The sequence below is a fragment of the Lathyrus oleraceus genome, chromosome 3 (genome assembly GCF_024323335.1).
Source record: "Lathyrus oleraceus cultivar Zhongwan6 chromosome 3, CAAS_Psat_ZW6_1.0, whole genome shotgun sequence".
Lineage (NCBI taxonomy): Eukaryota > Viridiplantae > Streptophyta > Magnoliopsida > Fabales > Fabaceae > Lathyrus > Lathyrus oleraceus.
Window position 1 is genome coordinate 493,534,311 of NC_066581.1, and position 72,089 is coordinate 493,606,399.

Here is a 72,089-nt window from a genome sequence, read left to right on the forward strand (position 1 = left end):
AGCCCGACAACCACTGGATGGAATTACGTCGGCATCCGAACCAAAACACACGCACAAGGGCAAACGTGGAGCCCGACTGCCAATCACTGGGCTTACGTCGGCATCCGAACCAAAACACACTTAAAAGGGCAAACATGGAGCCCGACAGCCAATCACTGGACTTACGTCGGCATCCGAGCCAAAACACACTCAGAAGGGCAAACATGGAGCCCGACAGCCAATCCTGGACTTACGTCGGCATCCGAGCCAAGCACACAATCAGATAACAAGTAAACACACGCAAAAAAGAAAAAGGTTGCCCGGAGAGGTCTCGCACGACCCCCTGCCTACATACCTCGTCTGGAACGAGGATCAGGGCGATGTAGTTCCCCTGAAAGGGAGAAAATTGCTAACTAGAAACCGGGGAAAGACACACAACTAGGGAGCTGAGACTCGAGCCTAATGTTGTCATGCATCGTTTACCCTAAGTTCGGTTTTCTATCCTACTTGCATAAGCAAACTACTCCTAACCAGGAAAGAAGCAAGCACACAAGCATACAGAATATAATCATACATCAAATGAGAACAAGCATCTCAAACAGATATCCACACAGCACGCACTATAACCAAACAAGTGGCTCACACAATAGGTTTGACTGCCGAAGCGAGTCGTCTGTACGGGCTGGGTTTGCTCTTAACCTTGCCATTACGAGGCTAAGGTGAAGCAGATGAAAGGATGAAGTGAGGATCAGACCTCACAGCTCTTATCCCTAACCAGGGAGAGCGTCTGACAAATGAGCATGGGTCCAGAATGGGGGAACCCTTCTATACTCAGAGACTCTGACATAATGTGCACTGCACGGATCTTGGGCTTGGATCTCAATGCTACAACCATGTAATGGGAGCAAGGAGAAGACTCAACTGAATAGTGGGGGATAGACTACATATCCCTACCTTCCACCAATTGCCTTGATTAAGGACTTTACCTGCTTAGGCACAAAATTAAACAATCACAATCATCGCCTCTTAAGGAGGACTTCAGACATTTATTTTCCCGGCCCGGTAACAGTCGGGTCTCCAGACTACATGAAGTCAAGAGGACCTACCTCAATGCAAGTTGCTTAAGCAACGCAAAGCAAAAGTTCGCAAGGAACTGAGCAACTAAAGTACCTGGAAACAATCAAACACAGTTAGTACTCAGACAGACAAAACCAAACAGCAAGTGTTCAATCAATCAAACTATACAAAGCAATGCACAATAAGGCAAGCTCAAAGCTTAAGCCCCAAACTTCACAACCTACAAAACAATGTTATGTTAGTGTACAAACATCAAACAACATCAATTGCATTTAACTTGATTCATTCTCCATGTGCATTATGCTTTTGATCCTGAAAAAATCAAGCAAATATTAGCAACAAGACCACTAGGCTAAGCCTAGGGTCCAAAGGCAAGAAAAATTCCTAAACAGCAAGGTATTCACCAACCAAACTCAAATTAATGTCAAACAAGAGCAAACACCATTGGTCTCATGTTTATATCATTCATCATGCTCATGTTATGCACAAAACAATCCACATTAATTCAAATGAAGCACCAAACACGCAAACAGAACTATTGCATTCAAATCCACATCAAAACAAATCCAAAAAATCTCAAATAAATTACACCTAAACAGGGGCTAATCCAGGTATGGCACACCAAATTTGAGCTTAATTGGGCAAATGGAACCATGTCAATGAAAATCAACAAAAACAGACACAATTATAGGCTCCAAATCACATCATCAATACATGCTTCCACTTCAAAAATTCATAACTCAATGAAAACAAAAAGAAATGGATGAGACCAAAACAGGGATGTCACATTATGTGTCTATTACAAACATATCAAATTTCATGACAATCCAATACCATATGAGCATTTCTCATTCAATCTACCAACCTATGTCAAACAAGCTTGCACAATTGACCAACAGAAATGAAAAATCACAATCAAATTGAAAATGCAATGTAAAATTCCACAAAAATTCATACAGCATCTTAACATACCAATCAACCATCATGCAAAGTTTCATTTCATTCTAACAAGTATAGACCACTCAATTAAATCCAGCAAGTTGACATCAAGAGGTGTGACACAAATTGTCACACCTAAGTTCCAAAATTCATAACTCCATGGCCAGGTATCAAAAACTCATGAAATTTATATGGAAATAAACATCAACCAGTCAACAATCATCACAAAAATTTCCAGGCATTTATTTAACATTATGTGCATTTCATGATCAAATTGGTAGAAGGTAGCAAAAATGGACACATGTGAAACAAGCCTAGGTCAAATGACATTTCTACCAAACACAACTTTGACCAATAGGTCAAACAAATCCTACACTCATCAACAAAGTCAAAGAAAAAATTCTCATATTTTTCTGAATTTTCTACAATTTTCTATGAATTATTTAAGGTGCTAATGATTAATTAAAATAAAAATGAAATTCACAATGGCATATTGGTAATTAACGATGGCGGGAGCGGGAAACAGAGTATTTGAATTTTCAAATGGTTTTGAAGATCTAGCAAGCATTCTTCATCGTTTTCACTGAACAATTTTCCAGAAACTCCAAAAATCAAAGAACATCCAAACTTCATGGAAATGAGCAAATGAGGATCCGTTGGAACCGTCTCAACCTCTACAATCCAAATATCAACTTATCTAAACCTAATTGTTCCTAAATCGAACGGATCGAAGAGATTAGGGTTTGTGTTCATAACTTCAAACTTAGATTTCTCCTCCTATGGTTCATCATTTGCAAAACTAAAACTATCATCATACTCTACATGAAAAGGACTACAGCACGCATATAACAATTAAGAAAAGCATGAGATTCGAAAATCTTGAAACCTGGATATGGCAGTGTTGATTGAGCTGTTCTTCGTGTGAATCCACCTCAAACAGATGAACAAGGGAGATAGGGAAGGTGATTAATGCTTCCAGTTTCAATTGCCTTGGCCTCTATTGCTCGAAATCCGCATTTGCCATGGATGATGTGATTTTGAACAGTCACGATTCATCCTTCCACGTGCTCCATTCTTCACAAACAGTTGGAGAAGATGATTAGAGGAAGTGAATGCAAAAAGAATTTCGAAGTTTGGTTGAGAATTGAGGAAGATTGAAGGATTTGAGGGTTTGGTGTTCTTGATGAAAATTGAGAGAATGTGAGAGGTTTTGATCTGGTTTTTGATGAAATGAAAATTCTGTTATGATTATGAAGATGATTAAGATTATATATGAGTCCTTAATCCATGATTAATCATCCCATTAACCAAATTAACATTGTAAGTGAAAATGGTTATTTGTAAGAAAGGGCAAAAATGGAATTTCACTATGCCAGCTCAATGACACCTGTTGACAGCTCATGCAAACTCTAAATACCATGTGTAATCCATTGCCACTTGCCTCACTCTCATTGGATGCTTATTTTTCAATTTCACCACGTGGTAGCAAAATGTCCAATTTTAACCATTGCATTTTTCAAGCCAAGTCTCAATTTACAAGGCCTATGCATGAAATGATGATTCCAACACACTCCAAATTCCATTTATGAGGTGTAGCAAAAAGTCCCATCTCAAAATTCCAATTATTTTAAAAGTTGGACAATTTTGCCCTTGGTCCAATTTAATTGTCCAGTTGAAAATTGACTTTTTGCATTGACCACTTTTGGAAAAATCCAATTATGCACCATGAAAGTACATGTCAAATGGAGTTTGTGCATATAAAGAACTTGCAATTTGGACAAACCATGTGGAAGTTATGGCCTCCTGATTATGGGTCATTTTTGAATTTCACTGAGCCATGACTTTCCAACCATGCATGGGATTTTCAAGTTCTTGGACTTTTTGGAAAGGTGAGAACAAGATCTACAACTTTCATGTTGAACAAATTTTCATTTGAAGCTTCCTTGGACACGTGGCTTTGAGGTCCAAAACTTTCCATTTTTGGAAACTTCAATTACAAGTCACTTCCTATTTTTGGTAGTTTTTGTCCTGACTTGATTTTCTTCATTCTTAAGCTTTGAGATGTCAAATAACACTTGTTCCAACATGAATGAAGTGTATCCAACTCATTTCCACCTCCAAATCCATCAGATCATGCATAGTTGACCACAGTTGACTTTTCATCTGACAGATGAATCTGGCAATGCATAGATCAATTTGAACCCCATTCTTCAACTGAAATGGCTCAAGGGTGAAATCCTAGCCCCAATAAGCACAAAGTAATCACATAATGAACCCCATATCCATCATAGACCCCATCTCCTGATTATGCCCTGATTGGCCCAATGCAATTGATTAGGGTTGACCAGTGGTCAAAACCCTAATCTCAAGGAATCTTCTTCAATCTTCTGATGACATCCAACCATGATGATGATGATGTATCATTGCAATCAAGATGAAGATCAATCTCCCCTGAGAATCACGAAACCCTAATTCACTGTCCAATCCTCAGATGGCCAATGATCAGTCAACAAACCCTAGGCTTGCACTTTGACTTCTCCATCTTCTGATCAAGACTTGGGAGTATGGCTTGCACAATGTAACCACATGATATGCAATATGCAATGCCTAATGACCTAAAAATGTATGCAATATGTTAATGCTAGTCCCAAGAGAGGAGGGCAAATTTTGAGGTGTTATAGTATGCATTTGTACCATGCCTCATTCATCCTATTGTGAAATGCTCAATAATGATCCAATTGCCATGAAATTTTGTGTGCTGATTCCCAATATGATACATGACTTGTGAGATTTGGTTTGGCATTTTTAGCATTTTCCATTTCTGTTTTATGCATGAGATTGTATGGTGTGACAATGTGTGTCACACAATTTGATGTTGATCTTATTCATTTTCATTGCCTTGCCAATTGAGCTCCTCTGTTTACAATTTTTTGCATGATGATTATGTTTGACATGTTGTATGCTCATAAAAATTTCCATGATTGTTTGAGTCATTTCTGTTTTAATATGGAATTTTGATTCTTGTTGACCAATTGTATGCACCCTTTGCTTGCCTTGCCTTCTCTTGGTTGAATGATGACCTTGCTTAATGCTTTTGACTTGGTCCTTTTTAGGACATGTTCTTGATTGATTACACATCCTTCATGTTGAGTATTAACTGCTGTTTTGACATTTTGCCTTACCTTTTACCCTAGCCTTGGTGCTAGTGGTTTGTACTCATCTTTTGAGTTGTGCATTTAAGGTTCAAGCTTCTAGTCTTGATGGATGATGTTTATCTCATAAATTGAGATGAAAAATGATGTGTTCCACTAACATTTGTTGTGTTGTAGGTTCCTTGGAGATGAACTCACTTGAGTTGTTCACTTGTTGGCTTGACTTGTTGTGTCTATTGGAACCACTGTTTGTTTGTCTGTTAATAGTTTGTCTGAATACCATACTGATTGATTGGTTGTTTACACAGGTACTTTAGTAGCTTTAAATCATTGCTTGAGTTGCTTTGCTTTGCTTGTGGTTGGCATACCACCTAGGTAACTTCCTATTCTCCATGTAGTCTGGAAGACCTGTCATGTTCTTTTGGCAGGCACCTGTCTGAAGTCCTCCTTAAGAGGCAATGTCTGTGTATGTTTATCTTTGTGCTTAAGACCTCCTTGTTGAGGCATACAGGTTAAGTCCTCCTAAGTGAAGAGGCATTGGCAAATAGAAGGGATGTGCAATCCATCCCCTGCTATTCAGTTGAGTCTTTCATCTTGCTCGCACTACGTGCTGACGCATTTGAATAAACACCCAAGATCCTTGTATATAGAGTTAGTCAAGTGGAGTAGAGTCCCGCATTCTAGACTCCCATGTTTTCATTGATTGAAGCTTACCCAGGCCGGGTTAAGAGCCATGAGGTCTTACCCATATCACCTTTCATCTGCTCATCCTGACGGTCAATGTCAGTGGTTAAGAGCCTCAGATACCTTTCCAGTTGGCTTGTTTGTCGAGGTTGATATGACCCCTTGACTAAAGCCCAACCTTGATGTTTGAGCCCCTTGTTTGTGTGTTTACTTTATGCTATATGTTTGTGTGTGGTGTGATTGTATCCCCTAGGTTTGCTAGACTTCACATAGTCTCGTTTGCATGTCAATTAAGGTAGCACGGTTCCTTCGTCTAGGACTTCCTTTCTTGGGTGAGCTTTCCTAAAACACAAACCAACTTTATCCCCTCTTGAGGACAAGTTGACTCCTTCTACTTCAGGAGAGTAAGTCTCCCAAGGTCGAGCATCCGGTAGATTGCGTAGTAACGTTGTCCACTTAAAAAACACAAACCAAGTAGAATAGTTTAGCCGAACTACGACAACTTTGATTCTCATGGCCAGATGAGATACGTAGGCACGAGATGCGATGTCTTGTCGAGTTTGACTAACAACTAACTTTAATCCTTTTCTCTCGCCCTCGTTGCGATTGAGACCTTCCCTTTCTCTTGCCCTAGTTGCAATCGAGACCCTCCTTCTTCTTGTGTGTGTTTGGAGTCTGATGTAAGTCCAACGATTGGCAGTCGGTTTCCTGTGGGTATTTGTTTGTGCGGGGTCTGACGTAAGCCCAACGATTGGCATTCGGGTTCCTGTTTGCGTTTCTTTGCGTGGAGTTGGATGTAAGACCAGCAATTGGCGTTCCATTTCCAGTTGTGTGTTTCGTTTGACGTCTCAGTGTCTCTGTTTCAGCGTTTTGTTTCGGTGTGCGTTAGCCGAGCTACGAGTGCTCTGATTCTTTCTCTGGTTCGAGAAGATACGTATGCATAGGATGCGATATCCTAGCAAGCATGTTTCCCGTTCCCCCGAACTACGTCGACACTGATGTTTGTGTCTGACAAACTACGTAGGCCCAGGATGCGACATCCTGCCGAGTCACCTTCTTCCGTCTTTCATCTGTGTTTCCTTCCAGTGTGTGTGCAGTTCCTGAGCAATTATTCAGCAACCTTTCTTCTATTCTTTCTGAGCGTGGATCCCGTCGAGTACGACGGATGCGTAGGGGTGCTAATACCTTCCCTCCGCATAACCGACACCCGATCCTATCAATCTCTGGTCGTAAGAACATTTCCTTTCCAGGTTTACTTCGAGCGTTTCCTTTCCCTCTTTTGGGATAAAAACGCACGGTGGCGGCTCTGTGTCTTTTCCCGGCCGGTTTTTCGTGTGGGTCCTGTTGGTGACTTGATCCTGAAGTATGGGTTCCAGATGACCTTGGGTTCCAGATGACCTTGATATGTGGTTTCCGGTTCCGAATTCATGCCGAAGCTCTGATCCTGTGCCTCGTGATGCACAGCCAGCCAGTCATAGTTGCATCATTTGCATCATAGCATGTTTATTTTCAAAAGAAAGTAATGCAAAAAAAATGAAAAACTGAATGATGAAAAATGCAAAAAAGGAAAAAAGTTAACCCGCATACGCATATCCTTTTTCAGGATCATTCATGATAAACAGCATACACATCATACGCATCATTCACATATCATTCTTGCATTACAGGTGTTCTTGAACAAGACTTCTCATTCTGGTTCCTGTCCTAGGCAGGATTGCTGATCATCGTCCGCACCGCTACGCGACAAGACTGAATCAACAGAGAAGTATGGATCAAGTTCAAGCTGAGTTGGCAGAGATGAGAGCTAACATGGCCCAATTCATGAGCATGATGCAAGGGGTTGTACAAGGGTAAGAGGAGCTGCGAGCCTTAGCCCAGAGACAAGAAGCTGTGATCCCACTTGTCAACCGTGCTTCGCCAGAGGGAGTCCTTGTTAATGACAATGTTGCTGCTACTATTCCCGTCAACAACTATGCTGTGGGTGATGAGTTGAGGGGTATCAGAATCAACGGACAACCTATTGCTCCTGAGACTGTTAATGCTAGAGGGACCCGTGCTCCAGTTCGTCATCCTGCTCCGCTGGTTGACAGACAAGAGGATATGTTCTTTGTTCTCAGTGAGGATGATGATGGGGGAAGGATTGAAGAGAGGGATAGAAAAGTTGATGCCCTTGCTGAGAAAATTCGTGCCATGGAGTGTCAGAACTCTTTGGGCTTTGATGTTACCGATATGGGTCTGGTTGATGGGCTGAGGATCCCTTACAAATTCAAAGCACCATCCTTTGACAAATACAATGGCACTTCTTGTCCTCGCACCCATGTGCAGGCTTATTACAGAAAGATCTCCGCATATACTGACGACGAGAAGATGTGGATATACTTTTTCCAGGACAGCTTGTCTGGAGCTTCCTTGGACTGGTACATGGAGTTGAAGAGGGAGTCTGTTAGAAGTTGGAGGGATTTGGGTGAAGCCTTTCTGAGGCAGTATAAGCACAACATGGATATGGCTCCGAGCAGAACTCAGCTGCAGAGTTTGTGTCAGAAATCTGGTGAAAGCTTCAAAGAGTACGCCCAGAGGTGGCGTGAACTAGCCGCAAGAGTGCAACCTCCGATGTTGGAGAGAGAGTTGAATGATATGTTCATTGGAACCCTGCAGGGTGTGTTCATGGACCGTATGGGAAGTTTCCCGTTTGGTAGCTTTTCAGATGTTGTAATCTGTGGAGAAAGAACGGAGAGTCTTATCAAAGCAGGAAAGATCCGAGATCCTGGCTCTTCAAGCTCTTCCAGTTCTAAGAAGCCATTTTCTGGGGCACCCGGAAGGGGAGAGGGTGGAACAAATGCTGTACACCATTGGAGGAATGTGAATAGAAGACAATATCGTCAAGTCGCTGCTGTGACTATTCCAGCAACTCAACCTCAACAACAACAAAGAAGACCAACTCAGCAATATCAACATCAACAACATCGTCCTCAATAGCAGGCTAACCAGCCTCGCAATGATAATCAAGCTAGTACGAGTAATGAGAGGAAGAAGATCACTTTTGATCCGATTCCTATGTCATACGCAGAACTGTATCCCTCCTTGATAGAGCGGAACTTGATTACTCCCAGAGACCCGCCGGCTATACCCGTCAACCCTCGGTGGTGGTATAAGCCTGATCAGCATTGTGTGTATCATTCGGGTGCTCCTGGCCATGATGTGGACAACTGCTTTCAGTTGAAGAATAAGGTTCAAGACCTTATGAGATCAGGTATTCTGAACTTTTAGGACGTAGGTCCCAATGTTAATCGAGCTTGAAGACAACAAATCTCGGGCTGGCGTTGGCTTCGCTTCTGGGGTCTTCAATGAAAAAGGGTTGTTCAAGAGTGGAGGTTTTATCCACGTCGATCAGAGTGAGGAAGCTGCTGCTATTCTGGAAGAAGATGCAGAAGATACTGACATTTGTCATCCCTGGAGGGATCTGTCACAATTGGGTCGCTGTGGATGTTCCTACAGTCATTCATAAGTCAGAGTAATAATCACTTTGTTTAAAAACCCTTCTCCCATGCCAAAAGAAGAAGTGATGACATTGTTGGCAACATTTGTGCAATGATATTTTCATTCAATAAAAGCATGTTAAAACATTTGTTTTCCCTTTTCGCTTTTTGCATGAAATTGGTGATCACAAAAAACCCTAAAAACAAGAGTAAAAGCAATCTTTTCATCTGCATAATGATTGCCTTGTTTGATTTCCAAAAAGCTTTTATATTCAAAATCATTATGCAGGTTGATTCTAAAACCCATTGAACATAATGATCCAACACCATCTCCCAATTTTGAATTCCCTGTATTCGAAGCACAGGAAGATGATGTTAAAGGGATTCCTGATGAGATTTCCCGACTTCTTGAGCAAGAAAAGAAGATCACTCAGTTGCATCTCGAGAATCAGCAAAACAGTCAAACTGGGGCACTACAAATGTAATCAAAAAAGAAAGAAAGAGGAGGGTGAAAAAATCAAAATCAAAATCAAAATCAAAATCAAAATCAAAAGAAATAAAAAAGAAAGAAAGAAACAAAAGAATAATAGCACCCTTAAATCCCAAATTGACTGATGCTGAATGGATTCAGAGTCGTTACGACCAAGTGAATCTGATCGAAATGAAGAGATTAACTCCCATGTGTCATGGTCAGTTATATCAGCAGAGAATGAAGAAAGCATTCGATAAGAAGGTCAAGCTTCGTGTGTTCCGAGAAGGTGACCTCGTGCTTAAGAAAGTCTTGTCTTTCGTGCCCGATTCCAGGGGCAAGTGGACTCCAAACTATGAAGGTCCATATGTTGTCAAGAGAGCCTTTTCAGGAGGTGCCTTGACACTTACAACAGTGGACAGGGAGGATTTCACTCGTCCTATGAATTCAGATGCAGTCAAGAAATACTTCGCCTAAAAAGCAGAATAGCTCACTAAGTTGAACACCCGAAAGGGCGACTTAGGCAAAAAGGAGCGTCTCGGTGGATTGAAAACCCGAAAGGGCGATCCAGGAAAAAGTTAGAGACATTGAAAAAAAAGAATTTGCATCCCGCTAGATTGAGTACCTCACACTGGGGCAATCTAGGCAAAAATTAGGGATTTGGCAAGTAATTGCATCCTGACAAGACTGTGTTCTACATCTGTCATCCGCCAGAAAATTCTTGATTCGTCGTCGACTGAAGCTTCGAATACATCGAAATTCGGAATTGGTAGAGAAATGGTCATTATGTTCAATGTAGCCCTTTCCAATATATATCACCAATTTCAAACTTGTACAGATCTATGGAGTCTTGCCATTCGCAGACTACCATTCCATCAAATCAATTTGAGCTTTTATCCAATCATTTGCACTCTTATTTGTTTCAACTCAACAAATGTTTTGCATGTTTTAATTGATAAAGTATCATTGTTTTCAAAATAAACAAATCTTTCACAAAATTGTTCTTAAACAAAGTGAACATTCACGATGATGGAAAGATACTTAGGAGATCTGCAGTGCTCTCCCAAGGGTGGTATAATTCCCAACAGGGTAAGACTTTTGTTCATATCTCTGGCATAACTGTATCTTTTTCCTGTAGAACCTTTCATGGTTTCTCCTCAGCGAGGGTGCTCAGTGCAGTGTTGTTCGAAGTTGTTCATCTTCATTTCCCCGGCAGTGCAGCATTCTTCCTCCAAGCCCTATTAGCCCATATGGTGGGTCATCCCCAGTGGAGTGCTGTTTGAGCCCTATGGTGGGTCATCCCCAGTAGAGTGTTGTTTGAGCCCTATGGTGGGTCATCCCCAGTAGGTTGCTGTTTGAACACTTTTGTGGGCCAGTTCCCAAGCAGAGTGTTTGTTGAAGACTTCAACGTTCTTCTCTCCAGCAGAGCAGTCTTCTCCTCTCCCCAGCATGAGTGTTTTTCTGTGAAGATTCGGTATTTGGTGGATTGACATCCCAGGGCTCCATCATTTCCTCGGATAGATCCCCAGCGGAGTTGTTGGCATGATGACCTTTATCAATGCCTATCTATCCCCACCAGAGATCTGGTTGCTTCTTGGTATCTTTGACCCCCAGCATGAGTTGCTGTTGTGGCAGTGTCTGCCTGTGCAATGAACTCTTTTCTCCGGTTGTGACTGACGATCCCTCCGGAAGCCTCTTGTGGCCTTCCTCCCCTGCAGGATGGTGTTGTAGCCTGATATCCCAGTCTCCGGCAGATCTCTTTTGCTCTCGGATGATCTTTTGGCTTTCCCTCTAGAAGGGTAGTACCGGGTGGTTGATCCCTGGACCTATGTGTGTTAGACATGTCTGTTTGTCAGCATTCATCATGCATAATGCATATACGCATAATCATAACATTCAAATATTCATGTTGCATCTTTTGCCATATATCTGTTGATTGTCGTCTCCTGCTAATTGGTGATACAGATCTCCCTAGTAGATCTCCCCAAGCAGATGTTGGTGTGTCTGATCTCTCCGTATAGAGTCAGCCCCTTAGGCAGAAAGTGTCTACCATTTCCTTCTGCACTCCCCATTGAGTTATATCCTCGTGGATGACGGTTGTTTTCGTTCCCTCCCTACACACATAACGGGATGAGTTTTCCCTATTGAGTTCTTTCCTCATTAGGATGAGTCTTGATTCAGTTTGCCTTTTTGGATCGATCCTAAATTGGCTTCCTATTGGCTATCTCTTGTGCCTCCCTATGGTATAAATGAATAGTTGCTCACTAACCGGCACTCATTCATCTTATCCTCAGCGGAATTTGTTGGCCTCTACCTTCTAACGGGTAGTTGTAAGTCCTATCTTTACGGTTTTCTATCTACTAACCGGTGGTTATAAATCCTACTTTCATCCCCTAGCAGAGGTAACCTTTGGGGTTCATTCTGGTTGTTGGCGGATTTTTGTGGTCTTCTACCTACTACCCGGTAGTTGTAAATCCTATTTTCTCCCATTCTGTTCCTCAGCAGATTGTTGTGGTCTTCTACCTACTAACCGGTAGATGTGAACCCTTTTTTCTCCCCTTTGTGGAGTCAACCCTTGTGCTCATCCTAGTCGATGACGGTTACTTTTCCGTGGTTTTCTACCTACGAACCGGTAGATGTAATCCCCTCTTTGCGGTTATCATTATCCAGTTTTCGGTATTGATAGTCCTTTTCCCTTTTGGATATTTGCTTTGATTAAGCAATATTATCCCCAACGGGTCTTCCCCTTCCTTTTGGATAATTGCTCCGAGTAAGCCATTTTATCCTCAGTGGGTCCTCTTTCATTCACCATTTGCCGGTAATGTTTGTGGTTTCCCCTTTTGTTTGGTCATCTTTACATACTTAGTCTGGTATCCCGATGCCTTTCTTTTCGGTTGATTTATCCTTTGACAACCTACAACCCGGTTATGGATAATCTTCCATGTGAGAGTATTATCTACGTTTTGACGGCTATAGATAATACATCTCATGCACTCTTCGGTCGAAGCCCTTCGTGTTTCCCCAGTCGAGTAAGATTCGTTGTCCCTTTGCGGAATCAAATATTCATTCTACCCAAGTTGTTTGGATAATTGCCTTGTTCGCGCAATTTATCCCCAGTGAGTCATCTCTCGTCTACCCTGTTGTTGTTGGTAACGATTGTTTCTCTTTTCGGTCGATTTATCCTTTGACAACCTACAACCCGATTATGGATGATCTTCCATGCGAGTATATTATCTACGTTTTGACGGCTATAGATAATATATCTCATGCGCTGCTCAGTCGAGGTTTTGTCCTTCCCAGTTGAGTAAGATTCGTATTCCTTGTGGAATCGAATGTCCATCCTTTAACAAGTTTGCTTTTGCTCTCTTCAGGATGATGAGTGTTTTGGAACACACACCAATTCACGATTTCGGTTGATTTATCCTTTTTCTACCTACAACCCGGTTATGGATGATCATCCATGCGAGTATATTATCTACATTTTGACGGCTATAGATAATATATCTCATGCGCTCCTCAGTCGAGGTTTTGTCCTTCCCAGTTGAGTAAGATTCGTATTCCTTGTGGAATCAAATGTCCATCCTTTAACAAGTTTGCTTTCGCTCTCTTCAGGATGATGAGTGTTTTGGAACACACACCAATTCACGATTTCGGTTGATTTATCCTTTTTCTACCTACAACCCGGTTATGGATGATCATCCATGCGAGTATATTATCTACATTTTGACGGCTATAGATAATATATCTCATGCGCTCCTCAGTCGAGGTTTTGTCCTTCCCAGTTGAGTAAGATTCGTATTCCTTGTGGAATCAAATGTCCATCCTTTAACAAGTTTGCTTTCGCTCTCTTCAGGATGATGAGTGTTTTGGAACACACACCAATTCACGATTTCGGTTGATTTATCCTTTTTCTACCTACAACCCGGTTATGGATGATCTTCCATGCGAGTATATTATCTACGTTTTGACGGCTATAGATAATATATCTCATGCGCTCCTCAGTCGAGGTTTTGTCCTTCCCAGTTGAGTAAGATTCGTATTCCTTGTGGAATCGAATGTCCATCCTTTAACAAGTTTGCTTTCGCTCTCTTCAGGATGATGAGTGTTTTGGAACACACACCAATTACGATTTCGGTCGATTTATCCTTTGTCAACCTACAACCCGGTTATGGATAATCTTCCTTGCGAGTATATTATCTACGTTTTGACGGCTATAGATAATATATCTCATGCACTCTTTGGTTGAGCCCTTTGTTTGTTTCCCCAACTAAGTAAGATTCGTATTCCTTGTGGAATCGAATGTCCATCCTTGAACAAGTTTGCTTTCGCTCTCTTCAGGATGATGACTGTGTTGGAACACAAACCAATTCACGCCTTGATCGGTCACCTGTTATATGCCTACTGTCGCGGCTGGAAAAATGACAGAGTCGCCACCATCCTTTATTCGTTCCTGAGGAACAGGGAAATAATGATAAAACCTAATAGTTAAGAGTAAGAGGATAAGTTCGGGAGTCGGTTAAGAAAGGGGAAGGTGTTAGGCACCCCTTACCTCCATTATACTCAATGGGATCCTCCTACAATTCTAGGGCTAGTGTGTGTTTCTCAAGTGTTTGCTTGATATAGGTTAATTATTTAATTATTTGTTATATTTAGATATAAAAATGTTTTATTATTAAATGGACGAGGCACCCAAAAATATTTTTCATAATTGTACTCGCTAGAGTTTACAACTCTATGCCTACGTACCTTCGCATTAGGCGAGGGATCAGAGTACCGTAGTTCTTCTTAAAAAAAACGTTGATTGGTTGATTATTTTTATCCCTTAAAAGTTCTCACGCATCGGGAGCGGAGAAGTAATCTTAGAAAATGCCTCAATACACTAGGGTAGAGGTCTTATGATTTGAAGTGAGTTTGAATTGATTTTATCCCTTTATCCCTTGCGAAAAATATTGTTTTAATTTATTTGAGAAAATAAATAAAGAGTCATATTTATGTATTAAATGTAACCCTTTATCCCAATTTTATCCCAAATTTAACCCTTGAAAACAAAATAGTTTTATCCCACGTTGTATCCCGCATTCTTATCCCATTAAATTTAAAAATATGATTTAATTTAATTAATAAAAATAAATTAATTTAGATATAATAAGATATATCCCTTATCCCAATTTTATCCCTAATTTACATCCCTTAAAATCCTAGAAATTATCCCTAATTTTTACCCCATATCATCCCTATATTTTATCCCATATTATCCCTAATTGATTAATATTCCATATTTAAACCTATATTTTTCATTTTTCTTGTTAGCTCATCCAAAAATTAATTCATAATTTCAATACGCCTAATCATTCTAAATTTAATCCCCAATTAAATTAAATCCTCAATCATATTTTATATTTTAATTTCATATTTATCTAGGTAATTATTTACTTATTTTTATTGATCCATTTGTTAAATTAATTCTTAAATGTAATGATCGACTAAAGTTATATCTTTAACCATTAATTATATTTTTTTATTATAATATTTGTTTATTTTTGAATTTTAATAAATAAGTGAATGGGCTTATATTAAATATTAAAAGCAAGCCTATAAATCATCTTATCCTAAATTTTATTATAAATAAAAATGATAATAAACAAAAAAATAAAATAAAACAAGTAAAACAATTTAAGAATGAGAAAACCCGTGGAGAAATCGTCCCCCTTTTTCCTTTTTGCTTAACCACTATTATTATTATTATATATTAAAGTAAAAACCAACATCATAACCATGTTCAGAACCACACATGAACAAGAAACAGTGATCTTAAATCCTAATTACTTTCATCACATTAACAAAGCAAACCATCCAAAAAAATCAATCAGAATCGTAAATAAAATTCAAAAGAGAAGAACACTACCAGATCGAAATCAGTGGTAGATCTAGCGCGGCGACGGTTGCATGATTTCAACGAGGGTTCTTTCGTGGAGGACGGTGGTGCGGTGTGCGGTATAGGTTCAAAAGTAAGTTTTGATTCCATTTAAGTTCTAATTCTAGTTTTCGGCTTCGACCGTTCTAAACATGTTTGAGTTGTGTATCTTTTGATTTCAATTTAGTTTAGTTTCACGATTCCGACACCGATTAGGATTGACTTGGTCTTTTACTGGTTTGTGTCTAGATTGATTTTTATTTGGATTTTGATCGATTTTTGTTTTAGTCTTCGATTAGATTTCGATCCGGTTTGATTTGAATGTTGGTTTCGACTTCGATTTCACTCTGTATTATTTTAGTTTTTTGACCTGGGTGTATCTTGGATTTACGACTCGACTCAGGTTTTAACCCAGTTAGCTTCGATTCTCTTTCACTCTGTATAAATAAAGCTTTATGTTTTGATACTAAATATAGTATTTTATTTTGTAGTAGCAATGAAGCTTATGAATCAATTAGAACAACAAAAGTTGGTATATGAAAGCATGGAACATTTCTGTATTACTGTAAGTTATTTTTATGTAAAAAAAAAAGTTAATGTTATCCTTAATAGCTAGATAGCCCATTACTCGTTTCCATTAATGTATATGCCTCCATTAAGAAAAAAATCTTACTTCTTACTCATTTTTATCTTGAAAATAATGAAATTATTTTACAGTGAAATGTATTAATTCAATGAACAAGAAATCGCTCATCACTTATTACATGACATCGGTCATCCCTTTTTTATAGGTTATAGCTATTTGTTTTGAGTTGGTTTTGAAATCTGTTATGATTATTGATTTTTGAAATTTAAAGTAGTGGTATTGTTTGGATGATTATAAATTATGATACTTGATTTTTTTTTAAAGGATTATGATATTTATTTAAATGGTTAATTTTCTATAAGCATACAACATAAATACAAAGAATATCAAACATGTATGGGTTTTAGTTATTTCAAACGTTTGTTTATTTACAGGGACCAAATAAAGATACAAACAATTCACACTACACACAGTAAAAACAAGATTAGAAATTACCGATCCGAAAGTTATCGGAGGAAGAATCCACAAAGGTATGTCTCGCTCTAGTTCTTCTTTTCTCTTGTTCTTCCTCTTTCTTTTGTTAATGCCTTTTGTTCTTTACTGCGAGGTTGCTTTGGATTGGTGGCTGGGCTTCACGGATGGAGAATAGGGTTTAGTTGTTGTTGTTTTTCAATGTGAAGAACAACAACTTTAGGGTAATGAGTTTGTAATTATGGGTGACTGGAAAGTGTAAATATGTGTGCTATTTATAGATGGAGAATTAAGTCACAAATTGAATGAGATTATTTATTTTTAGAAAGATTTTAATTGACCTGATTTTCTCTTTATTCTTACCGTTTAAGTCAATGAATCTGGATGGATTCATGGCTTTGTGCATTTGAATAAAAAAATAAATAATTTATTTTATATAATAAAATGGACTATTAATAATAATAATGGTAAGAAAATATTTTGATTTTGATTTTTTCATTAAAAGCATAAAAATGAATATTATAATATTTATTAAGAATAAATTAATAAAAAATTCGAAAATAATAAATAAAAAGTTAAAAAGTGAAATTTTGAATTTTAAAATAATGTTTAGTGAAAGTAAAACATGAAAGGAAAGAAAAAACTATAAAAAGTGGAACATTTAGGTATTGAACTCGCGACCTCTTACACTCATAACCCCTTATCCAAATGCTATCCTCCATTAGACCATTACACCTATTCAAGGTAAAACAGCACTTCCACATACTTAAACAAATAATTTAAATACCGAGATAACTAAAATATTTTCATAACAAATAATAACTAAACCTTTAACCTATATATATATATATATTTTTTTTTTTAAAACCTCATAGACTATTAATCTATAATCTTATTAAATAATTACCACTCTAATATAATATCATGATTTAATGAGATATACTATTATAATTACTAATTATATCTATATATTTTTTTATAAATAATTTTAATAGTTATAAACCCTTTCTTAGCAAAATCCTACAAATTATATTATTTTGAAAAATCTACACAATACCTCTAAACTAAGATCAACTCCTAAGAGGAACTAAGAAGTCAAAACGGTCCCCCTTGAATTTTGAGGTCCTGATGTTGAATATCTGACTATGTTTGTATTAATTAGACAGAAGAAGTGGTCAAAATTTAGGGTGCGACAGCTGCCCCTATTTAACCATCTTGAACCGAGATGATGATGACGAGTCTTCATCTTCTCGGGGAGGAGATGGTTAAATATAACAAGGAACCCTAATTTTGACCATGTAGCCAGTGGATTCTGGGCATGTGAAAGGATTGAACAATCCTTGACGCTCTATTGGCATCCAGACCAACCTTTGATGGAACCCCAATAATACTCTGGCGATTAGTTTCAGCTCATCCGTGTGAAATTTGCCTACAATTCCTATGATCATCCAATCATGTTACTGAAATTGGGTAGGACTTTGACGATCCTCTGATCATTGTTTGATAAAAACCTTGGTAGAACCCCTGATAAAATCCTAATAAAATCCTTAACAAAACTCCGGGTGAAACCTCTTATACAACTTCTGATAGAACTCCTGACGATACGATCCTAATGAACCCTTGGATTAATCCCTTTTGATCAGTTTCAACCTCTCCGGGTGAAACTTGCACATGATTCTTATGATCATCCGTTCATATTTCGGGGATTGGGATGGAGTTTAACGATCCTCCAGTCGTTGTTTGATGAAACCTTAGTAGAATCCCTGATGAAAGTCTTAATAAAATCCCTGGAAAAAATCTTGATGAAACCCCTGATACAATTTCTGATGGAACCCCTGATGATAAGACCTTGATGGAACCCTTCGATGAATTCCTGTTGGAACCCCTTGATTAATCCCTGATGATCAGTTTCATCCACTCTGGGTAACACCTGCCTATGATTCCTATGATCATCTGATCATGTCCATGGAGTCGGGTAGGACTTTTAGTGATACCACAATCACTCTGGTTGAGACCCCTTTGGTGATACTCTGGTGAAGCCCCTTGATAAAGTTCTGATAGACCCCCTTGATGGAACCATTTGATGAAACTTCAGATATAATCCCTAGATGAAATCCTTGATAAAACCCTTTTGATGATATCCCTTTATGAAACCCCTTGATGTAAATCTAGTGAAACCAATTGATGGAACCCCTTTATGAAACTCCTGATATAACCCCTTTGATAGAATCCTTTGATGAAACCCCTGATAAAATCCTTGGTGAAACCCACGGTGGAACCCTTTGATAAAACTCTAATGAAACCCTTTTGATAAAAATCTGATGAAATCCCTAATGAAACCCTTAATGGAACATTTGATGAAACCTCTTAATGAAAACCTTTTTGATCAATTTGAACCCTTCTGACTGAAACTTGCATACGATTCCCATGATCATTCGATCGTTTTACGGGAATCAGGTAGTACTCTACTAATACACCAATTAATTTGGATGAAACCCCTTTGTAAGATTCTGGCAGAATCCCTTGATGGAATCTTTCGATGACATTCCTGATAAACCCTTTTTGATAAAATCCCTTGACAAAACCTTTTTGATAAAATCCCTTGATAAAATTCTGGTGGAACCCTTTGATAGAAAATTGGGTGAAACCCTTTGATAAATCCTTGATGAAACCCCTTGATATTAACACTTTGTTGAAACTTCTTGGTAAAACCCTAATGAACTCTCAGTGGATAATGCTCTGATGAAAACCCCTTGATAAAACTCCTTTGATAAAACTCCTTTGATAAAATCCCTTGGTAGAACCCATTGATGAAAATCCTTTATACTTTTGATGAAACCCCTAATGGAACTCCTGGTAAAAACTCTTTGATGAAACCCTTGGTGGAACCCCTTGAAAAACTTCGGTGTAACCCTTTGATAAACCCTGGTGTATTTGATGGAATGCATCCCTTGTATGGGATAGGTTAATAAGCTGGAGATGTGAGAGGTGAAGACCCGCTCAATAGTTGATAACGATCATTCAGGATGACAGACTAATGGATATATTCCTTTGATGACTCACGGTGAGTGAGTTTGTTGGGAAAGTCCTTTATTGAAAAGGCTCTATGGAGATGGTTACTTATTGGGGAGGCCCAATAAGCATTCTTGCTTGGGAATTGTACTTGTATAGCTGGGGATTGAGAATTCAATCATCCTCGATATAAGAACCAATGCTAAATAAATTATCATTGTTGTAAAACCCCGAGAGTAGTGATAGTGGTATAAGAACTAAAAGAAGTAACAACGGTAGAAGAACCGTAAACTGAAATGACAAACGGTATAAGAACCCATACAAATGAATTGATAAACAGTGTAAAAACCAAAATGACTGGATGAAAATGACGTAAAACCCACAGTGAGTAAATGACAACGGTGTAAAAGCCGAAGTGACTGAGTGGCAATAGTGTAAGAACCAAAGTGAACAGTGGTGTAAGAACCAAAGTGACAATGGTAATAGAACTCTTATTGAGGAGTTCTCTGAGAAGACGTGAATAAAAGGAGATTGATAAAAGAACTCGATGTCCCTAATGGGGAAGACTGGTGTCACGTAAGATGACTGTCTACTAGGGAATATGCTTCCAGAAGAGGTTCCCTGAGGAGCGCGGGTGTTGGAGAAATCCCTAAGAAGTCCCTGCAAGGATCTGGTGAAGGAATTGTATACCATTAGGGCATACTAGGGACAATGCCGCTAAGTATTTTCTGCTTGGAGAATGAGTTCCAAGGATACTTGCGGGGGAATTGTCCTTAAGACTAACCCACTGGGTGTACAATGAAAAAGAGCTCAGGAGAAGCTTGGACTGAGATCTATCACCGATTTAGTTGGGGATTGATCCAGACTCTCACGACGAGTTCTAAGTCTCAGCCTATGTTATGTTATGCATGTTATGTATGCATGCTTAGAGTTTGTATGGCGTAATGCTCCATATTCATGGATATGCTACGCGTGATATGATGTATTAATGCAATGATTAATGCATGCAATGTATTAGTCTTGGGTTGTGCCGCTGAATATTGGGACATTTGTAGGTATTGAGTGCCAAGCAAGGTTGGGATTTTGTTAGATGCCAATCAGAATTGGGCTTTTGGGGTCAATGCTAAATGAGGTTGGGTTTTTTGGATGTAAGTTCCGAGTGAAGTTGGGCTTTTGTATATGTTAGATCCATGTTATGGGGATGTGCTAGATGAATGAGATGATATGCATGATTTGACGTTAGAGCGTGGTGACATGATTAATGACAATGATTTGAATGTGTCAATAAGTGCCCCTGTGGTGAGTCAGAGTTGTCAAGGCTTAGAGAGGTAACTTGTATTACAAGGCTATTTGTCAAAAATGGTAATGTGGTATTGAGCTAGCATGACTTCCTGATATTCGTTATGAACTTGATGACTGATGATGTATGAAAGAGCTTGTATGTGCATCTTGAAAGTGTTAAGAGTGATTGTCCCTGCAGTATCCCAAAGTTGCCCCTGTCTGTTAGGTCTTTGAAGAAATTCATGTCAATATGAATTTTAAGTGACTTAGCCATACCATGCACTTGAGACGTCATGCCGTAATATTAGCCTTGGAGAGATCCGTCCTTGACTAATCGACCTTCGGAATGATATTACCCCAGATGAATTGTTCTTTTGAAGTGGTCTCTTTTGATCAAGCCTTATGGAGGTCTGTCCCAGATTGATAAAGGCTTGGAGGGTATTTCCTGAAAAGGAAGTTGGATCCCATCATGATGTAGTATGACTTTGATATGGATTGCCCCGGTATATGAATCCTGAACAGTATGTCTCTGATTATTAGGGTCTGGAGGAGTATTATGAGAAGGAACTTGGATCCTACAATGCTGCGATGTGACCTTTGTATGAATTGCCCCAGTATTTGAATCTTTGAAAAATATGCCCCGAATTAGATGACTTTTTGGAGTGATCGACCTCACTATGCCCTTGAGTTGGTATGCCCCAGTATGAGAGTCTTGAAAGGTATGTCCATGATCATGAGGGTCATGGATGTTATTTGACATAGGTGTATCCAATATTGAAAGGTTTCTCCTCTAGTCAATAGGATCTTCAGATGATGTGCCCCTATGATTATAAGGATTTTCCCTCTAACTGGAAGGATCCTTAGGTGACTTTCCCCTAGTCCATAATGTCTCGAAGTGGTGTGCCCCTGATCAGACCATTGTTGATATTTCCTTGGTGCTAAGTATTGATTCGCGAAAAAATGTTCCTTTTTGAAAAGTAATTCTAACATCATGCTCATGCAAGTTTTTGAAATTGAAAATTGTTATGGAAAATAGATATGGTGTATATAGATGATATATGGCCATGAGGTTGGCACAAATGAAGATGTGATAGAACAACATGGTTAGTAACAAACATTCAGAGTCAGTTTAACGCAAATTTTACTGAGTATGCTTTCATAGTGAACCTAGCTTCAATTAGGACTTTTAAATGTTATAACGTGGCCTGGTTCACGGTTTATGAAACAAAAGATATAAGGCTCAAATTTTTATTAAGACCCACCCCTTCTCCTTGATGATCTTCGTTCCTAAATCCAATTACTTCAACGAATGCATTTAGTCTACAAGAGAATTTTGATAATGATTATGGATATAATGATTCAAGCACTAATGAGATTCTTGAGGTGGAAGTCACCTACTTTCACTCACCAGATTATTTCCCTTTTTATTTTTTTTATTTTTAATCCCTATTTTGCACGGACCAATTCTTTTGAATTGTGGTCCATCGGGATGCCCCTTTTGCCTAAGTCAACTCTGTTTTAGTTTTTGACTTAGCGGGCTTTTTTTTTAAACACGATGCCCTAACTTTTGCCTAAGTAAAAAAAATTCTGGTTGTTTCCCTTTTTTTTACTTAGCGAGCTCTTTTTGGAATAATTCATGTGTTCTTTTTTTTCTTTGATATTTCGAAAGTTGTGACTGCCTTGTTAGCTATTGTGAGCTTTGTCCCCATTGCTTCCTCAATGTTGAATGGTGTAAGGAAGATGTTGCTTGAACCTCTTACTGATGTGATTATGGAATAGTTCTCTTGAGACTAGAATGCATCATTGACTTAATTGAAACTACCCTGCCCCTGGTTAATATTAAGGGTTTTTATAAATAGAAAAAGAAACACCAACTTCTGGCTCGAGGGGGTTGACTACGGATTAACTCCTTATTTCTCCAGTGTTTGGGAAGTGAAACAATGCCTTACATCATCAGTCAGGTCTTACTATTAAAAGCATACTCAGCAAATTCAGTTATTTATTACATCATTCTCCTCTTAAGTTTGTTAAGAGGTAAAAGTGAAATGGAAATTTTTGATTTTTTTTAGCAAGTGATGGCATAGAAGAGAGTGTAAACGAATGGATTTATTCAAAAATATGCATGCTCGTTTTATTAAAATTGCTTTTCAAAGAGTACAAATTTTAAATACAAACAACCCTTAGCAAAAAAGAAATTACAACTAGTAATGATAAAGTCTATTGATTTCAGGGATGAGCTTCATTGTTGATCCACTGTCTTTAGGGGATGCCTTTTTTGATGTCCTTGCACTTTGTTAAAGTAAGGGTAACCATTCACCAATAGGACTCCCTCTTTGAAAGTCAATTGTAGGTCTTGTACTTTGTGCTTACATTAGGCATTCTCGTCATGACTTATAGGGTATAGACGAGGAGAAAGACCAAATGATTATAGCTTTACTATGGCACTTCTGAGTAAGTCATGAGACATTGGTGTAGGATCCAGTTTCCTTCCAGGCTTCATTTGTTGTGATTGATGAGGCACATGAGGCTACTGCTGAAGAAGATATTGTTGCAGACCTTGTTGCGGTGGCATTATCCAGTGTTGTATTTGAGGCTCTAGGTAGGTCGTGACTTGCATGGCGAAGGGTTGCCTTTTCTCTTCAATGGTATTTTCCCTTATTGAGACGTCCTTCAAGTTTGTTCATGAGTATCAGGAAGTCTGCTAGCTGGATGATAGCTGGATAAGGGAGGAAGCAGAAAAGATATGCAAATATATGTGTATGTATGCAAATGCATGTGTATGCAAAAATATATATATATATTTTTTTTAATTTTAATTTTTGAAGGTATGCTAAAAGTTTTTTTTTTTAGATGTCATGCAATTGTCACATTAGGGTAGTGACAGATAGGAGAACCCACACGGGTTTAGGGATAATGTCATATATAAGGACGCCTTTTTTTAAGAAGGATCCTTATAGATATGGATAAGGATCGGCATGGGAAACCCAAACGATTTTGAGACATGTAAGATAATATGCAAGCATGACCTAGTTAAGGGTAGATTCCTTATGATATGTCAGATCTAGGCTTAGACTACCCAATCCCCTCACTGGTAGGATATAATGTTTTTGTAGGATGATAGCCTTAGAGTCATGGATTATACCCTTGTTTTACCATGAGAAGGAGCAAGCCTTCCTACGGTAATCCTTCGGGATAAGTCTCGTCTAGGAGGGACCTTAGTAACAACCTTTGCAGGTTGATAACATAAGGTCACCCTTGTCGCATCCTGCGAAAAATCAACCGGCGAGCCTAAAAATAAAAACACACAGAGCCGCCACTAAACGTTATTTATCCCAAGATAGGGAAAGGAAACGCTCAGAGAAACCTGGAAAGACATGGTCTCGCGACCAGAGAGAAAAGGTTCGGGAGTCGGTTACGCGAGGGGAAGGTATTAGCACCCCTCACGTCCTAGGTACTCCTAGGGATCCACGTCCTAGAATAAAGAAAAGGTTGCTAAACATCACACACACACACAGGGAACGCAGGTGGGGTTAAGAGGAACGAGCTCGATAAGGTATCGCACCTTATGCCTACATATCTCATCTGAACATGAGAATCAGAGCCACTGTAGTTCGGCTTACGCACGCCAAACAACACAAAACATACAAACAAGCAAGGGTGGCAAACATGGAGCCCGACAACCACTGGATGGAATTACGTCGGCATCCGAACCCAAACACACTCAAAAGGGCAAACGTGGAGCCCGACTGCCAATCACTGGGCTTACGTCGGCATCCGAGCCAAACACACAGTCAGATAACAAGTAAACACACGCAAAAAAGAAAAAGGTTGCCCGGAGAGGTCTCGCACGACCCCCTGCCTACATACCTCGTCTGGAACGAGGATCAGGGCGATGTAGTTCCCCTGAAAGGGACTAAATTGCTAACCAGAAACCGGGGAAAGATACACAACTAGGGAGCTGAGACTCGAGCCTAATGTTGTCATGCATCGTTAACCCTAAGTTCGGTTTTCTATCCTACTTGCATAAGCAAACTAACCTAACCAGGAAAGAAGCTAGCACACAAGCATACAATCATATATCATCAAATGAGAACAGGTATCTCAAACAAGCATGTCAATCAGATATCCACATAACACGCACTATAGCCAAACAAGGGGGCTCAATCAATCAGGTTTGACTGCCTAAGCAATCGTCTGTACAGGCTGGGTTTGCTCTTAACCTTGCCATTACGAGGCTAAGGTGAAGCAGATGAAAGGATGAAGTGAGGATCAGACCTCACAGCTCTTATCCCTAACCAGGGAGAGCATCTGACAAATGAGCATGGGTCCAGAATAGGGGAACCCTTCTATACTCGATGACTCCGACACAACAGATCTTGGGCTTTTGATCTCAATGCTACAACCATGTAATGGGAGCAAGGAGAAGACTCACTGAATAGTGGGGGACAGACTGCTTGTCCCTACCTTCCACCAATTGCCTTACTTGAAGGACTTTTCCTGCTTGGGCTTAAAATTAAACATACACAATCATTGCCTCTTAAGGAGGACTTCAGACAATTTGCTCGGCCCGGTAACAGCCGGGTCTCCAGACTACATGAAGTCAAGAGGACCTACCTCAATGCAAGTTGCTTAAGCAACGCAAAGCAAAAGTTCACAAGGAACTGAGCAACTAAAGTACCTGGAAACAATCAAACACAGTTAGTAATCAGACAGACAAAACCAAACAGCAAGCGTTCAATCAAACTATACAAAGCAATGCACAACAAAGCAAGCTCAAAGCTTAAGCCTAAGCTTCATCACCTACAAAACAATGTTATGTTAGTGTACAAACATCAACAACATCAATTAAAATTGATTTGAATCATTCTCCATGTGCATTATGCCTTTGATCCTGAAAAATCAAGCAAACATTAGCAACTAGACCACTAGGCTAAGCCTAGGGTCCAAAAGCAAGAAAAAAATAGTAAACAGCAAGGTATTCACCCACCAATCTCAAATTAAAGTCAAACAAGAGCAAACATCATTGGTCTCATGTTTATATCATCCATCATGCTCATGTTGTGCACAAAACAAGGCAAACTAGCTCAAATGAAGCACCAAGCATACAAACAGAACTATTGCATTCAAATCCACATCAAAATAAATCCAAAAATTCTCAAATTAAATACACCTAAACAGGGGCTAATCCAGGTATGCCATGTCAAATTTGAGCTCATTTGGGCAAATGGAACCATGTCAATGAAAATCAACAAAAACAGTCACAATTATAGGCTCCAAATCACAACATCAATACATGCTTCCACTTCAAAAATTCACATCTCAATGAAAACAATAAAGAAATGGATGAGACCAAAACAGGAATGTCACATCATGTGTCTATTACAAGCATGCCAAATTTCATGTTTATACAATACAATATGAAGATTTCCCAATCATTCTACCAACCTAGGTCACATGAGCTTGCACAAATGATCACCAGAAATGAAAATTCACAATCAATTAGAAAATGCAGTGTAAAATTCCACAAAAATTCATACAACATCTCAACAGGTTAATGATTCACCATGCAAAATTTCATTTCATTCTAACAAGTATAGGTCACTCAATTAAATCACTCAAGTTGACATCAAGAGGTGTGACACAAATTGTCACACCTAAGTTCCAAAATTCACATCTCAGTGGCCAGGTATCAAAAATGCATGAAATTTACATATAAATGAACATCAACCAGTCAAGAATCATCACAAAAATTGGCAAGAATTTATTCAACATTATGTGCATTTCATGAATCAATTGGCAAAGTGTAGCAAAAATGGACACATGTGAGAAAACCCTAAGTCAAATGGAATTTCTACCAAGCACAACTTTGACCAATAGGTCAAAAAATTCTACACAAGTCAAGGAAGTCAACATAAAAATTTCCACAATTTTAGGATTTTTTTACTATTTTTTATGAATTTTTAAAGGTGTTAAAATATTTTTTAGAATTTAATTAAATTAATTAAAATAACAGTGGCATAATTGTAATTAATTTGGTGCGGGACGGAAACACCAGATTCAAACTTTCAAACGCTTTTTTGGATCTACAGCACATTCAGTCATCATCTTCAAGCAACAATTTCCAGAAATTGAAAAAAACGAAGAACATCAAAAGTTCACTAAAATGGACGTGGCTATAGTCATTCGAACCGTCTCAACTCCTACAATCCAAATATCAACTTCATTTGCCCTAATTGTTTCTCTATCACACGAATCGCGCAAATTAGGGTTTGGTCACAAGAATTCAATTCCAGATTTCGCGCGCTACAGGCAATTATTTACAAATCTAACTACATCAGGATGCTCTACGTAGTGTGCTCTTTCTAACGCATATGATCATTAAGCCTATCATGAGAATCGAAAATCCAACATACCTGGAATGGCACTGTTGATTGAGCTGTTCTTGAGCTTCAATTCTTCAAAACAGATGCGGAGGCACGATGAGAAAGGTGAATGGAGTGGTTGCTTCAGGTCCAGGTTGCTCCTAGCACTCAAAAATTCCAAAGTCCATGGATGAAGCTATGTTGAACAGTCGAGAATCCAAGCTCCTTGCCTTCCAATTTGCAAAACAGTCGATGAGGATGATGAATGTGGTTGAATGCAACAAGAATCGTGTAAATTGGTTCAAGATTGAGGGAGAATTGTGAAGTTGAAGGTGTTGAGTTCTTGATGAAAATTGAGAGAATGTGAGAGATTTCAGATCTGAATTTTGGTAATTGTGATTTCTGTTATGATTAGGAAGGGATTATGATTATATATGGTAGCTTAATCATCCACTAATCATGTTAATTAGCCAAATGCAACGTTAAGTGAAAATGGTTATTTTGCAAATAAGGGCAAAAGTGGAATTTCACTATGCCAGCTCATGCCAGCTGTTTTGACAGCTCGTGCAAACTCCAAATGTCATATCTGAACCAATGCAACTTGTTCCAACTCCATTGGATGCTTAAATCTCAAATTCACAAGTGTGTGGTAATTTGTCCAATTTTACAACTTCCATTCTTCAAGCCAAATTCCAATTTACAAGGCCTATGCATGAAATGATTATTCAAACACACTCCAAATTCCATTTATGAGGTGTAGAAAAAAGTCCCATCTCCAAATTCCAATTATTTTGAGAGTTGGACAATTTTGCCCCTGGTCCAATTCAGCTGTCCAGTTGAAAAGTGACTTTTTGCCTTGGCCATTTTTGGGAAAATCCAATTATTCACCCTCAAAGTACATGTCAAATGGAGTTTGTGCATATAAAGAACTTGCAATTTGGACAAACCATGTGGAAGTTATGGCCTCCTGATTACAGGTCATTTTTGAATTTCACTGAGCCATAATTTTCCAACCATACATTGGATTTTCAAGTTCTTGGACTTTTTGGAAAGGTGAGAACAAGATCTACAACTTTCATGTTGAACAAATTTTCATTTGAAGCTTCCTTGGACACGTGGCTTTGAGGTCCAAAACTTTCCATTTTTGGAAACTTCAATTACAAGTCACTTTCTATTTTTGGCAGTTTTTGTCCTGACTTGATTTTCTCCATTCTTAAGCTTTGCAATGTCATTTAACACTTGTTCCAACATGCATGAAGTGTATTCAACTCATTTCCACCTCCAAATCCATCTGATCATGTACAGTTGACCACAGTTGACTTTTCAACTGATAGATGAAATTGGCAATGCATAGATCAAATTAAGCCCCAATCTTCAACTGAAATGGCTCAAGGGTGCAACCCTAGCCTCAATAAGCACAATATAATCACAAAATGATCCTCATCTCCATCACAAACCTCATCTTCTGATTATGCCCTGATTGGCCCAATACAACTGATTAGGGTTGACCAGTGGTCAAAACCCTGATCTCAAGGAATCTTCTTCAATCTCCTGATGACACCAAACCATGATGATGATGATGTATCATTGCAATCAAAGTGAAGACCAATATCCTTTGAGAATCATGAAACCCTGATTCACAGCCCAATCCTCAGATGGCCCATGATCAATCAATAAAACCCTGGCTTGCACCTTTGACTTCCTCATCTCCTGATCAAGACTTGGGAAGATGGCTTGCACAATGTAACCACATGATATGCAACATGAAATGCCTAATGCCCTAAAATGAAATGCAAATATGTTAATGCTTAGTCCCACGAGAGGAGGGCAAATTTTGAGGTGTTACAGCTGCCCCTATTCAATCCACTGTGAACCTGTCGATACGAAATAGCCTCGGCTTTCGGATGATCAGGATGAAGAGTGATTGAATACCAAGAACAGACGAATAATTTGCACTCTGATGGGATATAATTAACGCCTGTCAGCATCGGCGAAGAAACAAACTCTGAAACGTCGACCTGGATACCAAAATAAATGGTAACTCAGGGATAACCATGGCCTGATCACCACACATCCACTCGGGATTATTATTCTCCCCTTTTTTTTCTTTTCTTGGACCCCGAAATTTTCTTTTCTTCTTCTTGGTCTGAAAACCACGTCGGTCTGATCTCCGCTTCGGTCTGAACTCCGGTTCGGTCTGAACTCCGGAAAATTGCTTGCGCCAATGATCCCCAATCATTGCATTTGAACCCCTGAACCGCGCTGATCGCGTAACGTCCTCTGATTTTACTTCCATCTCTGTTCGACGGAAACCTTTCCTCCAGTATCGCACTACTGGGGAACATTGTTGATCTGACGTCATGATGCTAGACTCCTCAGAGTAACATCTTCACCATCTGGTGAAACCAAACCTTCAAGCGGTAACCACGGCTTGAGTCATGCTGAACGCGTCATAATGTTGAACTTATCCAAGTAACATCTTCACCATCCGGTGAAACCAAATATCAAGCGGTATCCACGGCTTGAGTCGCGCTGATCGCGTCACGATGTTGAACTTATCCAAGTAACATCTTCACCATCCGGTGAAACCAAATATCAAGCGGTATCCACGGCTTGAATCGCGCTGATCGCGTCACGATGTTGAACTTATCCAAGTAACATCTTCACCATCCGGTGAAACCAAATATCAAGCGGTATCCACGGCTTGAATCGCGCTAATCGCGTCACGATGTTGAACTTATCCAAGTAACATCTTCACCATCCGGTGAAACCAAATATCAAGCTGTACCCACGGCTTGAATCGCGCTGATCGCGTCATGATGTTGAGCTTATCCAAGTAACATCTTCTGATTTTATTTCCATCTCTGTCCGACGGAAAAACTCATCCAGTATCGTACTACTGGGGTACAACAAATCTCAAGCGGTAACCACGGCCCGAGTAACTGATACTTGCAATACTGATGATTTTCCAACTAGTGAAACCACTCCTCAAACGGTAATCACGGCTCGAGTAGCATCTTCACCCACTGGCAGAACCATATCTCAAACGGTAACCACGGCTTGAGACTAGCCTATGCTTGCAATGATGCATGATTGATTTTTCTGCGTAATGCTCCATAATTATGGAAATGCTACGCGATTATTTATTTTTTCTATGCAATATGATATGCTTATTTACATGATGAATGCATAAAAAATATCCCCCTCAAGGGACTCTTCTGGGAAGCACGAGACACTCTGCTGAGGAACTCGCCATTGCTCCAATTCCACCCTGCTGGGGAATAGCACTGCTGCTGGGAAATAGGCAACCCTTGCTGGGGAAACCTCCTTTGTACCCAATCCGCTCGGGAATTTGCTGGGGATAAGAACCACCGATGCACTCTGTGGGGATACAACAATCTTTGACTTGCTGGGGATATACATCCCCACCTTGCTTGGAGAACCCTCACAGACACCTGGCAACTTCACTGGGGAAATGCCACAGATACTCCGCTGGGGAAACAGCAACCTCCAGTCGTGACGACTGGGAAAGCATCGATCTGAAACCTGCTGGGGATAACCATCCTGACCCTGCTAGGGAAACGAAAGCTACTCCGCTGGGGACACCCATGCAATCCATAGGTAGAATCAGCTCAGCTGGAGATGCAAATATCCGTCTGCTACGGAAACTCATTCAATCCACTGGTAGGATGAACACTGCTGGAGATATATTTCTTTGAAAAAGACCCGCTCCACTCGGGGAACTGCTGGAGATATATTTCTTTGAACCCGCTCCACTCGGGGAACTGCTGGAGATATATTTCTTTGAACCCGCTCCACTCGGGGAACTGCTACCCTCAGGCCTGGCTGCTGAGGAAACACCGCTGTTGTAAACCTGCCGGGGATAACCATCCTGACTCGGCTGGAGAAGTCCACAGACATTGGATCTGCTCGGGAGCTAGTCCTATGACTCTGCTTGGGGACCTAGCTGGAAAAATGAGAATAGTTGGTACCACACCCATCGACTCGTCGAACCATGGTATCCCCCTGCCAATCTCGCATCGGCTTTCCACTTTTGAGAATTCCCAGACTCGTCTGGACCTTTTCTGCTCCATCATCTTATATTTCAAATCGCTCCGCGCTCGACGAAAGACGTACTCCTGGGATTTATACATAAATTTCAATTTTCCGACTTTGAAGAGTCTTCTTGATTAATTTCAAGGCTCGTCGTGCGTCGCAACGTCACTTCGTCGTTTCTTCATTCATTCGTTCCTGAGCGAACTCTCTGGGGATCTGTTACAAAGCTTCCACATCACAACCTGCAAGTGAGTGAAAATATCCAACAGTTCCTGCAAAACAGATCATTAGATAAAACCGTGCCCCAGGCGTGTCAAGATTTCAACACTTGGGTCACTCAACCTTCCAAATAAGATTTCAAATTTTCAATCTTATAAACATGCATTGGAAGGAACCTGTATGTCTTAAAATGCAAGATTCTTTATCAAAAATATCTGGATGTTTTTGCAATCAAAGCGGTAATGAAAAACAAAAAACAAAATTATTTGACTGAATGTGCATTTTATTGATTGGAAAAGTGTGGCTCAAATGAGCAATACAAAAGGAAGCAATTCCTGAAAAGAGGTAATTGCGCACAAAAGGAAAAATCTATCCTAATGGCCATGTGAAACCCGTGATCTCATCGAGTTCCAACTCGGTTACACCCCATATGTCCTCAGACTCTCCATGCTTTCTGCCTTCTGAACAAGACAATTCTGATTGATCCCTACCGGGTATTGTCCATGATGCTTTAACCCAAGCGCAAACGATCATGCTAGACGCAGTTGTTCGTTTCAATCCCTCTTTTGCCTGGACCGCCCTTTCGGGTTTTCAGTCCACCGGGATACCCCTTTTTGCCCAAGTCGCCTTTTCAGGTTTTCGACTTGCCGGGTGTACATTTTTCATTTTTATCCCTAATTTTTGCCCGAACCTTTTTTCTGTTTTTGGTTCGCCGGGATGCCCATTTTTGCCTGGACTATTTTATTCTTTTCGTCCAGCGGGTCTTTTTATACGAAGTATTTTTTAACTGCGTCCGCATTCACAGGGGATGGGAAATCTTCACCATTCATGGTCGTTAACAACAAGGCTCCACCAGAGAAAACCTTCTTGACCACGAATGGACTTTCATAATTCAGCGTCCATTTGCCCTTCCGATCGTTCTGAGGAGGAAGGATCCTTTTCAGCACCATATCACCCACGTGATATACCCGAGGTCGCACCTTTCTGTCAAAAGCACGCTTCATCCTTTGCTGGTACAACTGCCCATGACAGATGGCTGCTAGCCTCTTTTCCTTAATCAGGCTCGACTCTTCGTACCGGGTCCTTACCCATTCCGCCTCTTGCAATTTTACGTCCCTCAGGACTCTTAAAGAGGGAATCTAAGCCTCGACCGGTAATACAGCCTCCATTCCATATACCAATGAGAAAGGCGTTGCCCCAGTAGGCGCACCGAGGTTCGACACTCATGCAATGCAAACGGCAACATCTCATGCCAGTCTCTGTTGGTTACCACCATTTTCTGCACAATCACACTATCGGTGTATTCCAACGTTATCCGGGCAACGAAAGCTCATTTACCTTAACCTCCCCATCAGACATCAGAATCCGTTCGGATTCAGGGTCAGGCCCCTCCTCCGGGATCGGTTACTCTCAATCTTTCGATTAGAGCACCTCGAGATGTCCTCATCAGGGAATTCAAACTTCATCGGTTGATCATCCACCATGGGTTGCGGAGCGATGTAATCAGACAATACACTCCTTGATTGCTTTCTGAACGGTGTATCGAATATCGCATTCAATCAAAATCATTGGCCCTTTCGCAACCCGTCCGGTCATTGCTGGCTCTTCAGATATGTACTTGATCAGATCCATCTCGAAATCCACAAAGTGGTATGAACCAGCATACACTGTCTCAGTCGGCGAGCAGCCTATGCCAAAGTACAGCAAGTTTTCTCGAACAGTGAATGTATTGTTTCACAGTCGGTAAACTTTTTGCTAAGGTAAATTGCATGCTCTTTTCGACAAGACGCGTCATGCTGACCCAATACACCTCGTTGACCCCTCGAAGGCTGTCAAGTACCAGATTAACAAGTGCTCCTTCCACAGGAGACATCGGAATCATAGGTTCCCGCAATTTTTCTTTTATTTTTTCAATGCCCATTGGCAACCATTATTTCACCTGACCGTTTGATCTTTTTTTTTTTTTCAACATCTTGAATATAGGTTCGCACGTGGCTGTTAGATGAGATATGAACCATGACAGGTAGTTCAATCTTTCTAAGAAACCACGAACCTCTTTTTCTGTTTTTCCTCGGTTCAGGCATTACTTTTTTTCTTTTTTTTTCTTTTTTTTTTTAGCGGGACGAACCTCGATTCTTCTCTTGTAATGAACCCCAACGACTTACCGGATCGCACTCTGGCAGTGCACTTACTTGAATTCAACCTCAGTTTGAATTGTCTCAACCAGTCAACCGACTTGCCCCGGTCATCCAGATGCCCCACTTCCGTATGGGACTTTGCTATCATGTCATAGCATAGCATTCAATTTCATGATGAATCATATCATGAAACAAAGTCACCATGGCTCTCTGATACAGGCACTGTCGTTCCGCTTCTTTAGAGGACAGTCTCCTTTCCATGGTAGCTCATGCGCAATGACACCGGTATCCGACCCTAGCATATCTTGACATGACCAGGTAGAAGCATCCACATGCTCTTTCAACAGGGCTACCATTCTGCTCTCGGCTTGTCTCTGAAGCGGCCTCAATTTCACTTCCTTCCTGACCTCGACGGTGCTCGGAATAACAATCTCAATCCGCTCTTCAAGCGGCTGAATCACCCTCTCCTCTTGTCTCAACAACCTGGTTAATTCCAGTAGATCACAATCTTCTTTGCCTTCTTCTTCAGCCTGATTGCTCGGATTGTCGAAGTCATATGAGGGGTAACCAAATTGTTATCAACGAGATCCGGAGCATTATTTTTGAAGTTGGGACGAGACAAATCAAAAAAGAAAAAATGAAAATAAACATTGCCATTTTTATTTGTTTTTAAACTGCAAAAATAAATGAAAAACAAGGAACACCGCTTTTTGACTGAAAAACATCCATTTATTAATGATGCAGAAAATGCAGATTTAAACATGAGGTGGCCCTTACAATGAACCATTACGTGTCGGGCAACACATATGGCTTCCATGCATATAAACTGAAAACAAGAAATATTACTCTTCCGGACGAGTGTCAGTGATGATCTTGTTTAGGCCTTCCAGCTTCCTGGTACACACGATTTTATCCATTGATCAATCTCCTAGTCACTGTCAGTTTCTTTACCCACTGTATAGGTGTGATCTGAATTTTCAGCAATTGCACCCACCATCGCCTGTCCATGCGCCGGCATGGGATTGGCATCAGCATTCAATGACAATGTAAAATTGAGGGCCTTGGAATCCACCAGGTCTTGGACTACGTGCTTAAAAGCTTTGCAGTCCTCTACACTGTGCCCGGGAGCACCCGAATGGAATTCACATTTGACATTTTCATCAAAATTGGTTGGCCTTTGATCAGGTCCCATAGGTGCCAAAGTCCTCAACTGTACCAGCCCCATATCTTTCAGCTTTTTCAATAGGAAAGAATATGTCACAGGCGGCCTGTCAAAATGCCGATCACTCACCCTCCTCCTGACTGGATAGCCTACCCTCTGAGACCTCCGCTGAAATGGCTGACGCTGCTGTTGCTGTTGTGCAGGCTGATTGTCAGCAGGAATAGTTACCGCAGCGGTGTGCTGGTAGTAACGACCCCTACCGTGTCCTCTCTGGGCGTACACAGCACTCGATTCACCCTCATCCTTGTGCTGGTCATTACCAAAAGATTTCTTCGGTCCAGACGACGAAGCGTTTCCTTGCATGTTCCCCATCTTCAACCAGTCTTCAATCCTCCTCACCTTTTCGGCAATTACTTTCTGCCCCAAGGCGAACTCTTGCATGACATTGATCAGCTCTCCCATCTTCTCTTTCAGTTCGAGGATGTCAGCGTTGGGAGGATCCATCAGTCTGGGAGTATTGCGCCTGGTGTAATATCTGTGAGGGCGTGTTGAGTGCAAAGGTACGGTTCTGCGAGCGCGAGCAATGATTCCTGCAAAACAGCAAACAGGTTAATATGCATGAATGCAACGTCTATCCATATGAGGAAGATTCTGTCCTTTGATTCTGGTTTCATCGAGACAGATAACATTTTGACATCCACATTCTGAAATTCAAGATGTCTCTCAACCAGATTCTCAATCCATAATACTCCCCATATGGCTAGACGTGTTTAGGTGCAGATGAATGCAAACTAATGCTGATGAATGAATGCAATGCATTGCCATCCTCCAAGCCATCTGATCATCAACGGTACAGAAGCCTGGTCTCTGAACTGTTCATAACCATCTGAGGGAACTGTAACCACAACTCTGACCCTCGGGTTCCGAAATAAACGGAAGACAGACACATCATCATCATCACCAGTCTCTGAGCAGACACCCACAACCATCTGAATCGGCCCGGGGAATCCTGAAATAAACGGATCCCCACTGATAAATATCTCGGCCCGGGGAATCCTGAAATAAACGGATCCCCACTGATAAATCACGGACAGCACTCCGGCGTCTCGGCAATAAATGGCCATAAATCCGACTTATAAATAGGACCCACGGAACAAAAGTCACCATCTGAGTCACCATCTGAACATGCATCTGAAAGAATTATCCCTCCCCTCACAGGTAAATTCTAATCAGGTCATCCTAAGGCGGACAATAGTCTCGACAATCGGGCAGAGATACTCAATGGGTTTGCCCTTTCGGGTGTGCCATTGTAGCTCTCCTGAGATCGTCTGAACCAAAGATCCGGGAATGATCGGTCACCAGAGTCAATAGCTCAGAAGAAGTAACTAAGCCAGAGTGAAATGTTCCACAATGGAAAGCACTATCGACTGAACCTCGTCCGGCTTGTGGTATGTCACGTTGCAACATTATACTGAAATAGCAAATGAGGAACGTGAGACCCACACTAATCCTAGGTGTATACTCGGGTCTGGGTTTTAGCCCCACTCAGAACACCCACCCCAAATAACAGAACCACCTGCGGAGGAAGATGGCAACAACATGATAGTATGATGCATGCAAGTATTTAATGCAAATATATAAACAGTGGTTAGAATAATAAATGCAATAAATCAAACATCACAAGCAACCTAAACTATCCTAGAACGCTAGGAGAGACTCGCTTAGGGACCATGGACCAGCATAGGTCAACATGTTGACATCCCCAGCAGAGTCGCCAGTTGTCGCATCCTGCGAAAAATCAACCGGCGAGCCTAAAAATAAAAACACACAGAGCCGCCACTAAACGTTATTTATCCCAAGATAGGGAAAGGAAACGCTCAGAGAAACCTGGAAAGACATGGTCTCGCGACCAGAGAGAAAAGGTTCGGGAGTCGGTTACGCGAGGGGAAGGTATTAGCACCCCTCACGTCCTAGGTACTCCTAGGGATCCACGTCCTAGAATAAAGAAAAGGTTGCTAAACATCACACACACACACAGGGAACGCAGGTGGGGTTAAGAGGAACGAGCTCGATAAGGTATCGCACCTTATGCCTACATATCTCATCTGAACATGAGAATCAGAGCCACTGTAGTTCGGCTTACGCACGCCAAACAACACAAAACATACAAACAAGCAAGGGTGGCAAACATGGAGCCCGACAACCACTGGATGGAATTACGTCGGCATCCGAACCCAAACACACTCAAAAGGGCAAACGTGGAGCCCGACTGCCAATCACTGGGCTTACGTCGGCATCCGAGCCAAACACACAGTCAGATAACAAGTAAACACACGCAAAAAAGAAAAAGGTTGCCCGGAGAGGTCTCGCACGACCCCCTGCCTACATACCTCGTCTGGAACGAGGATCAGGGCGATGTAGTTCCCCTGAAAGGGACTAAATTGCTAACCAGAAACCGGGGAAAGATACACAACTAGGGAGCTGAGACTCGAGCCTAATGTTGTCATGCATCGTTAACCCTAAGTTCGGTTTTCTATCCTACTTGCATAAGCAAACTAACCTAACCAGGAAAGAAGCTAGCACACAAGCATACAATCATATATCATCAAATGAGAACAGGTATCTCAAACAAGCATGTCAATCAGATATCCACATAACACGCACTATAGCCAAACAAGGGGGCTCAATCAATCAGGTTTGACTGCCTAAGCAATCGTCTGTACAGGCTGGGTTTGCTCTTAACCTTGCCATTACGAGGCTAAGGTGAAGCAGATGAAAGGATGAAGTGAGGATCAGACCTCACAGCTCTTATCCCTAACCAGGGAGAGCATCTGACAAATGAGCATGGGTCCAGAATAGGGGAACCCTTCTATACTCGATGACTCCGACACAACAGATCTTGGGCTTTTGATCTCAATGCTACAACCATGTAATGGGAGCAAGGAGAAGACTCACTGAATAGTGGGGGACAGACTGCTTGTCCCTACCTTCCACCAATTGCCTTACTTGAAGGACTTTTCCTGCTTGGGCTTAAAATTAAACATACACAATCATTGCCTCTTAAGGAGGACTTCAGACAATTTGCTCGGCCCGGTAACAGCCGGGTCTCCAGACTACATGAAGTCAAGAGGACCTACCTCAATGCAAGTTGCTTAAGCAACGCAAAGCAAAAGTTCACAAGGAACTGAGCAACTAAAGTACCTGGAAACAATCAAACACAGTTAGTAATCAGACAGACAAAACCAAACAGCAAGCGTTCAATCAAACTATACAAAGCAATGCACAACAAAGCAAGCTCAAAGCTTAAGCCTAAGCTTCATCACCTACAAAACAATGTTATGTTAGTGTACAAACATCAACAACATCAATTAAAATTGATTTGAATCATTCTCCATGTGCATTATGCCTTTGATCCTGAAAAATCAAGCAAACATTAGCAACTAGACCACTAGGCTAAGCCTAGGGTCCAAAAGCAAGAAAAAAATAGTAAACAGCAAGGTATTCACCCACCAATCTCAAATTAAAGTCAAACAAGAGCAAACATCATTGGTCTCATGTTTATATCATCCATCATGCTCATGTTGTGCACAAAACAAGGCAAACTAGCTCAAATGAAGCACCAAGCATACAAACAGAACTATTGCATTCAAATCCACATCAAAATAAATCCAAAAATTCTCAAATTAAATACACCTAAACAGGGGCTAATCCAGGTATGCCATGTCAAATTTGAGCTCATTTGGGCAAATGGAACCATGTCAATGAAAATCAACAAAAACAGTCACAATTATAGGCTCCAAATCACAACATCAATACATGCTTCCACTTCAAAAATTCACATCTCAATGAAAACAATAAAGAAATGGATGAGACCAAAACAGGAATGTCACATCATGTGTCTATTACAAGCATGCCAAATTTCATGTTTATACAATACAATATGAAGATTTCCCAATCATTCTACCAACCTAGGTCACATGAGCTTGCACAAATGATCACCAGAAATGAAAATTCACAATCAATTAGAAAATGCAGTGTAAAATTCCACAAAAATTCATACAACATCTCAACAGGTTAACGATTCACCATGCAAAATTTCATTTCATTCTAACAAGTATAGGTCACTCAATTAAATCACTCAAGTTGACATCAAGAGGTGTGACACAAATTGTCACACCTAAGTTCCAAAATTCACATCTCAGTGGCCAGGTATCAAAAATGCATGAAATTTACATATAAATGAACATCAACCAGTCAAGAATCATCACAAAAATTGGCAAGAATTTATTCAACATTATGTGCATTTCATGAATCAATTGGCAAAGTGTAGCAAAAATGGACACATGTGAGAAAACCCTAAGTCAAATGGAATTTCTACCAAGCACAACTTTGACCAATAGGTCAAAAAAATTCTACACAAGTCAAGGAAGTCAACATAAAAATTTCCACAATTTTAGGATTTTTTTACTATTTTTTATGAATTTTTAAAGGTGTTAAAATATTTTTTAGAATTTAATTAAATTAATTAAAATAACAGTGGCATAATTGTAATTAATTTGGCGCGGGACGGAAACACCAGATTCAAACTTTCAAACGCTTTTTTGGATCTACAGCACATTCAGTCATCATCTTCAAGCAACAATTTCCAGAAATTGAAAAAAACGAAGAACATCAAAAGTTCACTAAAATGGACGTGGCTATAGTCATTCGAACCGTCTCAACTCCTACAATCCAAATATCAACTTCATTTGCCCTAATTGTTTCTCTATCACACGAATCGCGCAAATTAGGGTTTGGTCACAAGAATTCAATTCCAGATTTCGCGCGCTACAGGCAATTATTTACAAATCTAACTACATCAGGATGCTCTACGTAGTGTGCTCTTTCTAACGCATATGATCATTAAGCCTATCATGAGAATCGAAAATCCAACATACCTGGAATGGCACTGTTGATTGAGCTGTTCTTGAGCTTCAATTCTTCAAAACAGATGCGGAGGCACGATGAGAAAGGTGAATGGAGTGGTTGCTTCAGGTCCAGGTTGCTCCTAGCACTCAAAAATTCCAAAGTCCATGGATGAAGCTATGTTGAACAGTCGAGAATCCAAGCTCCTTGCCTTCCAATTTGCAAAAACAGTCGATGAGGATGATGAATGTGGTTGAATGCAACAAGAATCGTGTAAATTGGTTCAAGATTGAGGGAGAATTGTGAAGTTGAAGGTGTTGAGTTCTTGATGAAAATTGAGAGAATGTGAGAGATTTCAGATCTGAATTTTGGTAATTGTGATTTCTGTTATGATTAGGAAGGGATTATGATTATATATGGTAGCTTAATCATCCACTAATCATGTTAATTAGCCAAATGCAATGTTAAGTGAAAATGGTTATTTTGCAAATAAGGGCAAAAGTGGAATTTCACTATGCCAGCTCATGCCAGCTGTTTTGACAGCTCGTGCAAACTCCAAATGTCATATCTGAACCAATGCAACTTGTTCCAACTCCATTGGATGCTTAAATCTCAAATTCACAAGTGTGTGGTAATTTGTCCAATTTTACAACTTCCATTCTTCAAGCCAAATTCCAATTTACAAGGCCTATGCATGAAATGATTATTCAAACACACTCCAAATTCCATTTATGAGGTGTAGAAAAAAGTCCCATCTCCAAATTCCAATTATTTTGAGAGTTGGACAATTTTGCCCCTGGTCCAATTCAGCTGTCCAGTTGAAAAGTGACTTTTTGCCTTGGCCATTTTGGGAAAATCCAATTATTCACCCTCAAAGTACATGTCAAATGGAGTTTGTGCATATAAAGAACTTGCAATTTGGACAAACCATGTGGAAGTTATGGCCTCTTGATTACAGGTCATTTTTGAATTTCACTGAGCCATAATTTTCCAACCATACATTGGATTTTCAAGTTCTTGGACTTTTTGGAAAGGTGAGAACAAGATCTACAACTTTCATGTTGAACAAATTTTCATTTGAAGCTTCCTTGGACACGTGGCTTTGAGGTCCAAAACTTTCCATTTTTGGAAACTTCAATTACAAGTCACTTTCTATTTTTGGCAGTTTTTGTCCTGACTTGATTTTCTCCATTCTTAAGCTTTGCAATGTCATTTAACACTTGTTCCAACATGCATGAAGTGTATTCAACTCATTTCCACCTCCAAATCCATCTGATCATGTACAGTTGACCACAGTTGACTTTTCAACTGATAGATGAAATTGGCAATGCATAGATCAAATTAAGCCCCAATCTTCAACTGAAATGGCTCAAGGGTGCAACCCTAGCCTCAATAAGCACAATATAATCACAAAATGATCCTCATCTCCATCACAAACCTCATCTTCTGATTATGCCCTGATTGGCCCAATACAACTGATTAGGGTTGACCAGTGGTCAAAACCCTGATCTCAAGGAATCTTCTTCAATCTCCTGATGACACCAAACCATGATGATGATGATGTATCATTGCAATCAAAGTGAAGACCAATATCCTTTGAGAATCATGAAACCCTGATTCACAGCCCAATCCTCAGATGGCCCATGATCAATCAATAAAACCCTGGCTTGCACCTTTGACTTCCTCATCTCCTGATCAAGACTTGGGAAGATGGCTTGCACAATGTAACCACATGATATGCAACATGAAATGCCTAATGCCCTAAAATGAAATGCAAATATGTTAATGCTTAGTCCCACGAGAGGAGGGCAAATTTTGAGGTGTTACAACCCTAAGTTAAGAGGGTTCTAGAAGAGGTCCCCAGAGTCATGGATCAAATTCAAAGTTTTATCACGAAGAAGTGTTGGCCTTCTCATGACAACCCTTTTGAATTGATCTATTCTGGGCGGAATCGTCATCAAAGACCCCGCGGGATGAAAACCCCGGTGGCCGAGACAGGACGACCCCTTACTTAAGCTTATATTTTTTCTCAAGCCTGGGTTTTGGCTTCACACCTTTGAAAATCCCAATCAATATGATATGACAGGCATAATAATATATTAAATAATAAAGTGAATAAATAAATAAATAAACATAAATAAAGGAAAGAGAATACACATAGAAACAAACACAACCCTAAAACCCAAGGTTAGGATTGACTCTCTTTAGGGAAAGTATAAGAACTCCCCAGCAGAGTCGCCAGCTGTCGCGGCTGGAAAAATGACAGAGTCGCCACCATCCTTTATTCGTTCCTGAGGAACAGGGAGATAATGATAAAACCTAATAGTTAAGAGTAAGAGACTAAGTTCGGGAGTCGGTTAAGAAAGGGGAAGGTGTTAGGCACCCCTTACCTCCATTGTACTCAATGGGATCCTCCTACAATTCTAGGGCTAGTGTGTGTTTCTCAAGTGTTTGCTTGATATAGGTTAATTATTTAATTATTTGTTATATTTAGATATAAAAATGTTTTATTATTAAATGGACGAGGCACCCAAAAATATTTTTCATAATTGTACTCGCTAGAGTTTACAACTCTATGCCTACGTACCTTCGCATTAGGCGAGGGATCAGAGTACCGTAGTTCTTCTTAAAAAAAACGTTGATTGGTTGATTATTTTTATCCCTTAAAAGTTCTCACGCATCGGGAGCGGAGAAGTAATCTTAGAAAATGCCTCAATACACTAGGGTAGAGGTCTTATGATTTGAAGTGAGTTTGAATTGATTTTATCCCTTTATCCCTTGCGAAAAATATTGTTTTAATTTATTTGAGAAAATAAATAAAGAGTCATATTTATGTATTAAATGTAACCCTTTATCCCAATTTTATCCCAAATTTAACCCTTGAAAACAAAATAGTTTTATCCCACGTTGTATCCCGCATTCTTATCCCATTAAATTTAAAAATATGATTTAATTTAATTAATAAAAATAAATTAATTTAGATATAATAAGATATATCCCTTATCCCAATTTTATCCCTAATTTACATCCCTTAAAATCCTAGAAATTATCCCTAATTTTTACCCCATATCATCCCTATATTTTATCCCATATTATCCCTAATTGATTAATATTCCATATTTAAACCTATATTTTTCATTTTTCTTGTTAGCTCATCCAAAAATTAATTCATAATTTCAATACGCCTAATCATTCTAAATTTAATCCCCAATTAAATTAAATCCTCAATCATATTTTATATTTTAATTTCATATTTATCTAGGTAATTATTTACTTATTTTTATTGATCCATTTGTTAAATTAATTCTTAAATGTAATGATCGACTAAAGTTATATCTTTAACCATTAATTATATTTTTTTTATTATAATATTTGTTTATTTTTGAATTTTAATAAATAAGTGAATGGGCTTATATTAAATATTAAAAGCAAGCCTATAAATCATCTTATCCTAAATTTTATTATAAATAAAAATGATAATAAACAAAAAAATAAAATAAAACAAGTAAAACAATTTAAGAATGAGAAAACCCGTGGAGAAATCGTCCCCCTTTTTCCTTTTTGCTTAACCACTATTATTATTATTATATATTAAAGTAAAAACCAACATCATAACCATGTTCAGAACCACACATGAACAAGAAACAGTGATCTTAAATCCTAATTACTTTCATCACATTAACAAAGCAAACCATCCAAAAAAATCAATCAGAATCGTAAATAAAATTCAAAAGAGAAGAACACTACCAGATCGAAATCAGTGGTAGATCTAGCGCGGCGACGGTTGCATGATTTCAACGAGGGTTCTTTCGTGGAGGACGGTGGTGCGGTGTGCGGTATAGGTTCAAAAGTAAGTTTTGATTCCATTTAAGTTCTAATTCTAGTTTTCGGCTTCGACCGTTCTAAACATGTTTGAGTTGTGTATCTTTTGATTTCAATTTAGTTTAGTTTCACGATTCCGACACCGATTAGGATTGACTTGGTCTTTTACTGGTTTGTGTCTAGATTGATTTTTATTTGGATTTTGATCGATTTTTGTTTTAGTCTTCGATTAGATTTCGATCCGGTTTGATTTGAATGTTGGTTTCGACTTCGATTTCACTCTGTATTATTTTAGTTTTTTGACCTGGGTGTATCTTGGATTTACGACTCGACTCAGGTTTTAACCCAGTTAGCTTCGATTCTCTTTCACTCTGTATAAATAAAGCTTTATGTTTTGATACTAAATATAGTATTTTATTTTGTAGTAGCAATGAAGCTTATGAATCAATTAGAACAACAAAAGTTGGTATATGAAAGCATGGAACATTTCTGTATTACTGTAAGTTATTTTTATGTAAAAAAAAAAAGTTAATGTTATCCTTAATAGCTAGATAGCCCATTACTCGTTTCCATTAATGTATATTCCTCCATTAAGAAAAAAATCTTACTTCTTACTCATTTTTATCTTGAAAATAATGAAAATTATTTTACAGTGAAATGTATTAATTCAATGAACAAGAAATCGCTCATCACTTATTACATGACATCGGTCATCCCTTTTTTTATAGGTTATAGCTATTTGTTTTGAGTTGGTTTTGAAATCTGTTATGATTATTGATTTTTGAAATTTAAAGTAGTGGTATTGTTTGGATGATTATAAATTATGATACTTGATTTTTTTTTAAAGGATTATGATATTTATTTAAATGGTTAATTTTCTATAAGCATACAACATAAATACAAAGAATATCAAACATGTATGGGTTTTAGTTATTTCAAACGTTTGTTTATTTACAGGGACCAAATAAAGATACAAACAATTCACACTACACACAGTAAAACAAGATTAGAAATTACCGATCCGAAAGTTATCGGAGGAAGAATCCACAAAGGTATGTCTCGCTCTAGTTCTTCTTTTCTCTTGTTCTTCCTCTTTCTTTTGTTAATGCCTTTTGTTCTTTACTGCGAGGTTGCTTTGGATTGGTGGCTGGGCTTCACGGATGGAGAATAGGGTTTAGTTGTTGTTGTTTTTCAATGTGAAGAACAACAACTTTAGGGTAATGAGTTTGTAATTATGGGTGACTGGAAAGTGTAAATATGTGTGCTATTTATAGATGGAGAATTAAGTCACAAATTGAATGAGATTATTTATTTTTAGAAAGATTTTAATTGACCTGATTTTCTCTTTATTCTTACCGTTTAAGTCAATGAATCTGGATGGATTCATGGCTTTGTGCATTTGAATAAAAAAATAAATAATTTATTTTATATAATAAAATGGACTATTAATAATAATAATGGTAAGAAAATATTTTGATTTTGATTTTTTCATTAAAAGCATAAAAATGAATATTATAATATTTATTAAGAATAAATTAATAAAAAATTCGAAAATAATAAATAAAAAGTTAAAAGTGAAATTTTGAATTTTAAAATAATGTTTAGTGAAAGTAAAACATGAAAGGAAAGAAAAAACTATAAAAAGTGGAACATTTAGGTATTGAACTCGCAACCTCTTACACTCATAACCCATTATCCAAATGCTATCCTCCATTAGACCATTACACCTATTCAAGGTAAAACAGCACTTCCACATACTTAAACAAATAATTTAAATACCGAGATAACTAAAATATTTTCATAACAAATAATAACTAAACCTTTAACTATATATATATATATATATATATATATATATATATATATATATATATATATATATTTTTTTTAAAACCTCATAGACTATTAATCTATAATCTTATTAAATAATTACCACTCTAATATAATATCATGATTTAATGAGATATACTATTATAATTACTAATTATATCTATATATTTTTTTATAAATAATTTTAATAGTTATAAACCCTTTCTTAGCAAAATCCTACAAATTATATTATTTTGAAAAATCTACACAATACCTCTAAACTAAGATCAACTCCTAAGAGGAACTAAGAAGTCAAAACGGTCCCCCTTGAATTTTGAGGTCCTGATGTTGAATATCTGACTATGTTTGTATTAATTAGACAGAAGAAGTGGTCAAAATTTAGGGTGCGACAGCTGCCCCTATTTAACCATCTTGAACCGAGATGATGATGACGAGTCTTCATCTTCTCGGGGAGGAGATGGTTAAATATAACAAGGAACCCTAATTTTGACCATGTAGCCAGTGGATTCTGGGCATGTGAAAGGATTGAACAATCCTTGACGCTCTATTGGCATCCAGACCAACCTTTGATGGAACCCCAATAATACTCTGGCGATTAGTTTCAGCTCATCCGTGTGAAATTTGCCTACAATTCCTATGATCATCCAATCATGTTACTGAAATTGGGTAGGACTTTGACGATCCTCTGATCATTGTTTGATAAAAACCTTGGTAGAACCCCTGATAAAATCCTAATAAAATCCTTAACAAAACTCCGGGTGAAACCTCTTATACAACTTCTGATAGAACTCCTGACGATACGATCCTAATGAACCCTTGGATTAATCCCTTTTGATCAGTTTCAACCTCTCCGGGTGAAACTTGCACATGATTCTTATGATCATCCGTTCATATTTCGGGGATTGGGATGGAGTTTAACGATCCTCCAGTCGTTGTTTGATGAAACCTTAGTAGAATCCCTGATGAAAGTCTTAATAAAATCCCTGGAAAAAATCTTGATGAAACCCCTGATACAATTTCTGATGGAACCCCTGATGATAAGACCTTGATGGAACCCTTCGATGAATTCCTGTTGGAACCCCTTGATTAATCCCTGATGATCAGTTTCATCCACTCTGGGTAACACCTGCCTATGATTCCTATGATCATCTGATCATGTCCATGGAGTCGGGTAGGACTTTTAGTGATACCACAATCACTCTGGTTGAGACCCCTTTGGTGATACTCTGGTGAAGCCCCTTGATAAAGTTCTGATAGACCCCCTTGATGGAACCATTTGATGAAACTTCAGATATAATCCCTAGATGAAATCCTTGATAAAACCCTTTTGATGATATCCCTTTATGAAACCCCTTGATGTAAATCTAGTGAAACCAATTGATGGAACCCCTTTATGAAACTCCTGATATAACCCCTTTGATAGAATCCTTTGATGAAACCCCTGATAAAATCCTTGGTGAAACCCACGGTGGAACCCTTTGATAAAACTCTAATGAAACCCTTTTGATAAAAATCTGATGAAATCCCTAATGAAACCCTTAATGGAACATTTGATGAAACCTCTTAATGAAAACCTTTTTGATCAATTTGAACCCTTCTGACTGAAACTTGCATACGATTCCCATGATCATTCGATCGTTTTACGGGAATCAGGTAGTACTCTACTAATACACCAATTAATTTGGATGAAACCCCTTTGTAAGATTCTGGCAGAATCCCTTGATGGAATCTTTCGATGACATTCCTGATAAACCCTTTTTGATAAAATCCCTTGACAAAACCTTTTTGATAAAATCCCTTGATAAAATTCTGGTGGAACCCTTTGATAGAAAATTGGGTGAAACCCTTTGATAAATCCTTGATGAAACCCCTTGATATTAACACTTTGTTGAAACTTCTTGGTAAAACCCTAATGAACTCTCAGTGGATAATGCTCTGATGAAAACCCCTTGATAAAACTCCTTTGATAAAACTCCTTTGATAAAATCCCTTGGTAGAACCCATTGATGAAAATCCTTTATACTTTTGATGAAACCCCTAATGGAACTCCTGGTAAAAACTCTTTGATGAAACCCTTGGTGGAACCCCTTGAAAAACTTCGGTGTAACCCTTTGATAAACCCTGGTGTATTTGATGGAATGCATCCCTTGTATGGGATAGGTTAATAAGCTGGAGATGTGAGAGGTGAAGACCCGCTCAATAGTTGATAACGATCATTCAGGATGACAGACTAATGGATATATTCCTTTGATGACTCACGGTGAGTGAGTTTGTTGGGAAAGTCCTTTATTGAAAAGGCTCTATGGAGATGGTTACTTATTGGGGAGGCCCAATAAGCATTCTTGCTTGGGAATTGTACTTGTATAGCTGGGGATTGAGAATTCAATCATCCTCGATATAAGAACCAATGCTAAATAAATTATCATTGTTGTAAAACCCCGAGAGTAGTGATAGTGGTATAAGAACTAAAAGAAGTAACAACGGTAGAAGAACCGTAAACTGAAATGACAAACGGTATAAGAACCCATACAAATGAATTGATAAACAGTGTAAAAACCAAAATGACTGGATGAAAATGACGTAAAACCCACAGTGAGTAAATGACAACGGTGTAAAAGCCGAAGTGACTGAGTGGCAATAGTGTAAGAACCAAAGTGAACAGTGGTGTAAGAACCAAAGTGACAATGGTAATAGAACTCTTATTGAGGAGTTCTCTGAGAAGACGTGAATAAAAGGAGATTGATAAAAGAACTCGATGTCCCTAATGGGGAAGACTGGTGTCACGTAAGATGACTGTCTACTAGGGAATATGCTTCCAGAAGAGGTTCCCTGAGGAGCGCGGGTGTTGGAGAAATCCCTAAGAAGTCCCTGCAAGGATCTGGTGAAGGAATTGTATACCATTAGGGCATACTAGGGACAATGCCGCTAAGTATTTTATGCTTGGAGAATGAGTTCCAAGGATACTTGCGGGGGAATTGTCCTTAAGACTAACCCACTGGGTGTACAATGAAAAAGAGCTCAGGAGAAGCTTGGACTGAGATCTATCACCGATTTAGTTGGGGATTGATCCAGACTCTCATGACGAGTTCTAAGTCTCAGCCTATGTTATGTTATGCATGTTATGTATGCATGCTTAGAGTTTGTATGGCGTAATGCTCCATATTCATGGATATGCTACGCGTGATATGATGTATTAATGCAATGATTAATGCATGCAATGTATTAGTCTTGGGTTGTGCCGCTGAATATTGGGACATTTGTAGGTATTGAGTGCCAAGCAAGGTTGGGATTTTGTTAGATGCCAATCAGAGTTGGGCTTTTGGGGTCAATGCTAAATGAGGTTGGGTTTTTTGGATGTAAGTTCCGAGTGAAGTTGGGCTTTTGTATATGTTAGATCCATGTTATGGGGATGTGCTAGATGAATGAGATGATATGCATGATTTGACGTTAGAGCGTGGTGACATGATTAATGACAATGATTTGAATGTGTCAATAAGTGCCCCTGTGGTGAGTCAGAGTTGTCAAGGCTTAGAGAGGTAACTTGTATTACAAGGCTATTTGTCAAAAATGGTAATGTGGTATTGAGCTAGCATGACTTCCTGATATTCGTTATGAACTTGATGACTGATGATGTATGAAAGAGCTTGTATGTGCATCTTGAAAGTGTTAAGAGTGATTGTCCCTGCAGTATCCCAAAGTTGCCCCTGTCTGTTAGGTCTTTGAAGAAATTCATGTCAATATGAATTTTAAGTGACTTAGCCATACCATGCACTTGAGACGTCATGCCGTAATATTAGCCTTGGAGAGATTTGTCCTTGACTAATCGACCTTCGGAATGATATTACCCCAGATGAATTGTTCTTTTGAAGTGGTCTCTTTTGATCAAGCCTTATGGAGGTTTGTCCCAGATTGATAAAGGCTTGGAGGGTATTTCCTGAAAAGGAAGTTGGATCCCATCATGATGTAGTATGACTTTGATATGGATTGCCCCGGTATATGAATCCTGAACAGTATGTCTCTGATTATTAGGGTCTGGAGGAGTATTATGAGAAGGAACTTGGATCCTACAATGCTGCGATGTGACCTTTGTATGAATTGCCCCAGTATTTGAATCTTTGAAAAATATGCCCCGAATTAGATGACTTTTTGGAGTGATCGACCTCACTATGCCCTTGAGTTGGTATGCCCCAGTATGAGAGTCTTGAAAGGTATGTCCATGATCATGAGGGTCATGGATGTTATTTGACATAGGTGTATCCAATATTGAAAGGTTTCTCCTCTAGTCAATAGGATCTTCAGATGATGTGCCCCTATGATTATAAGGATTTTCCCTCTAACTGGAAGGATCCTTAGGTGACTTTCCCCTAGTCCATAATGTCTCGAAGTGGTGTGCCCCTGATCAGACCATTGTTGATATTTCCTTGGTGCTAAGTATTGATTCGCGAAAAAATGTTCCTTTTTGAAAAGTAATTCTAACATCATGCTCATGCAAGTTTTTGCAATTGAAAATTGTTATGGAAAATAGATATGGTGTATATAGATGATATATGGCCATGAGGTTGGCACAAATGAAGATGTGATAGAACAACATGGTTAGTAACAAACATTCAGAGTCAGTTTAACGCAAATTTTACTGAGTATGCTTTCATAGTGAACCTAGCTTCAATTAGGACTTTTAAATGTTATAACGTGGCCTGGTTCACGGTTTATGAAACAAAAGATATAAGGCTCAAATTTTTATTAAGACCCACCCCTTCTCCTTGATGATCTTCGTTCCTAAATCCAATTACTTCAACGAATGCATTTAGTCTACAAGAGAATTTTGATAATGATTATGGATATAATGATTCAAGCACTAATGAGATTCTTGAGATGGAAGTCACCTACTTTCACTCACCAGATTATTTCCCTTTTTATTTTTTTATTTTTAATCCCTATTTTGCACGGACCAATTCTTTTGAATTGTGGTCCATCGGGATGCCCCTTTTGCCTAAGTCAACTCTGTTTTAGTTTTTGACTTAGCGGGCTTTTTTTTTAAACACGATGCCCTAACTTTTGCCTAAGTAAAAAAAATTCTGGTTGTTTCCCTTTTTTTTACTTAGCGAGCTCTTTTTGGAATAATTCATGTGTTCTTTTTTTTCTTTGATATTTCGAAAGTTGTGACTGCCTTGTTAGCTATTGTGAGCTTTGTCCCCATTGCTTCCTCAATGTTGAATGGTGTAAGGAAGATGTTGCTTGAACCTCTTACTGATGTGATTATGGAATAGTTCTCTTGAGACTAGAATGCATCATTGACTTAATTGAAACTACCCTGCCCCTGGTTAATATTAAGGGTTTTTATAAATAGAAAAAGAAACACCAACTTCTGGCTCGAGGGGGTTGACTACGGATTAACTCCTTATTTCTCCAGTGTTTGGGAAGTGAAACAATGCCTTACATCATCAGTCAGGTCTTACTATTAAAAGCATACTCAGCAAATTCAGTTATTTATTACATCATTCTCCTCTTAAGTTTGTTAAGAGGTAAAAGTGAAATGGAAATTTTTGATTTTTTTTAGCAAGTGATGGCATAGAAGAGAGTGTAAACGAATGGATTTATTCAAAAATATGCATGCTCGTTTTATTAAAATTGCTTTTCAAAGAGTACAAATTTTAAATACAAACAACCCTTAGCAAAAAAGAAATTACAACTAGCAATGATAAAGTCTATTGATTTCAGGGATGAGCTTCATTGTTGATCCACTGTCTTTAGGGGATGCCTTTTTTGATGTCCTTGCACTTTGTTAAAGTAAGGGTAACCATTCACCAATGGGACTCCCTCTTTGAAAGTCAATTGTAGGTCTTGTACTTTGTGCTTACATTAGGCATTCTCGTCATGACTTATAGGGTATAGACGAGGAGAAAGACCAAATGATTATAGCTTTACTATGGCACTTCTGAGTAAGTCATGAGACATTGGTGTAGGATCCAGTTTCCTTCCAGGCTTCATTTGTTGTGATTGATGAGGCACATGAGGCTACTGCTGAAGAAGATATTGTTGCAGACCTTGTTGCGGTGGCATTATCCAGTGTTGTATTTGAGGCTCTAGGTAGGTCGTGACTTGCATGGCGAAGGGTTGCCTTTTCTCTTCAATGGTATTTTCCCTTATTGAGACGTCCTTCAAGTTTGTTCATGAGTATCAGGAAGTCTGCTAGCTGGATGATAGCTGGATAAGGGAGGAAGCAGAAAAGATATGCAAATATATGTGTATGTATGCAAATGCATGTGTATGCAAAAATATATATATATATATTTTTTAATTTTAATTTTTGAAGGTATGCTAAAAGTTTTTTTTTTAGATGTCATGCAATTGTCACATTAGGGTAGTGACAGATAGGAGAACCCACACGGGTTTAGGGATAATGTCATATATAAGGACGCCTTTTTTTAAGAAGGATCCTTATAGATATGGATAAGGATCGGCATGGGAAACCCAAACGATTTTGAGACATGTAAGATAATATGCAAGCATGACCTAGTTAAGGGTAGATTCCTTATGATATGTCAGATCTAGGCTTAGACTACCCAATCCCCTCACTGGTAGGATATAATGTTTTTGTAGGATGATAGCCTTAGAGTCATGGATTATACCCTTGTTTTACCATGAGAAGGAGCAAGCCTTCCTACGGTAATCCTTCGGGATAAGTCTCGTCTAGGAGGGACCTTAGTAACAACCTTTGCAGGTTGATAACATAAGGTCACCCTAAGTTAAGAGGGTTCTAGAAGAGGTCCCCAGAGTCATGGATCAAATTCAAAGTTTTATCACGAAGAAGTGTTGGCCTTCTCATGACAACCCTTTTGAATTGATCTATTCTGGGCGGAATCGTCATCAAAGACCCCGCGGGATGAAAACCCCGGTGGCCGAGACAGGACGACCCCTTACTTAAGCTTATATTTTTTCTCAAGCCTGGGTTTTGGCTTCACACCTTTGAAAATCCCAATCAATATGATATGACAGGCATAATAATATATTAAATAATAAAGTGAATAAATAAATAAATAAACATAAATAAAGGAAAGAGAATACACATAGAAACAAACACAACCCTAAAACCCAAGGTTAGGATTGACTCTCTTTAGGGAAAGTATAAGAACTCCCCAGCAGAGTCGCCAGCTATCGCGGCTTGAAAAATGACAGAGTCGCCACCATCCTTTATTCGTTCCTGAGGAACAGGGAGATAATGATAAAACCTAATAGTTAAGAGTAAGAGACTAAGTTCGGGAGTCGGTTAAGAAAGGGGAAGGTGTTAGGCACCCCTTACCTCCATTGTACTCAATGGGATCCTCCTACAATTCTAGGGCTAGTGTGTGTTTCTCAAGTGTTTGCTTGATATAGGTTAATTATTTAATTATTTGTTATATTTAGATATAAAAATGTTTTATTATTAAATGGACGAGGCACCCAAAAATATTTTTCATAATTGTACTCGCTAGAGTTTACAACTCTATGCCTACGTACCTTCGCATTAGGCGAGGGATCAGAGTACCGTAGTTCTTCTTAAAAAAACGTTGATTGGTTGATTATTTTTATCCCTTAAAAGTTCTCACGCATCGGGAGCGGAGAAGTAATCTTAGAAAATGCCTCAATACACTAGGGTAGAGGTCTTATGATTTGAAGTGAGTTTGAATTGATTTTATCCCTTTATCCCTTGCGAAAAATATTGTTTTAATTTATTTGAGAAAATAAATAAAGAGTCATATTTATGTATTAAATGTAACCCTTTATCCCAATTTTATCCCAAATTTAACCCTTGAAAACAAAATAGTTTTATCCCACGTTGTATCCCGCATTCTTATCCCATTAAATTTAAAAATATGATTTAATTTAATTAATAAAAATAAATTAATTTAGATATAATAAGATATATCCCTTATCCCAATTTTATCCCTAATTTACATCCCTTAAAATCCTAGAAATTATCCCTAATTTTTACCCCATATCATCCCTATATTTTATCCCATATTATCCCTAATTGATTAATATTCCATATTTAAACCTATATTTTTCATTTTTCTTGTTAGCTCATCCAAAAATTAATTCATAATTTCAATACGCCTAATCATTCTAAATTTAATCCCCAATTAAATTAAATCCTCAATCATATTTTATATTTTAATTTCATATTTATCTAGGTAATTATTTACTTATTTTTATTGATCCATTTGTTAAATTAATTCTTAAATGTAATGATCGACTAAAGTTATATCTTTAACCATTAATTATATTTTTTTTATTATAATATTTGTTTATTTTTGAATTTTAATAAATAAGTGAATGGGCTTATATTAAATATTAAAAGCAAGCCTATAAATCATCTTATCCTAAATTTTATTATAAATAAAAATGATAATAAACAAAAAAATAAAATAAAACAAGTAAAACAATTTAAGAATGAGAAAACCCGTGGAGAAATCGTCCCCCTTTTCCTTTTTGCTTAACCACTATTATTATTATTATATATTAAAGTAAAAACCAACATCATAACCATGTTCAGAACCACACATGAACAAGAAACAGTGATCTTAAATCCTAATTACTTTCATCACATTAACAAAGCAAACCATCCAAAAAAATCAATCAGAATCGTAAATAAAATTCAAAAGAGAAGAACACTACCAGATCGAAATCAGTGGTAGATCTAGCGCGGCGACGGTTGCATGATTTCAACGAGGGTTCTTTCGTGGAGGACGGTGGTGCGGTGTGCGGTATAGGTTCAAAAGTAAGTTTTGATTCCATTTAAGTTCTAATTCTAGTTTTCGGCTTCGACCGTTCTAAACATGTTTGAGTTGTGTATCTTTTGATTTCAATTTAGTTTAGTTTCACGATTCCGACACCGATTAGGATTGACTTGGTCTTTTACTGGTTTGTGTCTAGATTGATTTTTATTTGGATTTTGATCGATTTTTGTTTTAGTCTTCGATTAGATTTCGATCCGGTTTGATTTGAATGTTGGTTTCGACTTCGATTTCACTCTGTATTATTTTAGTTTTTTGACCTGGGTGTATCTTGGATTTACGACTCGACTCATGTTTTAACCCAGTTAGCTTCGATTCTCTTTCACTCTGTATAAATAAAGCTTTATGTTTTGATACTAAATATAGTATTTTATTTTGTAGTAGCAATGAAGCTTATGAATCAATTAGAACAACAAAAGTTGGTATATGAAAGCATGGAACATTTCTGTATTACTGTAAGTTATTTTTATGTAAAAAAAAAAAGTTAATGTTATCCTTAATAGCTAGATAGCCCATTACTCGTTTCCATTAATGTATATGCCTCCATTAAGAAAAAAATCTTACTTCTTACTCATTTTTATCTTGAAAATAATGAAAATTATTTTACAGTGAAATGTATTAATTCAATGAACAAGAAATCGCTCATCACTTATTACATGACATCGGTCATCCCTTTTTTATAGGTTATAGCTATTTGTTTTGAGTTGGTTTTGAAATCTGTTATGATTATTGATTTTTGAAATTTAAAGTAGTGGTATTGTTTGGATGATTATAAATTATGATACTTGATTTTTTTTTAAAGGATTATGATATTTATTTAAATGGTTAATTTTCTATAAGCATACAACATAAATACAAAGAATATCAAACATGTATGGGTTTTAGTTATTTCAAACGTTTGTTTATTTACAGGGACCAAATAAAGATACAAACAATTCACACTACACACAGTAAAAACAAGATTAGAAATTACCGATCCGAAAGTTATCGGAGGAAGAATCCACAAAGGTATGTCTCGCTCTAGTTCTTCTTTTCTCTTGTTCTTCCTCTTTCTTTTGTTAATGCCTTTTGTTCTTTACTGCGAGGTTGCTTTGGATTGGTGGCTGGGCTTCACGGATGGAGAATAGGGTTTAGTTGTTGTTGTTTTTCAATGTGAAGAACAACAACTTTAGGGTAATGAGTTTGTAATTATGGGTGACTGGAAAGTGTAAATATGTGTGCTATTTATAGATGGAGAATTAAGTCACAAATTGAATGAGATTATTTATTTTTAGAAAGATTTTAATTGACCTGATTTTCTCTTTATTCTTACCGTTTAAGTCAATGAATCTGGATGGATTCATGGCTTTGTGCATTTGAATAAAAAAATAAATAATTTATTTTATATAATAAAATGGACTATTAATAATAATAATGGTAAGAAAATATTTTGATTTTGATTTTTTCATTAAAAGCATAAAAATGAATATTATAATATTTATTAAGAATAAATTAATAAAAAATTCGAAAATAATAAATAAAAAGTTAAAAAGTGAAATTTTGAATTTTAAAATAATGTTTAGTGAAAGTAAAACATGAAAGGAAAGAAAAAACTATAAAAAGTGGAACATTTAGGTATTGAACTCGCAACCTCTTACACTCATAACCCATTATCCAAATGCTATCCTCCATTAGACCATTACACCTATTCAAGGTAAAACAGCACTTCCACATACTTAAACAAATAATTTAAATACCGAGATAACTAAAATATTTTCATAACAAATAATAACTAAACCTTTAACCTATATATATATATATATATATATATATATATATATATATATATATATATATATATATATATTTTTTTTTAAAACCTCATAGACTATTAATCTATAATCTTATTAAATAATTACCACTCTAATATAATATCATGATTTAATGAGATATACTATTATAATTACTAATTATATCTATATATTTTTTTATAAATAATTTTAATAGTTATAAACCCTTTCTTAGCAAAATCTTACAAATTATATTATTTTGAAAAATCTACACAATACCTCTAAACTAAGATCAACTCCTAAGAGGAACTAAGAAGTCAAAACGGTCCCCCTTGAATTTTGAGGTCCTGATGTTGAATATCTGACTATGTTTGTATTAATTAGACAGAAGAAGTGGTCAAAATTTAGGGTGCGACAGCTGCCCCTATTTAACCATCTTGAACCGAGATGATGATGACGAGTCTTCATCTTCTCGGGGAGGAGATGGTTAAATATAACAAGGAACCCTAATTTTGACCATGTAGCCAGTGGATTCTGGGCATGTGAAAGGATTGAACAATCCTTGACGCTCTATTGGCATCCAGACCAACCTTTGATGGAACCCCAATAATACTCTGGCGATTAGTTTCAGCTCATCCGTGTGAAATTTGCCTACAATTCCTATGATCATCCAATCATGTTACTGAAATTGGGTAGGACTTTGACGATCCTCTGATCATTGTTTGATAAAAACCTTGGTAGAACCCCTGATAAAATCCTAATAAAATCCTTAACAAAACTCCGGGTGAAACCTCTTATACAACTTCTGATAGAACTCCTGACGATACGATCCTAATGAACCCTTGGATTAATCCCTTTTGATCAGTTTCAACCTCTCCGGGTGAAACTTGCACATGATTCTTATGATCATCCGTTCATATTTCGGGGATTGGGATGGAGTTTAACGATCCTCCAGTCGTTGTTTGATGAAACCTTAGTAGAATCCCTGATGAAAGTCTTAATAAAATCCCTGGAAAAAATCTTGATGAAACCCCTGATACAATTTCTGATGGAACCCCTGATGATAAGACCTTGATGGAACCCTTCGATGAATTCCTGTTGGAACCCCTTGATTAATCCCTGATGATCAGTTTCATCCACTCTGGGTAACACCTGCCTATGATTCCTATGATCATCTGATCATGTCCATGGAGTCGGGTAGGACTTTTAGTGATACCACAATCACTCTGGTTGAGACCCCTTTGGTGATACTCTGGTGAAGCCCCTTGATAAAGTTCTGATAGACCCCCTTGATGGAACCATTTGATGAAACTTCAGATATAATCCCTAGATGAAATCCTTGATAAAACCCTTTTGATGATATCCCTTTATGAAACCCCTTGATGTAAATCTAGTGAAACCAATTGATGGAACCCCTTTATGAAACTCCTGATATAACCCCTTTGATAGAATCCTTTGATGAAACCCCTGATAAAATCCTTGGTGAAACCCACGGTGGAACCCTTTGATAAAACTCTAATGAAACCCTTTTGATAAAAATCTGATGAAATCCCTAATGAAACCCTTAATGGAACATTTGATGAAACCTCTTAATGAAAACCTTTTTGATCAATTTGAACCCTTCTGACTGAAACTTGCATACGATTCCCATGATCATTCGATCGTTTTACGGGAATCAGGTAGTACTCTACTAATACACCAATTAATTTGGATGAAACCCCTTTGTAAGATTCTGGCAGAATCCCTTGATGGAATCTTTCGATGACATTCCTGATAAACCCTTTTTGATAAAATCCCTTGACAAAACCTTTTTGATAAAATCCCTTGATAAAATTCTGGTGGAACCCTTTGATAGAAAATTGGGTGAAACCCTTTGATAAATCCTTGATGAAACCCCTTGATATTAACACTTTGTTGAAACTTCTTGGTAAAACCCTAATGAACTCTCAGTGGATAATGCTCTGATGAAAACCCCTTGATAAAACTCCTTTGATAAAACTCCTTTGATAAAATCCCTTGGTAGAACCCATTGATGAAAATCCTTTATACTTTTGATGAAACCCCTAATGGAACTCCTGGTAAAAACTCTTTGATGAAACCCTTGGTGGAACCCCTTGAAAAACTTCGGTGTAACCCTTTGATAAACCCTGGTGTATTTGATGGAATGCATCCCTTGTATGGGATAGGTTAATAAGCTGGAGATGTGAGAGGTGAAGACCCGCTCAATAGTTGATAACGATCATTCAGGATGACAGACTAATGGATATATTCCTTTGATGACTCACGGTGAGTGAGTTTGTTGGGAAAGTCCTTTATTGAAAAGGCTCTATGGAGATGGTTACTTATTGGGGAGGCCCAATAAGCATTCTTGCTTGGGAATTGTACTTGTATAGCTGGGGATTGAGAATTCAATCATCCTCGATATAAGAACCAATGCTAAATAAATTATCATTGTTGTAAAACCCCGAGAGTAGTGATAGTGGTATAAGAACTAAAAGAAGTAACAACGGTAGAAGAACCGTAAACTGAAATGACAAACGGTATAAGAACCCATACAAATGAATTGATAAACAGTGTAAAAACCAAAATGACTGGATGAAAATGACGTAAAACCCACAGTGAGTAAATGACAACGGTGTAAAAGCCGAAGTGACTGAGTGGCAATAGTGTAAGAACCAAAGTGAACAGTGGTGTAAGAACCAAAGTGACAATGGTAATAGAACTCTTATTGAGGAGTTCTCTGAGAAGACGTGAATAAAAGGAGATTGATAAAAGAACTCGATGTCCCTAATGGGGAAGACTGGTGTCACGTAAGATGACTGTCTACTAGGGAATATGCTTCCAGAAGAGGTTCCCTGAGGAGCGCGGGTGTTGGAGAAATCCCTAAGAAGTCCCTGCAAGGATCTGGTGAAGGAATTGTATACCATTAGGGCATACTAGGGACAATGCCGCTAAGTATTTTCTGCTTGGAGAATGAGTTCCAAGGATACTTGCGGGGGAATTGTCCTTAAGACTAACCCACTGGGTGTACAATGAAAAAGAGCTCAGGAGAAGCTTGGACTGGGATCTATCACCGATTTAGTTGGGGATTGATCCAGACTCTCATGACGAGTTCTAAGTCTCAGCCTATGTTATGTTATGCATGTTATGTATGCATGCTTAGAGTTTGTATGGCGTAATGCTCCATATTCATGGATATGCTACGCGTGATATGATGTATTAATGCAATGATTAATGCATGCAATGTATTAGTCTTGGGTTGTGCCGCTGAATATTGGGACATTTGTAGGTATTGAGTGCCAAGCAAGGTTGGGATTTTGTTAGATGCCAATCAGAGTTGGGCTTTTGGGGTCAATGCTAAATGAGGTTGGGTTTTTTGGATGTAAGTTCCGAGTGAAGTTGGGCTTTTGTATATGTTAGATCCATGTTATGGGGATGTGCTAGATGAATGAGATGATATGCATGATTTGACGTTAGAGCGTGGTGACATGATTAATGACAATGATTTGAATGTGTCAATAAGTGCCCCTGTGGTGAGTCAGAGTTGTCAAGGCTTAGAGAGGTAACTTGTATTACAAGGCTATTTGTCAAAAATGGTAATGTGGTATTGAGCTAGCATGACTTCCTGATATTCGTTATGAACTTGATGACTGATGATGTATGAAAGAGCTTGTATGTGCATCTTGAAAGTGTTAAGAGTGATTGTCCCTGCAGTATCCCAAAGTTGCCCCTGTCTGTTAGGTCTTTGAAGAAATTCATGTCAATATGAATTTTAAGTGACTTAGCCATACCATGCACTTGAGACGTCATGCCGTAATATTAGCCTTGGAGAGATCTGTCCTTGACTAATCGACCTTCGGAATGATATTACCCCAGATGAATTGTTCTTTTGAAGTGGTCTCTTTTGATCAAGCCTTATGGAGGTTTGTCCCAGATTGATAAAGGCTTGGAGGGTATTTCCTGAAAAGGAAGTTGGATCCCATCATGATGTAGTATGACTTTGATATGGATTGCCCCGGTATATGAATCCTGAACAGTATGTCTCTGATTATTAGGGTCTGGAGGAGTATTATGAGAAGGAACTTGGATCCTACAATGCTGCGATGTGACCTTTGTATGAATTGCCCCAGTATTTGAATCTTTGAAAAATATGCCCCGAATTAGATGACTTTTTGGAGTGATCGACCTCACTATGCCCTTGAGTTGGTATGCCCCAGTATGAGAGTCTTGAAAGGTATGTCCATGATCATGAGGGTCATGGATGTTATTTGACATAGGTGTATCCAATATTGAAAGGTTTCTCCTCTAGTCAATAGGATCTTCAGATGATGTGCCCCTATGATTATAAGGATTTTCCCTCTAACTGGAAGGATCCTTAGGTGACTTTCCCCTAGTCCATAATGTCTCGAAGTGGTGTGCCCCTGATCAGACCATTGTTGATATTTCCTTGGTGCTAAGTATTGATTCGCGAAAAAATGTTCCTTTTTGAAAAGTAATTCTAACATCATGCTCATGCAAGTTTTTGAAATTGAAAATTGTTATGGAAAATAGATATGGTGTATATAGATGATATATGGCCATGAGGTTGGCACAAATGAAGATGTGATAGAACAACATGGTTAGTAACAAACATTCAGAGTCAGTTTAACGCAAATTTTACTGAGTATGCTTTCATAGTGAACCTAGCTTCAATTAGGACTTTTAAATGTTATAACATGGCCTGGTTCACGGTTTATGAAACAAAAGATATAAGGCTCAAATTTTTATTAAGACCCACCCCTTCTCCTTGATGATCTTCGTTCCTAAATCCAATTACTTCAACGAATGCATTTAGTCTACAAGAGAATTTTGATAATGATTATGGATATAATGATTCAAGCACTAATGAGATTCTTGAGATGGAAGTCACCTACTTTCACTCACCAGATTATTTCCCTTTTTATTTTTTTTATTTTTAATCCCTATTTTGCACGGACCAATTCTTTTGAATTGTGGTCCATCGGGATGCCCCTTTTGCCTAAGTCAACTCTGTTTTAGTTTTTGACTTAGCGGGCTTTTTTTTTAAACACGATGCCCTAACTTTTGCCTAAGTAAAAAAAATTCTGGTTGTTTCCCTTTTTTTTACTTAGCGAGCTCTTTTTGGAATAATTCATGTGTTCTTTTTTTCTTTGATATTTCGAAAGTTGTGACTGCCTTGTTAGCTATTGTGAGCTTTGTCCCCATTGCTTCCTCAATGTTGAATGGTGTAAGGAAGATGTTGCTTGAACCTCTTACTGATGTGATTATGGAATAGTTCTCTTGAGACTAGAATGCATCATTGACTTAATTGAAACTACCCTGCCCCTGGTTAATATTAAGGGTTTTTATAAATAGAAAAAGAAACACCAACTTCTGGCTCGAGGGGGTTGACTACGGATTAACTCCTTATTTCTCCAGTGTTTGGGAAGTGAAACAATGCCTTACATCATCAGTCAGGTCTTACTATTAAAAGCATACTCAGCAAATTCAGTTATTTATTACATCATTCTCCTCTTAAGTTTGTTAAGAGGTAAAAGTGAAATGGAAATTTTTGATTTTTTTTAGCAAGTGATGGCATAGAAGAGAGTGTAAACGAATGGATTTATTCAAAAATATGCATGCTCGTTTTATTAAAATTGCTTTTCAAAGAGTACAAATTTTAAATACAAACAACCCTTAGCAAAAAAGAAATTACAACTAGCAATGATAAAGTCTATTGATTTCAGGGATGAGCTTCATTGTTGATCCACTGTCTTTAGGGGATGCCTTTTTTGATGTCCTTGCACTTTGTTAAAGTAAGGGTAACCATTCACCAATGGGACTCCCTCTTTGAAAGTCAATTGTAGGTCTTGTACTTTGTGCTTACATTAGGCATTCTCGTCATGACTTATAGGGTATAGACGAGGAGAAAGACCAAATGATTATAGCTTTACTATGGCACTTCTGAGTAAGTCATGAGACATTGGTGTAGGATCCAGTTTCCTTCCAGGCTTCATTTGTTGTGATTGATGAGGCGCATGAGGCTACTGCTGAAGAAGATATTGTTGCAGACCTTGTTGCGGTGGCATTATCCAGTGTTGTATTTGAGGCTCTAGGTAGGTCGTGACTTGCATGGCGAAGGGTTGCCTTTTCTCTTCAATGGTATTTTCCCTTATTGAGACGTCCTTCAAGTTTGTTCATGAGTATCAGGAAGTCTGCTAGCTGGATGATAGCTGGATAAGGGAGGAAGCAGAAAAGATATGCAAATATATGTGTATGTATGCAAATGCATGTGTATGCAAAAATATATATATATATTTTTTTAATTTTAATTTTTGAAGGTATGCTAAAAGTTTTTTTTTTAGATGTCATGCAATTGTCACATTAGGGTAGTGACAGATAGGAGAACCCACACGGGTTTAGGGATAATGTCATATATAAGGACGCCTTTTTTTAAGAAGGATCCTTATAGATATGGATAAGGATCGGCATGGGAAACCCAAACGATTTTGAGACATGTAAGATAATATGCAAGCATGACCTAGTTAAGGGTAGATTCCTTATGATATGTCAGATCTAGGCTTAGACTACCCAATCCCCTCACTGGTAGGATATAATGTTTTTGTAGGATGATAGCCTTAGAGTCATGGATTATACCCTTGTTTTACCATGAGAAGGAGCAAGCCTTCCTACGGTAATCCTTCGGGATAAGTCTCGTCTAGGAGGGACCTTAGTAACAACCTTTGCAGGTTGATAACATAAGGTCACCCTAAGTTAAGAGGGTTCTAGAAGAGGTCCCCAGAGTCATGGATCAAATTCAAAGTTTTATCACGAAGAAGTGTTGGCCTTCTCATGACAACCCTTTTGAATTGATCTATTCTGGGCGGAATCGTCATCAAAGACCCCGCGGGATGAAAACCCCGGTGGCCGAGACAGGACGACCCCTTACTTAAGCTTATATTTTTTCTCAAGCCTGGGTTTTGGCTTCACACCTTTGAAAATCCCAATCAATATGATATGACAGGCATAATAATATATTAAATAATAAAGTGAATAAATAAATAAATAAACATAAATAAAGGAAAGAGAATACACATAGAAACAAACACAACCCTAAAACCCAAGGTTAGGATTGACTCTCTTTAGGGAAAGTATAAGAACTCCCCAGCAGAGTCGCCAGCTGTCGCGGCTGGAAAAATGACAGAGTCGCCACCATCCTTTATTCGTTCCTGAGGAACAGGGAGATAATGATAAAACCTAATAGTTAAGAGTAAGAGACTAAGTTCGGGAGTCGGTTAAGAAAGGGGAAGGTGTTAGGCACCCCTTACCTCCATTGTACTCAATGGGATCCTCCTACAATTCTAGGGCTAGTGTGTGTTTCTCAAGTGTTTGCTTGATATAGGTTAATTATTTAATTATTTGTTATATTTAGATATAAAAATGTTTTATTATTAAATGGACGAGGCACCCAAAATATTTTTCATAATTGTACTCGCTAGAGTTTACAACTCTATGCCTACGTACCTTCGCATTAGGCGAGGGATCAGAGTACCGTAGTTCTTCTTAAAAAAACGTTGATTGGTTGATTATTTTTATCCCTTAAAAGTTCTCACGCATCGGGAGCGGAGAAGTAATCTTAGAAAATGCCTCAATACACTAGGGTAGAGGTCTTATGATTTGAAGTGAGTTTGAATTGATTTTATCCCTTTATCCCTTGCGAAAAATATTGTTTTAATTTATTTGAGAAAATAAATAAAGAGTCATATTTATGTATTAAATGTAACCCTTTATCCCAATTTTATCCCAAATTTAACCCTTGAAAACAAAATAGTTTTATCCCACGTTGTATCCCGCATTCTTATCCCATTAAATTTAAAAATATGATTTAATTTAATTAATAAAAATAAATTAATTTAGATATAATAAGATATATCCCTTATCCCAATTTTATCCCTAATTTACATCCCTTAAAATCCTAGAAATTATCCCTAATTTTTACCCCATATCATCCCTATATTTTATCCCATATTATCCCTAATTGATTAATATTCCATATTTAAACCTATATTTTTCATTTTTCTTGTTAGCTCATCCAAAAATTAATTCATAATTTCAATACGCCTAATCATTCTAAATTTAATCCCCAATTAAATTAAATCCTCAATCATATTTTATATTTTAATTTCATATTTATCTAGGTAATTATTTACTTATTTTTATTGATCCATTTGTTAAATTAATTCTTAAATGTAATGATCGACTAAAGTTATATCTTTAACCATTAATTATATTTTTTTTATTATAATATTTGTTTATTTTTGAATTTTAATAAATAAGTGAATGGGCTTATATTAAATATTAAAAGCAAGCCTATAAATCATCTTATCCTAAATTTTATTATAAATAAAAATGATAATAAACAAAAAAATAAAATAAAACAAGTAAAACAATTTAAGAATGAGAAAACCCGTGGAGAAATCGTCCCCCTTTTTCCTTTTTGCTTAACCACTATTATTATTATTATATATTAAAGTAAAAACCAACATCATAACCATGTTCAGAACCACACATGAACAAGAAACAGTGATCTTAAATCCTAATTACTTTCATCACATTAACAAAGCAAACCATCCAAAAAAATCAATCAGAATCGTAAATAAAATTCAAAAGAGAAGAACACTACCAGATCGAAATCAGTGGTAGATCTAGCGCGGCGACGGTTGCATGATTTCAACGAGGGTTCTTTCGTGGAGGACGGTGGTGCGGTGTGCGGTATAGGTTCAAAAGTAAGTTTTGATTCCATTTAAGTTCTAATTCTAGTTTTCGGCTTCGACCGTTCTAAACATGTTTGAGTTGTGTATCTTTTGATTTCAATTTAGTTTAGTTTCACGATTTCGACACCGATTAGGATTGACTTGGTCTTTTACTGGTTTGTGTCTAGATTGATTTTTATTTGGATTTTGATCGATTTTTGTTTTAGTCTTCGATTAGATTTCGATCCGGTTTGATTTGAATGTTGGTTTCGACTTCGATTTCACTCTGTATTATTTTAGTTTTTTGACCTGGGTGTATCTTGGATTTACGACTCGACTCAGGTTTTAACCCAGTTAGCTTCGATTCTCTTTCACTCTGTATAAATAAAGCTTTATGTTTTGATACTAAATATAGTATTTTATTTTGTAGTAGAAATGAAGCTTATGAATCAATTAGAACAACAAAAGTTGGTATATGAAAGCATGGAACATTTCTGTATTACTGTAAGTTATTTTTATGTAAAAAAAAAAAGTTAATGTTATCCTTAATAGCTAGATAGCCCATTACTCGTTTCCATTAATGTATATGCCTCCATTAAGAAAAAAATCTTACTTCTTACTCATTTTTATCTTGAAAATAATGAAAATTATTTTACAGTGAAATGTATTAATTCAATGAACAAGAAATCGCTCATCACTTATTACATGACATCGGTCATCCCTTTTTTTATAGGTTATAGCTATTTGTTTTGAGTTGGTTTTGAAATCTGTTATGATTATTGATTTTTGAAATTTAAAGTAGTGGTATTGTTTGGATGATTATAAATTATGATACTTGATTTTTTTTAAAGGATTATGATATTTATTTAAATGGTTAATTTTCTATAAGCATACAACATAAATACAAAGAATATCAAACATGTATGGGTTTTAGTTATTTCAAACGTTTGTTTATTTACAGGGACCAAATAAAGATACAAACAATTCACACTACACACAGTAAAAACAAGATTAGAAATTACCGATCCGAAAGTTATCGGAGGAAGAATCCACAAAGGTATGTCTCGCTCTAGTTCTTCTTTTCTCTTGTTCTTCCTTTTTCTTTTGTTAATGCCTTTTGTACTTTACTGCGAGGTTGCTTTGGATTGGTGGCTGGGCTTCACGGATGGAGAATAGGGTTTAGTTGTTGTTGTTTTTCAATGTGAAGAACAACAACTTTAGGGTAATGAGTTTGTAATTATGGGTGACTGGAAAGTGTAAATATGTGTGCTATTTATAGATGGAGAATTAAGTCACAAATTGAATGAGATTATTTATTTTTAGAAAGATTTTAATTGACCTGATTTTCTCTTTATTCTTACCGTTTAAGTCAATGAATCTGGATGGATTCATGGCTTTGTGCATTTGAATAAAAAAATAAATAATTTATTTTATATAATAAAATGGACTATTAATAATAATAATGGTAAGAAAATATTTTGATTTTGATTTTTTCATTAAAAGCATAAAAATGAATATTATAATATTTATTAAGAATAAATTAATAAAAAATTCGAAAATAATAAATAAAAAGTTAAAAAGTGAAATTTTGAATTTTAAAATAATGTTTAGTGAAAGTAAAACATGAAAGGAAAGAAAAAACTATAAAAAGTGGAACATTTAAGTATTGAACTCGTGACCTCTTACGCTCATAACCCCTTATCCAAATGCTATCCTCCATTAGACCATTACACTTATTCAAGGTAAAATAGCACTTCCACATACTTAAACAAATAATTTAAATACCGAGATAACTAAAATATTTTCATAACAAATAATAACTAAACCTTTAACCTATATATATATATATTTTTTTTTAAAACCTCATAGACTATTAATCTATAATCTTATTAAATAATTACCACTCTAATATAATATCATGATTTAATGAGATATACTATTATAATTACTAATTATATCTATATTTTTTTTTATAAATAATTTTAATAGTTATAAACCCTTTCTTAGCAAAATCCTACAAATTATATTATTTTGAAAAATCTACACAATACCTCTAAACTAAGATCAACTCCTAAGAGGAACTAAGAAGTCAAAACGGTCCCCCTTGAATTTTGAGGTCCTGAGGTTGAATATCTGACTATGTTTGTATTAATTAGACAGAAGAAGTGGTCAAAATTTAGGGTGCGACAGCTACAACCCGGTATCCTTGGTGTTCCTTCCTGTCTACTCCCTACTGCGACCTTGGTCCCCGGTGGAGTCAAATTTTCCTGAGTCGAAATATGCCTTTTCCAGGTTTTCCTCAGATGTTTGTTGGTTGATTGATATGTCTCACCCGTGCACCGGTCTTAGATATTCCTTCTTCCCGAGCTTGTTACCTACTAACTGGTAACACCTCACCCTTTCTTGCTTCCCCAAGAGAGTCTTTTATAGACAGTTGTTGCTGTATTGGCGGTTTCCCCAATACATGCATGTTCGCGTCAGGGACATCTTGTTCAGATCTTTCCCATTCGTCCGTTGACGTCGGGTCGTTGTTTCTTTACTTCATCCCCCGCATAGTGCAAATTCCAGGTTCTTTTGGTATTCAATCCCTGATTACCTTGAAGGTCTGACATCCGTTGCTCTCATCCATTCAGGTTCTCAGTTGATTGAATAGGGGAAGTTGTAGCACCTCAAATTTGCACCCCCCATTCATGCATTCATTTCATTTTTAGGTCATTGACATTACATTAACATTGCATAACACATTGCATCTCATCAGTCAAGACTGGCATCAAGAGGATTCATCTATGCAAGAGACCAGGAATTTCCATGAGATAAAGGCCACATGGTTGTTCCGATGAGCTTATATGAGCCAAGGTTCATTTTGAAGCAATTTGACCAAGTATTAGAGGCTCAAAGTCCACAGTGCAATTTCAGGTCATCTGGGGCCCATAAAAGTCAACTGCAAGTCAACTGAGGGCTAGGAGGTGGAAAAATGGTTTGAGGCACTTCCTTCATGTCTAAAAGAGGTTTACTCATCATCTCAAACATCTACCTTGAAGATTATGAAGCCAGATCAAAAGTTTCCAAAAATGGAAAGTGACCTGTAATTTAAAGTTTCCAAAAATGGCAAGTTTTTGGACCAACTTCAACTCAACTTTCCAACATTAAAGAAGCTTCAAATGAAATTTTGTCCAACATGAAAGTTGAATATCTTTCTCTCCCATTTCCAAAACGTCCAAGATCATGAGCATCTGATGAATGGTTGAGGAGATATGATCAAATCATTGCCAAATGTGCATGGAACATCAACAAGCCATAACTTTTGATCTAGAACTCCAAAATGAGTGCCTCTTTTTGCATATTTCTTCTCATGCCATGTATTTTCCAAACCATTCATCACATTGCATGAAATTTAATCACATGACCATTTGGATATTTGTAGCGGTGTATTCGTCGCTATATGATTTATTGATTAAATCAAAAGCAAAGCATACAATGAATCGAGTCGCCACCGCACTTTTATTTATCCAAAGGACTGGCTAAAAAGCGAACAAAAGCCTAAGAAGTTTTACACATAGAAAACTAATGAAAAGATCCGAGAGTCTGGGTAAGGGGTAAATTACGCAATGGGAAGGTGTTAGGCACCCACAACGTCCTAGGTACTCCTAGGGAGCCCTTTTCACACTTGTTGTATAAAATTGTTATTTGTTTATGACATATTGTGCAAACATGAATGGGATGATGAGAAAAGAATATACAACTTTTATTGTTTTTGTGTTCGAACGGATGAACCCGTTGCCTACGTACCTTCCATCAAAGGTAAGGATCAAAACGCCGTAGTTCGGCTAAAAGATTTCCAAAAGTTAGTGGATTCAATTTTAAACACAAGCCCTAAGGTCTTACGTTATCCACGGGAGAAAACTCAACCTTATACAAACAACGAGTCCACCATGTGAGAAAAGCTTCAACTTGCTAGTGAGGGGTTAACCCTATAATAAGCAAGGAAGACTTACAATTCAATCAACTAAGGACAAATAGGTGAGATTAACATCAACCAACTAGGATAAATCGAACCTATGGCTAATGTGTGAAAACTTAACAAGAATGGACAAAGCCACAAAACAATTGAATGGGTGAAGTTAATTGATTATGATTATTCACAAAAGGAGGGTCAAAGTATGATTAAGATTGATTCAAAAGAAGTATTATGAAATGGAGTTTGAAAAGTCAAGGACTTAGGGTCCAGGTTTCTAATTTGAAAGCATGAAGATGTTTGCACAATATTTATCTCAAGTTTTGAAAGCAATGTGTGAAAAGGTCTAGGACAAAATGGGTGAACGGATTAAGATGGAGTGTAAAACTTCCTAGAAGGTTCACCTCTTGAAATCATATAGAAGATGACTCAAGTGTGTCCTTTGGAGTAGGTAATGAGCAATAATAAACAAGCAAAGCAAAAGAGGAAAGTCAACCAAAGCGGATACCGGATGCCAATCTCTGGACTTATACCAATCTCCTAAAACAAAACTGGATATCAGAGGCCACTCTATGGACTTATACCAATCTTCTCAACAAAGAAATAAAAAGTGGATATCGGATGCCAATCTATCTGGACTTATACCAATCTCTAACAAAAACAAAGCAAACACTTGGATGTCAGATGCCAATCTATCTGGGCTTACTCTAACCTCCAACATATGATCATGGGAAAACAAATGCCAAATTACATGGACTTACAATTGCATCCTCACATAAATCAAACAAATGCATCAAGCAAAGAGAAGATGAGTGGCCAATGAAATGGTCTTATACTCACTTCCATATCATAGGAACAATGGCCAATGAATGGTCTTACAATTGTCCTCAATGGGCAAACAACAAAGATATGTCACAAAGACAAATGAAATGATCATGCACTAATGAGCAGTTAATCATGATAAATGCACAAAGCATGCAAGCAGACATGTACAAATGAACTAAGTAATCAATCAACCAAAGTCATTCAGCACACTCTATAACCAAACAATGAGGCTCATACAAAGGGTAGGCACTGAAGCCAACTGGAATAGGGTTAATGGTGCTCTTAACCTTGACATTGAGAGCCAAGGTGAAGCAGATGAAAGGATATGAGGGGTGTGCCTCATGCTCTTATCCCTGGTCAAGGAGAGCTTTGAATATCAGAAGATGTGGGAGTTCAGAAAGTAGGAACTCTCTCCACAAGTTAGACTCGATAGATCTTGGGTTTTTACTCACTATGCATCAACACATGTGGTGTGAGCAAGGTGAGTGACACACAGAATAGTAGGAGATAGGTTGCATATCTCTTTTGTCTACCAATTGCCTTATTCAAAGGACTTTTCCTGCTTGGGACAAAAGTAAACAATCACAAACATTGCCTCTTAAGGAGGACTTCAGATAGTTGCCTGGCCAAGTAACAGGCCAGGTCTTCCAGACTACATGAAGAAGAAGGTGTTATACCTCAATGCAAATGCTATCAAGCAAAGCAATGCAAGTTCTCAAAGAACTATTAGCAACTAATGGTACCTGAAATCAATCAAATAAAATCAGTATACAACTCAAATTCAAAACCAATATAAGATAAGGATCAACAGTCAACACAATCCATCTCATGTGCAAAGCACAAAGCTCAAAGTATATGAGCTAAGCATCCTACAAAACAAACAAGTTAGTTCATGACAATCAATCAAACTCAATCAACTTGCATTAATTTCCTTAGAGCATTTGCTTCTTAACCTGAAAAGCAAACTCAAACATGAGAAACAAGGCCACTAGGACAAGCCTAGGGTCAAAAGGAGATAAAAAATCCAAAACAGCAAGTGAAAGCTATCCAAAATCAAGTTCAAACAATTAAGAAACAAACCCAAGTGGTTTCACATTCATATAATTCATCATTATCATTTCACAAACAAATTAGGTCAAAACATGTCATATAGAACCTCAAAGAAGTCAACAGAAAGGCTCCACTCAAATCTAATCACAAACATTTCAATAAATCCTCAAATAATTCATGATAAAACATCATCCATAACATGATAAGCATACCAAATTTCAGCTCATTTGGATCAAAGGAAGTAGGTCAATGAAAATCAGAAAGTCAAAGCAAGTTCAAACAAACTCATACAAAGCATCAAAACATGCACCAACTTCAATTAATCATAAAACAGAAACAAAACATGATAAATGAATGGGACCAAAGCCATGATAAACTTCAAGATGTCTACATTACTCATGCCAAATTTCACATCCATCCAATTAATAACCAGAATTTCACAAACCAAATACAAACATGTATCACAAAAAATCAACAAATGACCAAACAGGGGAGAAAATTCCAATCAAATAGGAAATGCCATCAATAATTCCAGAAAAATTCACATGTATTCCCAACATCCATAAGTATATTCATGAAAAAATCCAGACCATTTTGAGTTCAATAAGCATGGTAATTAAAATCATGAAGTTGGACATGAATGGTGTGACACAAATTGTCACACCTCTATTCAAAAAATCATATCTCATCAACCAGCAATGATAAAATCACAAACTCTACACCAAAATGACCATGGACATGTCTAGTTTAAACACAAAAAATGTAAGAGGCATTGGATTAAGTATCATTATTTCACAAGCAAAATGGCATGGCATACACAAAATGGACACACATGAACAAACCCTAGCACATTTAAAAATCCACACGTGCAAAGAATCTGGAAAAATCACCATAATAAACTAGAGATCATGAGGAGCATTTCACAAAAAATCCCATCAAATTTGGACAAATATTGAGTGACTTATGAATTTTTGAAGATTGGCATACCAAATGAAATAAATATCTGATAATGGCATTTCTGTAATTACACGGCCACTTAAGTGAAACGCCGCGTTTCACTTAAGGGCGTGTCTTGTTCTGATTGGTGCATGGCCAATGAAACAGTGAATTTCATGCAAAACGAAAATCCAGTGGATCAAACATGTTCTGGGTGAAGAAAATTTAGGCTTTATGCATTGTTCATCTTGTTCATCATCGTGATGAACTTTTGTCCCAGATTTTGGAAATGGATACACCAATCAACTCATCTCACAGAGTACATCACCAATACAACCATCATTAACCCTAATTCGAACTAACAAGGATGAATCGAGCAGAATAACATCTAAACATCAAATTTCATTTCAACATAACTTCCACAATACTCGATGAAATTTCACGATTTAAAGTTCAGTATAACCAGCAAGGCAAGATCTATCCAAAGCATGTCAAC

The 72,089-nt window shown here is 37.8% G+C and overlaps 2 long non-coding RNA genes across 4 annotated transcripts; both read left to right on the forward strand.

Annotated features, from left to right (window-relative positions):
- The first annotated feature begins 15,544 nt into the window (after window positions 1–15,544).
- Window positions 15,545–55,585, forward strand: LOC127128339 (uncharacterized). 3 transcript variants are annotated; one of them, XR_007805851.1, is made up of 2 exons: window positions 15,545–15,784; window positions 55,221–55,585. It is a non-coding gene; the product is annotated as an uncharacterized LOC127128339 (long non-coding RNA). The 3 variants fall into 3 exon arrangements; XR_007805850.1 differs by lacking the exon at window positions 15,545–15,784 and adding an exon at window positions 43,493–43,732; XR_007805849.1 differs by lacking the exon at window positions 15,545–15,784 and adding an exon at window positions 54,053–54,292.
- Window positions 55,586–64,620: 9,035 nt separating this feature from the next.
- On the forward strand, window positions 64,621–66,153 carry LOC127128340 (uncharacterized). The gene is made up of 3 exons (XR_007805852.1): window positions 64,621–64,860; window positions 65,789–65,884; window positions 65,962–66,153. It is a non-coding gene; the product is annotated as an uncharacterized LOC127128340 (long non-coding RNA).
- Window positions 66,154–72,089: the final 5,936 nt, after the last annotated feature.